Here is a 65809-nt window from a genome sequence, read left to right as displayed (position 1 = left end):
ATTTGGCTGAAATTTTGCACAAAGTATTCTGTTATGACTCCCAATAACGGAGCCAAGCACGGTCGAAATCGGTTTATAACCTGATATAGCTCCCATATAAAACGATCTCCCGATTTAACTTCTCGACACTCTTCATCACAATGGGTATACAGTCTAAATCGTCGAAATTAATAAAATTTGTGTATATATGCAATGAAGAATTTCAACCAAAATACGTACTGTGGGAGTCATAGAGGGAATTTTGAGAGGATCGGTTCATAAATGAGCTTGTGAAGATCGGGCGTTATATATATGGGGGTTTCGCTTATAACATACCTGGTGAATTTCATAGAACTCGATTCAGATTTAAATGTAGATTCTGAACAGATTTTTATGAAATTCACCAGGTATCTCTAGACTTATAAGGGAAACTTCCGTGTAAAATTTTGTAATTATTTCAGTATTAGTCAAAATCGCAAATATATATAACCGATTTATATGATTGAAATTTAGGCGGTCATAAGATAATACCTCGTGCCAATTGTTTCTATTTTTAATAGGCTGTGTCTGTAGGCAAAGGCGATCGGATGAAAATTGCGACCTGTACTTTGTACACAAATTAACATGTACAGACAGACAGACGGACATTGCTCAATTGAATCAGAAAATTATTACGATATTATATTATCGTCCGGTACTCTCATCAATGGGTCTATCTCTCTTCCTTAAAGGAACTAAGTTTTAATGCCATTTACCATAGTAGTGATAGAGACAGGCTGTCTCTAGGTCAAAAAAGATGCCTACGGCAAATTTGAAGGCGATCGCATAAAAATTGCGACCTGTTCTTTGTATACAAAATAAAATGTAAAGACAGACAGACGGACGGGTATAGTTCTATTGAATCAGGGAATCAAGAAGTCTATTGAGTGCCAAATATTGGGTTGGTATATTCAACCAGTCAGCCACGCCTGAACGCACGGTGTTAAAAAACGAGTTTCCTTGAATACAAGATCGAGTAAGATCGCGTTCACATTCGTAAATATCAATGCTGATAACATACGTGTTTATACATGTATTTGGCGATTGATTTATAGCAGTTCAGCCACCTTAGTTAGAAAGCAGGAACATCGAAATATTAGTCTAAGACCACATAAGGTATATATATTATTGAACGCCAGACATTTTAAGTCGCTCCAGCCATGTCAGTCTGTCGAAAGCACACTTTTGAAGGAGTAAAGCTAGGCGCTTGAAATTTTGCAGAAAAACTTTCTTTTAGTGTAGGTCAGTTGGGATTGTAAATGGGCCATATCGATCTATTTTTTGATATTGCTCCCATATAAACCGGTATGCAGATTTGACTTCTTGAACCTCTAGAGAGCGCAATTCTTATCCGATTTGGTTGAAATTTTGCACAATGATTTTTCCTATAGGGTCCAACAAACGTGCTATGTAAGGTCTGAATCGGTCCATAACCTGATATAGCTTCCATATAAACCGATACCCGATTTTACTAATTGAGCCCCTAGAGATCACAATTCTTAGCCAACTTTGCTGACATATTGCACAAATGACCTAAAAAATACGTGTCAAATATGGTTTGAATCGGTCCATATCCTTATATAGCTTCCATATTAATCAATCTCCCGATTTTACTTCTTGAACAATTTAAGGGCACAATTCTTATCCGATGTGGCTGAAATTTTGCACAATGGCTTCTGTTATGACCATACATATGTGTTAAGTATGGTCTGAATTGGCTTAAAACCTGACTTAGCTCCCATATCAGCCGGAATAGGGTGGTGTATTAGCTATATTTCAATCTAGTTCAGTGATTCTGAAAGCTTATGTCTTTCTCTAAAAATGCGTAGAACATTTTATTTCCAGTTCTTTTCCCGTTTGAACCACTGTACGACGCTATTCTTCTTCAATGCAAAAAACAGTGAAAATAAAACAATAACTACGAGCAGTATGCATCACCATTAAAAGAAATAACAATAACACAAGTGAAAATATTGGTAAATACGTATGATGGTTGTTTTACTCTGTTGTTTTCGACAGACCAACATACCTACCTACTTACATCAATAGCGAGCGGATGTAGTTAGTGTCGGTGGTTAATATTTTTTTTACCATTTGGTATTTTCTTACCATAGATTGGTGTTTTTAAAATAAATCACTCGGTTGCGGTGCACCGCAGCTCATAGTTAGTCCAAAAATGAAATTACAGTTGGCACAGGCAGATTTAAGGAAACTTCATGAATGAGATATTTATCAGAAAGCAAAATGAGATATGTGGCCCATTGGACGTTACAGGCAATGCGCCATAGTACAAAAAAAAAAAACAAATATTGGGTAGCCCAAAAAGTAATTGCGGATTTTTCATATAGTCGGCGTTGACAAATTTTTTCACAGCTTGTGACTCTGTAATTGCATTCTTTCTTCTGTCAGTTATCAGCTGTTACTTTTAGCTTGCTTTAGAAAAAAAGTGTAAAAAAGGTATATTTGATTAAAGTTCATTCTAATTTTTATTAAAAATGCATTTACTTTCTTTTAAAAAATCCGCAATTACTTTTTGGGTAACCCAATAAAATCGGATAGAGGTAGATTTCAAGAAGTTTCATAACTGAGATGTTTACCTGTATACAAATGGAAATGTATGTGTCAGTGGATGTTTAAATTGCATATTCGTTTTTTCATATAGTAAAGAAATACAATAATATAAGACAGCCTTAGCTACACTTAGAGAAATGTGTTTGCAGTAACAGGAGAAAGTGTGTTGAAATTGGTAAAGGAGTAATTTTTTTTCCAAAACAGCAAACATTTTCTGCTGCTTTCAAATAGTAAACAGTAAAAGCTCAAACATGTCATAAATATTTAAAAATGTTATCATTCAATTCTATCAGCATAAAACGTACAGTTTTTTTCCCAATTTTCTATTTTTTGAAAGAATTTTAATAACAGCAGGCAAAAAATGTAATGCAAGATTGCCTCTGTACATTCCATTAGGGAGTATGGAAAAACTACTCACATATCAATAAGTGATACATTTGAAGGAGTTCCCTTATTATTGAGCTTAAACTTGAATCGGACAGCACTCTTTGCTAGTGAGAAGTGTGCCGCTGTTCCTAAATGAAGTGTTTGCATTTTTACATTCCACCCCTTTTTGGCAACAGATTTCCTTACCTTAAGGATCATTCCGCTTTAAATGATGGCAAATTACTGGTAGACTATAGATGTTCCTGTAAGTCCTCTTGAGATCAGCATAGATACTTGATTTCTTTGCAGCCTTCAATATTTTTAACTTCGTTTAATGTGATAACACAAATCAACCTATTTGAGTTTCGCAGCTTAATATTTGTATACCCTCCACCATAGGATGGGAGTATACTAATTTCGTCATTCTGTTTGTAACTCCTCGAAATTTTCGTCTAAGACCCCATAAAGTATATATGTATATTCTTGATCGCCATGCCATTTAAGTCGATATAGTCCGTCCGTCTGTCCGTCCGTCCGTCCATCTGTCCGTCTGTCCGTCCGTCCGTCTGTCGAAAGCACGCTAACTTTCGAAGGAGTAAAGCTAGCCGCTTGAAATTTTGCACAAATACTTCTTATTAGTGTAGGTCGGTTGGGATTGAAAAATGGGCCCATGTTTTGATATAGCTGCCTTATAAACCGATCTTGGATCTTGACTTCTTGAGCCACTAGAGGGCACAATTCTTATCCGATTTGGCGGAAATTATGCATGATGTGTTTTATTATGACTTTCTACAACTGTGCTGAGTATGGTTTAAATCGGTCTATAACCTGATATAGCTGTCATAAAAACCTATCTGGAGTCTTGACTTCTTGAGCGTCTAGAGAGCTCAATTCCTAACAGATTTGGCTGAAATTTTGCACGAAGTGTTTTGTTATGATTTTCAAAAACGGTGATAAGTATGGTCTAAATCGGATCATAACCTGATATAGCTGCCATATAAACCGATCTTGAATCTTGACTTCTTGAGCCACTAGAGGGCGCAATTCTTATTCGATTTGGATGAAATTTCGCACGACGTGTTTTGTTATGACTTCTTATAACTGTGCCAAAAATGGTTCAAATCGATCCATAACCTGATATAGCTGCCATATAAACCGATCTGGGATCTTGACTTCTTGAGCCTCCAGAGGGCGTAATTATTATTCGATTTGGCTGAAATTTTGTACAACGGCATCTCCCCTGACATTCAACATACGTTTAAAATATGGTCCGAATAGGTCTATAGCCTGATACAGCTCTCATATAAACCCATCACTCAATTTACTTCTTGAGCCCCTAAAGGGCGCAATTGTTACTCGAATTGGCTGAAAATTTACACAATGACTTCCACTATGGTCTTCAATATTCAATTCAATTATGGTCCGATTTGGGCCATTACTTGATATAGCTTCAATATTATAGCAGTTCTTTTCTTTTGTCCTTTGTTTGCCTAAAATGAGATATCGGGAAAAGATCTCGACAAATGCAATCTATGGTGGAGGGTATATAAGATTCGGCCCGGCCGAACATAGCGCGCTATTTCTTTATTCATATTTTCTAGTCTTTCTCGTTTCCTCAAAAACACTTTAATAGACACAAGATTTGACATTTTCCGAAAAGAAGGTTACATGAGTATGGACTGCCATTATCTTGCAAAGGATGATCGCTAAATTTATGTTTCCTCTCTACCTTCATTGATATGTGGTCCATTATTTTCGATACTTACCAATTTTCTTTCATATTTTCTAGTCTTTTTCGTTTCCTCAAAAACACTTAAGTAGACACAATATTTGCTATTTTCCGAAAAGAGTGTCAGGTAGCCCAGCACATACCAGGGTAGGTATGGGCTGGGCTACCTGCATCGATATGTGGTCCATTATTTCCGATACTTACCAAATTTTTCATATTTTCTGGTCTTTCTCGTTTCCTCAAAAACACTTTAGTAGACACAAGATTTGACATTTTCTGAAAAGAGGGTTACATGGGTATAGGCTGTCATTATATTGCAAAGGATGATCGCTAAACATAAGTTTCCTCTCTACCTACATCGATATGTGGTCCATACTTTTCGATACTTACCATCCACAGCATTGAAAGGTTGTTTCCATTGAATTGTTTTAGGGATCTTCTTGAAATAAGGACTTCCGTTTTTCAAATAGGCTTGCTATAAAAGGTTCCAAATGGCCGAATTTGATGCCATAGTGTTTTGTCATTACATCGGGTTTTTCTTGATATATTTAATTTAGAACTTATATGTAACTCATTAACAATTGTAACATAAATTTCCAAAAATTGTATATCTTTATTTGCTCCTTTGGTTAATTTTGTTTATATTCATCATCTCTGTAGTAATTTAAAACTAAGGCTACTTAAACTTTATTCCTTACTAGTTATCTGTTTTTGGAAAAGAAAAAAAGTCTCTTTCGTTAAGTGTCTAATTAACTATAGGTAGCTTATCTTACAATTACAATTCCCATTTAGTTCATAATAATTGTCGTGTAAATGCAAATACATATCTAAAGAGTAGTTGTAGCAATTAGAAGGGGTTTTGTTACCGTTTTTTTTAGAGGAAAAGATAAATGAGACGAAACTGAATGGAAATGGAGCATGATATGAGCTTAATGGGAAGGTGATAAATACGGGGTTTCTATGAGATGAGAGATGTTTCGAAGTTATTCGCTTACTAAGACAAATATTTTTTTAATTATCCAATTTTTCGTTTTGTGTGTTTAAATTTTATTCGAAGACATTGATATAAATTCTCGACAATTTTTATTCTTTTGGGTATTGAGTAAATATTGGTGTGTGTGTGTAGTATTTTAACTGCCTTATTCACAAAACTTAGTGAAGCCTTAACATAGGTTTTTTTTGACATTTCTATAAAGGAAATCTGTCAAATAAACCTATTTCATATCCACATTCGGTTTTGTGAACACCGGTGTAAGTGTATTTGTTTTGTCTGTTTGTTGTATGAGTGTTAATTCAGTTAATCATTCGTTCTTTTATTTCGTTAGAATTTTCCTAATTGCATTCTATGTTTTCTCAGCCGATGTTTAAACCCAGACATCTTGGGTTTATTGCTCATCTCATTCATGGAGTATGGCACTTAGACGTTCTTCGACAGCGACTTTTCTTGACTTCCACACAAATTCACAGACGGCTACAACACAGGCTACGCCCATGCCTCCCATCAAAACGACAAAGACACCGCCCACATTGGCTAGTCCCAATTCGTTGGCTGCCGAGGATGATTTGGAAGTTTCCACACGACATTTGCCACCGCCTCGTTTCTCTTTCCACCATTTTGTTTTTAGAATGTGTAGTTTTCCTTCTTCTTGGAGTTTAAGAATGACGCTGTTGATGGCAGTGCGGTAAGGTGAATCTGAGGGAGATTTTTAAGAAAAACAGATAATTGCTAAATTAATCATAAACCAGTATAAGTTTGGCCCCTATGATTGTGAGATCCATGTAAATACAAATACAAATGCAAATTTTGCCCATGAACATTCCACTAAGGAACAGGGGCAAACTTCTCACATATCAATGAGTGCTGTCCGATTCAAGTTTTAAGCTCAATGATAAGGGGTCTTCTTTTTAAAGCCGAGTCCGAACGGCATGCCGCAGTGCGTCACCTCTTTGGAAAGAAGTTTTACATGGCATAGTATCTCACAAATGTTGCCAGCATTAGGAGCGAAAAACCACCGTTGAAAAATTTTTCTGGTGGTCTCGCCAGGATTCGAACCCAGGCGTTCAGCGTCATAGGCGGATATGCTAACCTCTGCGCTACGGTGGCCTCCTAATTGTGAGATCTATAAAAACTACATACTATATCTTAATACTAGCTGGCCCCGTGTCCTTCTCTTCACTTTACAATGGCTCCCGAAAGCCCACGATTGTTTGAAGGATTTATATGGCTGGGACGGCTTCCAAAATACTTTGTACTCTTCTCTAAATGGCTTTACATTTGAGTCCTAGATTGTCCTAAACAGGGCTGCGCAGTTAAGCAATGACTCGCCTCCGACTCCTATAATGCTATATTTTATACCCACCACTAAAGAATTGGGGTGATACCCAACCAAGGTAAAATGAAAGGTATTAGCGAGTAGATTACGAATATGTAAAAACAAAAATTGGACCTGGGAAGGACCTAAGGGATCTTGAGAATTTTGGACCTTAACCCTAGGCAATATGAGTACCAAATGAAAGGAATTAAGAATTAGACTACGGAGTTTCTTTAAAATGTTCACTTCTATCCAATATTTAGGATGAAGAGGAGGAGGATGAAGATAAGTATGAAGACATCACATCGTGAGTGTAAAGGTAGACCACATTAAATATACTCCTGAGAGCATTAAAAGGTGATTGCCATATCCACGCGGCAATCCCTAGGTAGCGCCAACGACAATGCCTCCCGTGGGGCATTTTGGGTTTCTAGGGGATGGAGGAGCCTTTGCCCCAGAAACGGACTTCAGAATCTCGTTCCTGTGCTCAGGTTGCGCCCTATAAAGTGTGTTTTTCCCCAACATTTTTCATTTCGTTTGTAACACCTCGAAATATTTACAATAAATATTCTCAACTGCCTGAGTATTCGAAGTAATTATTCGTCCGTCCGTTTAACAGGTAGACCAAATCACGATACCGTGGAATGAATGAGGCTATGCGCATGAAATTTTTAATAGATACTTCTTATTGTGGGTAGTTTGCTGTCCAATATTGGCCATATTGGGTGCATTTAAAAAATGTAAACTAAGTACCTAAAAGTATTGTCATCTGGAAGATCATGTTACACGGATGGATCAAAGCTAGAGGACAGAGTGGGCCTGGGGGTTAACATTGAAACCCCAGGTACTGACATCTGTTTTAGACTGCCTGACCATAATTAGGTCCTGCAGGCGGAGATCCGGGCGATCACGGAATGTGTGAAGTGGTGTGGTGCTAACGCGAGGACGTCGAGTTTGAACATCTTTACCGACAGTAAAATTACCATAAGGACAATAACAACCAGGACGGTAAGGTCACGAACAGTCTTGGAGTGTAAAAAGGAGATTAACGCCTTCTCTGGAATGGAAAAATCCGCATCGTTTGGGTGCCGGGCTATAACGGAGTAAGGGGAAACGGGATTTAGCGGTGAAGGCCAGAGGTCTGCCGTCAATAAACTTGGTTATTCCGAAGCCTTTCGGGTCGACGCAGTCCGAGTTAAGGGAGTGGGCGACGAATGCGCATGCAACATTGTGGAACAGCGAAACGGTCGGTAGGAAGGAGAAAATCCTATGCGGGGATCCAGATCGTGAGAAGACGAGGCTCATTTTTATGAAAATTTTTCTAAAGGTAAAATTTCAATAAAATGTTTCGAAAGCAGGAAAATCCTACCACACGAAGGTGAAAGATTTTCGTCCTGTCATCCTTCATGCTGAAAACTCTTGAGAGGTTGATAGAAATATATCTTAGAGCAAAGATCCCCGGAGATCGCCTGTCGCGGCAGCAGCATGCATATAGTAAAGAAAAATCCACTGAAACAGCCCTTCACGACCTAGTCGGTTACATAAAGGGTTCTCTCGCTGTCAAGGAATATACAATGGTAGCATTTCTTGAAGGTGTTTTCAATAATGTTAACCCGACGTCAATCATGAAGGAGTTGGAGTTTCTAGGCATCAACTCGACCGTAAGAAAGTTTATTAATAACTTACTTACTAAAAGATGCATTACGGCAGGCTTGGGATCTGTGGATTTAAAAAGATGGGTCAGCAGAGGAACGCCTCAAGGGGATGTACTGTCTTCTCTACTTTGGAATATAGCCATTAATAATATATTATTGCTCTGGAAGAAAAAGGTGTAAAAGTGGTCGTGTATGCTGATGACGTGGCAATTGCGGTAAGGGGAAAGATTCCCAGCACTCTAAGATATATACTTCAGGAAGCTCTACGTGCAACAGCAAAGTAGGCTACCGAAAGTGGTCTAGGTATAAATCTGTACAAGTCCGAAGTAGTTCTTTCAGGAGGAGATACAATTTGTCTACAGTGGCACCTGTCTCCTTGGGAAGAGAGAATGTTTCATTTGAAGAAAGCGCAAAATACCTGGGTGTTTGGCTGGACAGGAAATTGAACTTCAAATCCAACATTTTGGCAACTTGCTCTATACAGAGCCATTGGCCAAAAATTGGGGATTTAGATCGCGTGTCTGCAATTCTCAGGCCTATAATGCTATATGATGTTGTGGTCTGGTGGACGGCGTTTCAAAAGTCCACCTACTGGATCCAAAGGATCCGGTTGGGTATTGGACATTGTGGCTGAACGAATTGCTGCGGCCACTGTCGTGAGGCTAAGGAAGCTTTCTCTTTGGTCATGTGGCGGCTACGGGCACTGTGTTATCCTTGATACAATGTCCGATGTTGCAGGCAGTGTGGATACACCTTTACTGTGCCACTTTTTGATAAAAGTACTGTACCACTTTTAATGATAACACCGATTGCAACTACGAACCCCTGGTAATAGAAGTTACATATACTCATGGAAAAAAATTTGCTGAAGATAGCAAACACTGTTTGCTGAATATTAGTAGTTAAGTTTGCTGCTATTGTAGCAGTAGTTCTGCTATTATAGCAGTAGTACTGCAATTTCAGGGCAGCAGGCTTAGTGCTGAAAAGTTTCTTGTTTACTGAAAATGACTGCTGCTTAATTATGAAGGGGATGTTAGAAGAAACAAGTAAAAAGGCGTTAAGTTCGGTCGGGCCGAACTTTGGATACCCACCACCTCGGGTATATATGTAAAACACCTTTCGTCAAAATCCGGTGAAAATTGCATACCGTATGCCCCATAGCAGCTATATCGAAATATGTTCCGATTTGGACCAAATACTTATAAGTACAAGTCATTTTTCAATTGCGTATTACAAAATATTGGTCTTTTAAGTAGCTATATCTAAAATTAAACCGATTTGAACCATGTACTAAACGGATGTCGAAATGCTTAGCATAAGTCACTGTGTAAAATTTAAGTGAAATCGGATTAAAAATGCGACTTTATGGGACCAAGACTATAAATCGGGATATAGGTCTATATGGCAGATCTGGACGGATCAGGATCAAATTTAAAAAGGATATCGAAGGGCCTAACACAACTCTCCGTCCCAAATTTCGGCGTCATCGGACAATAAACGCGCCTTTTATGACCCCAAAACCTTAGATCGAGAGATCGGGCTATATGGCAGCTATATCCAAATCTGAACCGATCTGTGCCATATTGCAGAAGTATGTCGAGGAGCTTAATTTAACCCACTGTCCCCAATTTCGGCCACATCGGACAATAAATGCGCCTTTTATGGGCCCAAAACCTTTAATCGAGAGATCGGTCTAAATGGCAGCTATATCCAAATCTGGACCGATCTAAGCCAAATTGACAAGGGATATCGAAGGGCCTAACTCTACTCACTGTCCAAAATTTCAACAAATCGGGTAATAAATGTGGCTTTTATGGGCCTAAAACCTTAAATCGGGGGATCGGTCTATATGGCAGCTATATCCAAATCTGGACAGATCTGGGCCAAATTGACGAAGGATGTCGAAGGGCTTATCACAACTCACTGTCCCAAATTTCAGCAAAATCGGATAATAAATGTGGCTTTTATGGGCCTAGGACCCTAAATCGTAGGATCGGTCTATATGGCAGCTATATCCAAATCTGAACCGATCTGGGTCAAATTGACGAAGGATGTCGAGGGGCCTAACACAACTCACTGTCCCAAATTTCAGCAAAATCGGATAATAAATGTGGCTTTTATGAGTCTAAGACCCTAAATCGGAGGATCGGTCTATATGCCAGCTTTATCGAAATCCGATCCGATCTGGGCCAAATTGATGAAGGATGTCGAGGGACCTAACACAAGTCACTGTCCCAAATTTCAGCAAATTCGGATAATAAATTTGGCTTTTATGGGCCTAAGACCCTAAATCGGAGGATCGGTCTATATGGGGGTTATATCAAGATATAGTCCGATATAGCCCATCTTCGAACTTAACCTGCCTATGGACAAAAAAAGAATTTGTGCAAAGTTTCAGCTCAATATCTCTATTTTTGAAGACTGTAGCGTGATTTCAACAGACAGACGGACGGACATGTCTAGATCGTCTTAGGTTTTTGACGCTGATCAAGAATATATATACATTATAGGGTCGGAAATGGATATTTCGATGTGTTGCAAACGGAATGACAAAATGAATATACCCCCATCCTTCGGTGGTGGGTATAAAAATATACCACATATGTAAATGTGTGTCTTAGTGGATGTTTATAATCACCACTGAATGTTTACTTTCCATAATCTTTTTCCTTTAAATGTAGATACAAAAGACCACGTCAGCTATGTGCACATTAGTAGGGCAATACCAAAAAATGCGAGCTAGAACAGCCACATTTCGAAATGTATACCAATGGATGGATCAGTTAGCTTTTTTACAGTAATATTCCACAAATAAAAATCATCTCTTCCAACAAAATTTCTAAAAAAAATCTAAAAAAATGGGATCTCTTCCAACAAAATTTCTAAAAAAAATCTAAAAAAATGCCTAAAGTAATCAAAACAAGTAACAGACTTGTATACTCAATACAACAGATTTCGTTAGTTGAAATGGCAGTAAGAAATGTTTGCCAATACAGCAGCCCTATGTTTGCTGAAATAGCAGTAATGTCTGCTTTCCCATTTTCAGCAGACAAACACTGCTGTTTTAGCAAACATGTTTGCTGTTTTGAATAACAAAATTTGGTTGAGTGTAGACTTCTATACGAATGGTTCCAAACTAGACGACCAGATGGGCTTTGGGGTGTACTCTTAAGATCTAGAACTGGCCATATCGAAAAGGTTACCCGACCACTGTAGTGTGTATCAAACGGAGATCCTTGCAATTAAGGAATATATAATGTCATAACGACGATTGGCATAAATATCTTCTCAGACAGCCATACAGCCATTAAGTCCTTGGAGAACGTATTTCTGAACACAAAAACTGCCCCCGACTGTCGCAGATCTCTCAACGAAATGGCTGAGCAGTTCAAAATTCACCTGTTCTGGGTGCCGGGCCACAGAAATATCCCAGGGAATTGTAAAGCGGACGAGCTTGTGAGACTTGGAACTACTTTACACATTCCAGGAAAACTGGAGATAGATGGTCACAAAGCGGGGACTGTGGGCATTCCAAAACTATATGACCTAATCTAGACTTGAAGATGTCTACCGATTTGCTGTCACTGCCTAGAACAGACGTCTCAGTCATTGTGTTCGTCATGACAGGACACTGTCTAATCGGAAAACATGCTGACAGACTGAAGGTTGCCAGCAACGACTTTTGCAGAAGCTGTGAGGACATCAAAGAAGAAGAGACTATAGAAAACCTTTTTGTGTGAGTCCCGCACTAGCAGTTAGAAAGAGTTCCATTTTTGGTTCTAATTTCTTTGAGAACCTGATTCAGCGATTGTGAACGTTCGCAAGTTGTTTGTCTCTTTAAAGCGATATGGATGGTTCAACGATAGGAACTAGAAGGCATCTTCCTTCTTCTGTTTCAGTGGTATCACAATGGACGAAAACGTCTAAGTGAGTTTGATGGCAGACTTCCACTTTAACCTAACCTAACCTAATTGGGTGGACCCCAGATATGTGAGCCAAATTTTTGACTCGTACTTTAATTCCTGTCAATTTTTGACTCGTACTTTAATTCCTGTCATTACCTACCTATATTTTCCAATCGGTATTATTGGGAGGTTTTAGGAGGTGAGCGTTCCCTCAGATACTTGATCCCTGACAAAAATATAGGATTAGTACTCTAGTTCCAGAAATCTTTCATTTGATACTCAGTTTTCCCAATGGAAAAGCATATCCTCTGGGGGGATTTGGGTTCGGAGTGGGGAAGCCCCAAAGATGTGGGGCAATATTTTTATATAAGATTTAGACACTACTTCCAGAAAACCTACAATTTCATGTGCATTTTGTCGTGATTGGTCTAAATGTTCATTTTAACGGATTTTTCTGGGTGGGGTGTCTCCACAGACACTACGGCACCCATGTTATCTTGATCGTGTTACATGTAAAAGACATGTCGATGCAAACACAATTTCGCTTAGCGTTTTTGAAAATTAGGGTAAGAGGAAGGGTCAGTTCCCTTTTCGGATATCAAAATATAAGATACCCTATTTTCATAGGGTGAGCAAATATTTTATCCGGTGTTCACAAAACTTAACGCAGAAATAGATTTACTTAAAATATTCCCTTTATTGAACTTCCAAATAAACCTATTTTAAGGCTTCACTAAGTTTTGTGAATACGGTCGTTTATAATTGAAGATTTTTATTATAATTGAATTCTTACTCGGTGGTGTTGCAATGCCATAGGATTTTGTGTCCAACATTCCTCCAACTTGCGTCAGATCACAGTTACGTTCGGTGACATATTCAATGGAGGTGGACTCCATAAGGAATGCATAATTTCCTATCAAAAAAAAACCAGGAAAACAAAGATTAACATTTTTTTTAGAGGACTATAACAAAACAATGTTTTACCTTTTCCTTTGGCTACTCTATCTACCCCTTCACCGTTACTTGAAGTAAACACTGAAGGTCTTGCCGAGTCCATGAATGACCACATCCTTTGGTAAGTGGATATTCGGGAATCCTAAAGAAAACATATGATAGACTGAATTGCATCTGATTCGCTACTAGTATATCGAAAATAAATGTTACCCTAAAGAAAGCAGCTGTGCTGCCTCCCTTCAAAGCTCCATATTTGATGCGGGTTTGTTTGGCCAAATCTTCAGCACTTTCGATGGGTGAGTCCATGCGTTCCACGGTTAAAAAGGCAGCCAAATTAGCTGTATACGAAGATATCATGATGAGGGTGAAGAACCACCAAATACCAGCAACCATACGGGTGGATAAAGCTCTGTAAGCAATAAAATATAATGAAGTCATATCAATTCTAAGAGAAATCGGCAAGTTTTTACTTACTTGGGTAGAAAATCGCATCCTTGTTGCATTAGCGAACCTATGGCAAACCACATGCAGTTGAGTAGAGTGAATTGACTTTCAACCTTATCGCCATGAGGATCTGTATACGAAGGCCACTCGTAGGGAGTAAATCTGAAAATATGAGGCTGTTATTTCTAAAAACTTACATACATATGTATATTGAAGAATACTTCGTGGTACATTTGCATTGGTTTATATTAATGGTTCTTACTTTCTTTTGCTCTTCGGCTAATACTATACTTACTTGGCTAATATGAAAAGTAGAACTGATACTCCCAAATAAGCGGTGGCCATATAAATCCATACGTCCAATGAGAGTGGTGAAAGAAAAGAGAACAAATTCGGTGGTTGCTTGACGGGCTTACGATACAATATCGAAACTCCCAAATTCATAAAAGGTGTTGTAAAATCTACGGCTTGCTCTCTTTCAAAGGTTATTGTAAGATCAGCAATAGCCAAGTCTGCACGCTGCTCTAGAAGTTCACGAATCATACCATTCCATTCCCTGAAATCATGAAAATTATCTTGTCAATAAAAACAATAATATATTGAATATGTAAACAAAGTGTCAAGTCGGGTTAATTGGACTATGTAATACCCTATACGCTTCATATTAAACATTCCTTGATACAACTTGCGAATTTCGGATGAAGAGGTGTGGCCTTGTAAACCCTGGAAGTGGACATTGGGTGAAAATATTGACATTGAGATATCAAATAAAATACTGCATGAAAATTTTGCAATGATCGGACCAAAATTGTGACTACTATAGACTGACAAGGGTATATCGATAGAATTATTTATGTAGGGGCTCTATCTAAGCTCGTTCATAATAAACTTAAACTGTCATCTGAACAATTGGCATCTGGGTCCCTAAAACTATTATCTAGGGAACATCTACACTAGGTTAGTTAATTTTTTTGTGAACAAAACAGATATCTCTTTCGAAATCGACGAATTGAAGAAAACGGGTCTAAACCAAAAAGAGGTCTTCGTGCATTGTTCATCCAAATCGGATATGAATTGCCTCCACTAGATGCAAAAAAATTAAAAACAAAATATCGGTTCTGGTCTATTTATTGGTCTATTATTTGGTCTATTTGCAATCCCAACCGACATGCATCGATAACAGTTAACTTTACAAAAAATCGACAGGCTAGTTCAACTCGTATGAAAGTTAGTGTGTTTTTGGCAGATGGAGGTAGCAGACGGATGGACTTTAAATATCAAGAATATATAGAGTTCATGGGGTCTTACACCAATACCCTCCATTATCCTTCGGTAAAAGACGAACACGATACACGTCACCTGTTTAACTGCTCAGCCAGACCCACTCGACTCAGACCCAGATCCCTGTGGACGCACCCCATCTTAGTCACAGAGTTCCTGGGTCTTGACTCTCAACAGAATCAAGCAGACCAAAGATAGAACACAACAAACTGCTACAACAACAACAACTATCCTGCGGTGGATATTTAGCTGGGTCGAACTTTGGATACCCGCGATGATGGGGTTTCAGTTAATACGTACTAGCGAATAACTCAACCCGGTTAAGCCGTGCCATAGGACGGTCAGCTATGCCTTTTTTTTTGAGGACATTAACAACACTTCCCTTCAGTCGGACTTGAAATGTAAAATAGCGAAAATTTTATGTGGGTGGCAGTCATATGTGGAAAGAGAGCCTCCGAATCAAGTAGCTCATGAGGCATTCAGAAGGATACGATATATTATACCATCCGCCAACCATAACACATAGTGAGATTAACCTCCCTCAGGCAATCAGAGTATTTCTAATGCAGTCACCTCAATTGGGCTGATATTGATGCCAACACACATGCCATCAGACCACCTGTCCAGGGAACTAAATCTTGTCCGGCACGGGATAACTATGAGCATCATACCGGCTGAAACTTTGAACTTCAATCTGTGTGGTGTTCTTCGTTATCACGAGAAGCTTAGTCAGGCGCTACCGGACGCGTCTACAGATTGCGGTTAGTGGAATGTTCCATACGGAGTAGCTGCAACTGTAGTCGTGAACAATCAGCGGTATCTAATGGAGAGTCTCAGTAAGAGACCGTGTGACACCGGCTCTTGCTTAAATACTAAGTGCATATGTTGCACGAAAAGACAAGGCGAGTTATTGGCGCCTTTAAATAACTATAGCCATCGTGTTCCCGCGACGATCGGTCGTATAGACCGGAACTAGCTTGCTCGCCTATAAGAGTTTGACGAGGATCGCCAACTCTACATTCAAATGTGGCTACAACAACAACAGCTAAATCTGGAAATCAATGTTAACAAATATAAGCGGAATTTATGGATAGAGCACTTGAAGCAACGTAACTAAGACGCAGGCATTGGCAAGCTGTGGTCTACTGTTAAATCACGTTCGAGCCCCTGCAAAATGGATGACAGGACCTTAATCATTTTGGCGACTTACTCGTTATAGTGACTAATTCGAAGAGATGCGCCCGGTTATTTAACCTCTAATTTATTGAGCATCCCGGGAGTGGCAATGAAAGGAGGAGACGTATTCGTCTTTGCCGGTGATCCATCACCATCACTATTTGCCGTGGACGGAGCTACAAATGTCATACGCAGTGCTGAAGAACTTGGATGTAGCGGGAGTCTATTACATGACACAGATCCTTAACAATTTCTGAGCACTCATATAGTTCCCCATATATGGAAAAAGGACAGAGTGATGCCCTACTGAAGCCTGGAAGGGACTCGAGCAAAGGAGAGACGTATAGACCGATCTCCCTTCTTTTGCCAAATGATTGATGGACTTCCCCTCCCCAGTCGTAGTGGGAGATTTTCTATTTGCTGAGCAACAGAAAGGATTCCGTAGATTGCGTACAATTCAGGCCAGGCCATGCGATAGAACGGTCCTCGGTGCTCTGGACCTCTCGAAAGCCTTCAATGCGGTCAGTCATGCCACGCATTTTGAGGACATTGCTGACACATTCCTCCGAACTATCTCTATGGTCGCCAGTCGTTTTTGGAATTTAGAGATAAGAAGTCGTAATCCCGTAGAGCAAAGCAGGGTGTTCTCGAATTGGGGGTGATATCTCCTTCAATGTTTAATCACTTGTGGTTTATTTCGTAGGCCGAAATTGGAAGATATACGCCACCAAATCTTCAGCAACAATGTTCGCTCCATCGTCAGCGAAGATGAATAAGGAGTTCAATGTGATAGTCGAAGGCATAAGAATTCCGATCACGTACAAAACAATTGGCCCGTAAGTGATAAACTATGCAGCTCTGGTGTGTACTCATGTGTAGACCATTTCCATCAGGAGACAAAGATCCGGAGTGTACTATTTTCATCGGGAGACAAAGATCATAACCGCGCGAAGGCACAACTATTGGGTTGCCCAAAAAGTTATTGCGGATTTTTTGAAAGAAAGTAAATGCATTTTTTATAAAACTTAGAATGAACTCGAATATACTTTTTTACACTTTTTTCTAAAGCACCCTAAAAGTAACAGCTGATAACTGACAGAAGAAAGAATGCAATTACAGAGTTACAAGCTGTGAAAAAATTTGTCAACGCCGACTATATGAAAAATCCGCAATTACTTTTTGGGCAACCTACATGCTGTTAAAGCAGTATCTACTGGGCTGCCATCGAAGATATCATTCTATTCACTATCTCGTAGATAGGCATCCAACGCCCAGAGATATCAGAAAGGATACACATGATATAGAAGAGAGAACCTTTAGATCAGGCGGGGTTTCAGACGGGTCTAGATAGAATTCACGTAGACACGATAGCAAAAACGGTAAACAGCTAACGAGTGTCGTTAGAGATGGATCGCCACCCATTCACATAATGGAGTTAGCCTTCCTAGGAAACCAGAATAGTTCGGGCTCGTTTGCGTTTCATCAGAAGCAGTCGCCTCAACTATCTCGTGGATAGGCATCCAACGGCCAGAGATATTAGGAAGGATACACATGATATAGAACGTAAGGTTCAGCGCTACAAAAGAGAAACTTTAGAGCAGGAGTGGTTTCAGACGGGTCTAGATAGAATTCACGTAGACACGGTAGCTGAAACGGCAAACAGCTACCGAGTGCCGCTAGAGATCGGCCTTCCTCGGAAACCAGAGTAGTTCTGGATCGTTAGCGTTCCATCAGATGCAGTCGCCTGAACTACTACAGCGCTAGGATTGACGCCAGCGTGTTAAGTGTATGCCCAATTGTAACCATGGACAAAGCAATACACGCCACCTGTTTAATTGCCCAGCCAATCCAACTGGACTTAGGACAGGTTCTCTCTGCACGCACCACAACTTAGTCTCAGAGTTCCTAGGTCCGAATATATAAGAAAAGCTAGCTAAAAAATGTAGAATGAAGTCCAACAAGGTTTATATGAAGATTATTTCAAAGAAGAATGATTATGCTTAGTTTGAGTTGCCAGATCATAACAATTGTACCCTTTTTCTAAATAAAAGTAAATTCTTAGGCATAACATTGAATTGTAATTCTTTTGAAAAATTCACGTCTAAAAAAACAAGCTGTGGATAGTTAAACATACCCTGTAAGTTTGTTATAGCTGCCATAATTTCCATCGGGAACCAATTGTATTTTGTAGTTGAATCCCAAGGATTTGGAGACTTCGTGTATCAAGTCAACAGCATATCCTTCAAATTGATCATTACCAGTAAGAGAAACCACTGACTCCTTTCTCATACAATATGGGTTACTCTAAAAGAAACATTTTAAGTGTATTGAAATCAAAAAACAAACTTAAATTAGAATCTCACCAAAATCGTAGTTACTATTAGTGTTTTATTTTTCAAATTGGCCTCAATTTCCTGTTGCTTTTGACTAAAGGTGCGGGTGAAATTCACTCCATCTGGCATAGTAGAATTCCAAGTACCCACTTTGCGTATACCACCCGGACTCAATTCGACAATGTCCATTATGAAATCACTGCGAAAGCCTTGATGATCGAATTTGATGACATTTGTGAGACCCTTCATTTCAACAATTTTCATGTAATTGATTAAACTGAAACCATGCTGCCAAGTATTTTGTCCATCACAACTAAGGGGATTTATATCGATTTGCTGTGATGTATCCAAATCATGGAGGGCTTTGGCAAACAAATGAACCGCATCATACATTAGAGCCGTTTCTGTTTTGATGGTGGTCAAATTGGCCGACCTTAGGACACCCTTTTCCTCAATGCTCCATTGACGCACTACATCATTGACAATTTTATCATTGATGAGACGAAAGCCGGTGATGTTGGTGCCTCCATAACGAAACTCATCCAAATTGATGGCGTGCAAGTCAAGCGATGTTATCAAATAACTGTGATAATCACTCATTAGGCCAACCTGCTGGGCCTGTTTGAGAACTTCGTAAATCTTATCGGCGGAACAGTCCAATACAATATGGGCCTCAGCGGTGTTTTTGATTTGCTTTAACATGGGCCTGGAGAATGAAAGACAAACCAAATAAATAAAAAATCCATTGCACCACAGTTTCTATGAAGTCTTTACCTATGGTCATTATACATATCCAATTGTCTAACATTTATTGGATATGGTGTAGGTCCATGCTCTTTAAGCAGTTCCTGTAGACGCATTAAACCATCATTATTCTCATAGATAATGGTAAATGACTTCCAACCCCATTGTCTGACAATATCCACGTAGGCCTGAAAACATTGAAATGAACAAAATAGATATTTTTATAGAATTTGATATTAAATACTAACCTTGGCCAGAGTATTTGGGTTTGGATAAAGGTTGACTAGGCAACTTTCCCTTCGCAAGCGATAGTCCCATCTGTTTTCTAAATGAGGAATCTGAAAAAGAATAAATTTTGTACATCTACAGAGAGACAAAATATATCAAATCAACCAACAAATATGGGGCACCGTTTTCTAATTCGATGATATTTGGCGTGGCAATTCTTTCTAAAGCCCACATTTAGCTTAAGTTTCAAATGCACTGCACTTTGCTCAATCTGATCCGACTTCGGTGCACTTCAGCAGAGGCTTGTGGATGGGTAATAAAACATTCCATACCAAATATTTTAATGACAAATGTCATATAAATCTTTTCTTAGGATCCATTAGAAAGTGCTACATTCAAATTTGGAAGTCGTGTCGGCTTGTGTTATCGTTAACCCATCCAAAAGAAAAGGGTATGCATTTCTCAAAGTCCGAAAAAAAAATTCTCCTTTATAGCGTGAGACAATCTAGCATATATACTTGGCCGCCTTGACATTTAAAGCCGATCAAGCTATATCCTCTGAAAACTCATATACTTGTTATTGATATAGGTCGTTTTTGATTGTAGAAATGTCATATCGGTTTGCGTTTAGATTTATCTCCTTATAAAGCAATCCCTCGATTTGATTGTGTGACCTCTTAGAAGCTGAAATGTTTTACTGATTTGGCTGAAATTTGAAATATCTCCATGTTGTGCGAGAAACTGATATCTAGCCAATGAGATAATTGGTTTCTTTCAGTGTGCCTTTAGACCTGGCAAATCAAACATCTCCATCTTTCGAATGTTTTTATACCCACCAGATAATTGGTTTCTCTCAGTGTGCCTTTAGACCTGGCAAGTCCCCAATCCCTCCATCCATCTTTCGAATGCTTTTATACCCACCATCATAATATAGGGTAGTGCCGAGACAACGAAGGACATGTTGAGGCCTTTGTTGAAAAAGCATTTTCCACATGATACGGATGGATGCATTGAAGAACCGGAATTTAAGAACAATGAGCTTTATAATTATTAAATACTTAATGGTAAAGAAAGCCTTAAAAAGCATGCAGACATTCGGTTACCAGGACCCATGCAATTTTTCCGGCATTACAACATAATGAGGTAGAGTACCTAGCGCCCATCATACGGTGTCTTGCTTCTTGCCAAAGGCCAGACTTGTGGTGTTTATATCCAACTAAGATAAGGTAAGTTAGGCTTCACCAAAAGCCTTTAAACGCCGTTTACACTTCTCATTAAATCCGGATTTAAGGCTCTCGTCAGCAGATTTTATAAAGGGAAACAGATGATCGAGCCATTAAATCCGGATTTAAAGCGCTATGCTTTAACATCGAAGGGTTTTTAAAAGTGTGAGCACCTTTACTCTAATAAAGGGTGATGCTTAAAAAAAAAACAAGTAAAAAGGCATTAAGTTCCGAGGTAGTGGGTATCCACTATGTTTATGTGTAAAACACCTGTTGTCTTAATCCGGTGAAAAATGCATAATTTATGCCCAGCTTTATCGAAATATGGTCCGATTTAGACCAACTTCGACACGGATATTGAGAGGTCTAACAAAACAAAACAAAATATTTGTCTTTTTGATAGCCATATCCAAATGTAGACCGATCTGAACCATATACGACACGGATGTAGAAAGCCTAACATAAGTCACTGTGTCAAATTTCAGCGAAATCGAATAAAAAATATACCTTTAATGGGGTCAAGACTTTAAATCAAGAGATCGGTCTATATGGCAGCTATATCCATATCTGAACCGATCTGGGCCAAATTTCCGAAAGTTGTCGAAGAACCTAACCCAACTCACTGTCCCAAATTTCAGCGAATTCGGACAATAAATGCGCCTTTTATGGGCCTAAGACCCTAAATCGGAGGAACGGTCTATATGGGGGCTATATCAAGAAATAGCTCGATATAGCCCATCTTCGAACTTACCCTGCTTTTGGACAAAAAAAGAATCTGTCTAAAGTTTCAGCTCAATATCTCTATTTTTAAAGACTGTAGCGTGATTTCAACAGACAGACGGACGGACATGACTAGGTCGTCTTAGATTTTTACGCTGATAAAGAATATAAATACTTTATAGCGTCGGAAGTAGATATTTCGATGTGTTGCAAACGGAATGACAAAATGTATATACCCCCATCCTTCGGTGGTGGGTATAAAAAAGCATGAAATTCAAAAAAATTAATGAATGAAATTTTTAATTGAATCGATAATACGATCCATATTGTTTAACGTTTAAAGATTATTTCATGAAAATGTTGACAGTGGCTGAGCCTCAAATGATCCATCCGCTTCGTCCAATTTTGATATACTCTTTCCATCATTTCGGCCGGTATCTCACGAATAAATGCTTCAATGTTGTCTTTCAATGCGTAAATTGAATAGGATTGTCTGAATAGACATGAGCTTTAATATAGCCCCACACAAATAGTTTAAAGGCGTTAAATCACACGATCTAGGCGGCCAATTGACCGGTCCCGAACGTGAAATAAAAGTTTAACTGAACTCGTCTCTCACTAAGGCCACTATAATGCGTGCTGTGTAGCATGTTGATATCATCTCACGGTAGCGCTCACCATTCCCAATTACGTTACGATTCGCATCATCTTTGAAGAAGTACGGTCCAATAATGCCACCAGCCCATAAACCGCACCTAACTGAGACTTTTTCTGGATACATTGGTAGCTCTTGCAATGCTTCTGGTTGATGCAGATGCAAATTTGCCCATGAACATTCCATTAAAGAAATGGGGCAAACTTCCCACAAATCAATGAGTGCTGTTCGATTAAATTTTAAGCTCAATGATAAGGGCCCTCCTTTTTGTGACCGAGTCCGAACGGCATGCCGCAGTGCGACAGCTCTTTGGAGAGAAGTTTTACATGGCATAGTACCTCACAAATGTTGCCAGCATTAGGAGGGGGAAATCACCGCTGAAAATTTTTTCTGATGGTCCCTCCAAGACTCGAACTCAGGCGTTCAGCGTCATAGGTGGACATGCTAACCTCTGCACCGATCCATATTTTAATATAGCTGCCATAAAAATCGCATTTATTATCCGATTTGGCTGAAATTTGGAACAAAGAGTTGCGCTTAACCGCTGATATCCGAACCAAGTATAGTCCACATCAGATTTTATTTGGATGTAACTGCCATATAGAATCCGATATGCTAATTTAGAGTTTGAAACCCATAAAATCGTCTTTCCGATTTTTCCGAAATTTGAAACTTTGACTTGTATAAGGCTTCTTGGAACCTGATCCAAATATGGTTCAGATCGACCCATATTCGGATATTAATATCGATATAGTAGATTTACTATAAAATAGGATAACATATATATCCATGGTGATGGGTATCCATAGTTCGACAAGGCCAATCTTAATGAGTTTTACTTTATTTTTAGTTCAAAATCATTTATTTAACGACATAAATCCTCTTCAACACTGCTTGTTGATTTAAGTTTTTATAAGTATCTCCCTCTCTTATAAATGAAAATACTCGTATGGTATGATGTACTTATGTCCTTTATTTATATTCCTTGCGTGATATGACTTCAAGTTTTTCATCTTAAATTACCCATTTCCACTATAAACTTTTCTAATTTTCAATTATCTTTATTTTTCACATTTTCCCCACATTGAACTTTTGTCGCCCCAACCTAAATTGCCCCACATGACCGAGTTGTACTTACCTCCATGTTATCGCATATACTTTGAACATGACTGGCTGTGTGCCTCGATTGTGGACCAAATATGGCAGCAACTCCCACATTTAGAAGACCGCAAACTGCAAAAGAAACATTAAAAGTGGAAATTGTAGAACACAAAATAGGAGTTAGTCATCATACTGTCCATACTGAAATAATGGGTTAATTCCTGTAGACCAGGGTGGAAATTCTATTTAGTTTTCTAGATTAATTGCTTAACAAGTATCAACTTGAGTTTCCATTACAGTCAATTCAGCTCTTGACATGCTATCGTGGAGTGGGCAGAGTGGAGTGAAGCGGTGAAATGGATATGTGTATATATAAAAGCATAGTCAACCAGCATTGAATTCTTAGTGAATGGAGTACACCTGGATTACCTAACCAAACGGTTATTCCTTTTGAAATGTGTGTCATCATTGTACCATACCACATCATGGCACATTGCAGTGTACAATGCAGCACGCTTAACAAAAGTCCAATAAGAAATGGTGAGGTTCTTCTTCCTTTTCATACCGTTTCAATTGGTTGTGGAGAGTAAGGTGAATACGCTTAGCATATGGGTATAAGTTGTCATGGGCGTAGTATGGAATTATGGCAGTACGATTGCAAGATGCTGTACTTTTTTTGAAGAGTTACGTAAAAAAGCTTGGGGGCCACCGTAACGCATGATGCTGAACATCTGTTTTCGAATCCTGGCGGGACCATCAGTGGTGGTTTTCCCCTCCTAATGCTGACAACATTTGTGAGGTCCTATGCCATGTAAAACATCTCTCCAAAGAAGTGTCGCACTGTGGCACGCCGTTCGGACTCGGCAATAAAAAGAGGCCCCTTATCATTGAGCTTAAACTTCAATCGAACTGCACTCATTGATATGGGAGAAGTTTGCCCCTGTTCCTTAGTGGAATGTTTATGGACAAAATATGTATTTGCATATAAAGGAGCTTATCTAAGCAGATAAGAGTGGCACTATTGACGCCATGGGCGAAATTTCTGATATAGAACCCCATATGACCCAAATCATTTTAAAAACATAATGGTAAATGGAGGCTATGACACTGTAGGTTTGGGTTCAAATCCTGGGAAGGACCCTCTAATGCGGGGGATATTTGTAAGGTACTATGCCACATAAAAACTTTTCCCCAAAATAGTGTCGCACCGCGGCACGCAGTTCCAACTGGGCTATGAAAAGGAGGCCACTTATCAGTGAGCTTAAACTTGAATCGCACAGCACTCATTAATATGTGATAAGTTTGCCCCTGTTCCTTTATGGAATGTTCAAGGGCAAATTTGCAATTTATGCTATAACTTTCCCTAAACCTCTTCTTAACATAAACACTACGCCTTTGTAAGTAAGAATACTGCGAGTTATCTACTAGGTTACAGTTTTGTTTTCATTTTAGTGCATACGTATTCATACTAACGATTTATTCATTTTCTTGACATTTGTTGCTACTCTTCTTGGTTGTTAACTCATCAACAGTGGTTTTAAGCAAAATGTAATATATTTTTTGGTCAAAACCACCCATAAGTGCTGGGGACATTTGTGCGACTTTCAGCTGTGTAAAAGTTCTTTACGAAGATGTGTCGTTTAGTGGGCACGCAATGCGGACTTAACCATAACAAGGAAACATGAATCGATTTAGATCGTTCATGGCAAGGATGTTGGAAGCCATCACAATGCACTATGTGCAATATTTCAGTTAAATCGAATAATAGTTGTGCACTCTAGAGGAAAATCGGTTTATATGGGAGATATTTCCTGTTTCATCCAGAAATTCAAAGCAAGTGTCAATACCACTCCCTCTTTTCACCTTTTATCCTTTACTATCCTATCCAACGCAATGCATTGCATATATAGGGGACATTCCCTGCGTATTGGTTGATTGAAAACAAAAAAAAAAAAAAAAATGATAGATCCGGACCATACCCGTTCCAAAGTTAGGATGCTTTCGACGGACGGACGAATGGACAAAACTAGATCGACTTAAATGTCATAACAACCAAGAATATATATACAAACGGAATGCTGAAGTTAGTAAGGCTTCTAGGAACGTAGCCAGGGGGGTGCCATGGTACTTTTAATTGATTTGTAGTTATAATATGTGCCCCCCAAATAAAATCTTGGCTACGTCCCTGCTACCCTTCATTCAATCGATAAGGCTATAAAAAGCCGTCCTGGCTTATTTATAGAAGACAAATCTTGTCGCTGATAATAAATGTCAAGTTCGTTATTATACCCGCCATCATAGGATGAGGGGGAATACTAATGAAGTCATTTGTATTTGTATCACCTCGAAATATTGATTTGCGACCCCATAAATTAAATATGTATATTCATGGTGGTATTCTAAGTCGATCTAACCATGTCCCTCCGTCAGTCTGTTCGTCTCTCGAAATCACGATTGCGGTCGAACGTATAAAGATATCCGTTTGAAATTTTGTACAGGTATTTGTCATTGCTGCAGGCAGTTAGGGATTGCAAATGGTTCATATTGGTTCAGATTTGGATATTGTCCCTATGTAAACCGATCTCTGATTTGAAATCTTGAGCGTCTGGAAGCCGTAATTGTTCTCCGATTCGGCTGAAATTTTGCACGTAGTGTGGTGTTGCGACTTTCAACAACCGCGTCATTTACGATCCAAATCGGTCTATAACCTGATATAGCTCCAATATAAACCGATCTACCGATTTGAGATCATAAATCCCTGGAAGCCGCAATTGTAGTTCGGTTAGGCTGCAATTTGGCACATAGTGTTTTTCTAAGATTTCCAAAATCCGTAGTAAGTATGGTTCAAATCGGTCTATATCCTGATGTAGCTCCTTTATAAACCGATCTACCAATTTGATATCTTGCTCCCCTTGTGGCAATTGTTATTCGATGTGGCTGAAATTTGTCACATGGTTCTTAACCATTGATCTGTTGTGATTACCAACATACGTGGTAAGTATGATCTAATATAGCTCCCATATAAACCGATCTCTCGATTTTTGGATGAAATGCCAGAAATTTTGTAAATTTTTAGTACAATCCATGGTGATGGGACCGCAAGATTCGGATGAAATGCCAGAAATTTTGTAAATTTTTAGTACAATCCATAGTGATGGGTCCGCAAGATTCGGCCCGACCGAACTTAACACATTTTTACTTAGTGCACACTTCTAATGCATTCTCCGATGAAAATTTGTTTAAGCGTCTTGGTGTTTATCCTGTACTAGATGTTTCCTAAAATATTTTTATATCCACCACCACAGGATGGGGTATATTCATTCAGTCTTTCCATTTGAATACATCGAAATATCCATTTCCGACCCCACATAGTATATTCTTGATCTCGTAAAATTCTAAGACGATTAAGCGATGTCCGTGTGTATGTCTATGAGGCCGTTTGAGCTGAAAATTGGCATGATCCGTGTTCTTTTCATACGGAGTTTATGTTCTTGAAAAGGTTAAAACGGACCATATTTGGATATATAGACTTACTTTCCGAACTCCCGATTTAGGGTCCTAAGCCCATAACAGCCACATTCCCTGTGCGTTGCTGAAATTTGGAGCAATGAGTTGTACTAGGACCTCTGATATATGAACCGAATATGATATGGATTGGACCATATTTAGATATAGTTGCCTTATGGATACGATCTCCCGGTATGGAGTCTTGAGGCCATAACATGCGTACTTATTTCTCAATTTCACCAAAAATTTGCAGCAGTTAGTTGTACAAGCCCCGAGATATCCAAATCAAATATGGTCCAGATCGAGCCACGTTGTGATAAGCTGCCATAATGATCGATTTAAAGTCTTGAGCCCATAACAGCCGTATTTACTGGCCGATTCAGCAGAAATTTGGAACAGTGAGTTGGAAAGACTTTTGATTGTCCAAAGCGAAGATAATACTGAACGGACCATATTTAGATATAGCTGTTCTATAGACCACTTTCCCGGTATATGGTCTTAAGCCCTTAACAGGCGCATTAATGCTTGATTTCGCCAAAATTTGGAATATTGAGTTGCATTAAAATAGTAGGATATCACAGTAGCGCTCACTATTCACAGTTACTTTACAATTCGCATCATCTTTGAAGAAGTACGGTGCAATGATGCCACCAGCCCATAAACCGCTCTTGCAATGCTTCTGAGTGATCTTCACTCCAAAATAGACAATTCTGCTTATTTACGTACCTATTGCGCCAAAAATGAGTTTGGCCGCTGAATTAAAGAAGCGCATGATGAACTTTCTTAACAGAGCACGCATTTTGACAATAAAATTTAATAATTTGCAAGCGTTGTTCGTTTGTAAGACGATTCATGGTTAAATTATAGACCAAACTGAAGATGTTCGACAGTAAAACAAAACACGAAACGTGCGTGAGCTGTTTGACCCAGTGTTGCCAAAAAGATAAAATCAAAAAATCACCCTTTATAAGCTGTTATTTTGACCGACATTCTAATTTTAATGAACTAAGTTGTAGGGTACGTAATTTAAGCATTTGTCAAATCAGACAAAAAGTTAAGATTCTTTGGTCAGTTTATATGATAACTATATCAGGTTATAGACCTATTTGCACCGTACTTACCATGGATGTTGGAAGTCATAATTAATCACTAAGTGCCAAATTTCGGATAATACTTTCGGTTGCCAGTGGCTCAAGATGTGAAATCTGGAAGTGGGTTTATGGGTTATTGACCGATTTGAACCGTACTCAGTACAGTTGTTGTGGCTTCCAGGGGCTCAATATGTAAAAACTGGAGATTGGTTTATATGGAAGCATAAGTTATCCCCAAACGGGATAACTGTGAGCACCACGCACGCGTATTCATTCATCCGCTTTAGATGTACGAATGATCCGAGGGACGAACATAGATTAGGATCACTATCTTGCTGCAGTAAGGGTTCACACCCATTTAAGCGTGGCAACAAAATTGCGACACTGAACGGGAGCTGGATATTGCAAAGCTGCAAGCACAAAGATGGAAGCGGCATACTCTATTCGACTGACCCAGTTGCTTAATGGAAGCACTCCTTGTCTCGGCGCAGTGACAAACCATTGATCACTCTATGGAAAATGCCGTACTTGGGTACCATGGCTCCCTCAAGAAGCCATGGTACGACCAAGAGTGTCAACGAGCCAGATGAAGATATGGTATCGCAAGAAAATGAGTGGACAAAAGTCTATTCCGCAAAAAGAACCAGAAAATAAGGGCAAAAGTCGGGCCGTTCCGACTGTATAATACCCTTCACCTACCCTATGAGTACAATGTGTGAGCTATATCCAACTCTGAACCAATTTTGATGGACATGGCGGGTGTTTTTAGATCGGTTATTAAATAATCCGTATCAAATTTCGAGCAAATAAGTTCAAACAAAGTTATTACAAATCACCCAAAATCTGACAAAATCTTCTAAACCGATTTCGAGAAAACTTCTCAGTTATTGTGGTAGTTGTCTATGAAAACGTTGTGCGAAATTTTGGCAAGATTGTTAAAAAAATGCGCTTGCTGTAACTCTAGAAGTTAAAATCGGGCGAATAATATATATGAGAGCTATATCTAAATCTGAACTGATTTCTATGAAACTAACCAATAATGTCGAGAGTCATAAGAGAGAATCGGTTAGCAAATGTCCATTTTATTGCAATATTGCAAATCGGACGAACATACATATGGAAGCTATATCCAAATCTGAATCGATTTTTTCAATTTCAATAGGCTTCGTTTTTAGGCCGAAAAACATGTCTGCACCAAATTGTAGGACGATCGAATGAAAACTGCGACCTATACACAAATTAACATGGACGGGGAGCCAGATAGACAAACGGACATAGCTAAATCGAATCAAAAAGTGATTCGGAGTCGATCGGCATACTTTTTTATGGGTCCATCTCTCTTCCTTCTGGGTGTTACAAACAAATGCACTAAGTTATAATACCCTGTACCACAGTTGAGGTGTAGGGTATAAAAAGTAGAAAGAAAGACGTAAGTCAAGGCAGCAGGAGCCGATGGATTGCCGCTTGACAATTTAAGATCGGATAATGCGTATGCATTAGCACGATCTGTCCAGAAGAACACATAGCCGATGATTGGAACCTCAGCATACTATGTCCCGTACAGAAGAAAGTAGTCAAGCCGGAATGTGTCAACTACAGAAGAATGTCTCTCCCCCATCGCAAACAATATACTCTCGAGTGTACGGTGTGAAAGATTACAACTTAGGTTAGGTCAGGTTAAGTTTAAAAAAGGGTGCGGATATTAATGCGCCCCATGCCTGTATGGTCCCTATCGCTCCTCTATGTTAAGACAACATGTTCTCTCAATCCCATGGCAGCCGGTTGTACATAGCGGACTGACCCGATGAAGTCCTGCATCAGCAAGGGCTGCCGCCTCAGTGTACACTACACAGCTACAACAACAACATGTTCTCTGAATCTGTTGTATTTTCCTTATGGTGTACTTTTTCTTCATCGAAGTCCACCAAACTACGGAGGCGTAAGTTAGTAAGATAACAACTTAAAGTCTATAAAATAATTGGGCCCTATCAATGCAGCTTAGACCTAGTAAATCCACCATAGTCCAGGTATTCACAACGCGTCAATTTCTGGAAAAGAACCGAGAAGGAGATGTAACTCTTATATCTTCGTTGCTTACAGCCCTATACGGTCAAAGGCATCTCTAACCATGTCTGAGTTCGGTATATCTGTAAAATAATAAATCTTTGCATAATGACGCTTGCTGATATACATTGCTCAGTAAGAATACGATAGAATCTCTCCGAACTATTCAATTCCAAACGAGGTTTCAGACAGGGAGACAGCTTATCATGTGATACCTTTAATCATGAGTCGGTCATATTTGAAAGAATTGGTAAAGAACTTGTGAAAGCAGACTTGGCAGTGCTTGAAGCGTTTGAGAGAAAGATTGTTCGTAAAATTTATGGACCAATTTGTATTGATGAAATATTGGCGTCGTATGAACCACGAAGTGCATAAAGAAGCTCCACGAAGAAGCTCTTTGATGGCGCTGATTGTGGTAAACGCAAACCAGGACGACCAAAGCTCCGATAGAAATATCAAGTGTTGAAAAACATCTCGAAACTTGGTGTCGGAGATTTTATTGTAGAAGTTGCGCAGAAGATCGAATCTCTTGGAACGCTCTTCTAAATAATTTCGGCTAATGAAACAATTGTTCTATTATAGTAAATTAATGTAAGTAAATACATCAGGTTGTAGACCGAATTGAATCATAATTACCACGGATGTTGGAAATCATAACAAAACCCTTCGCGCAAAACTTCAGCCATATCAGAAAAATCGAAGAGACACTTTATATCGGAGTTATAACTAATTCTGAACAGATATGGCTCATTTGAAATTCCCTATGACCTACAGCAATCAGAAGATTTTTAAAAACGGTATGAATAGTTTAGTAAACCCCAATCCTATAACGATATATCCTTCGAATAGTAAATGAACTTTTGCTAAGCGCCTTGCAGTCAAAAAAAATAAAAAAATGAATTGTTGGTGTTGATGCATTTCTTTTAGATTGTTTTCATTATTAAGAGCCTATTCAATTTTTATAGATCCTAATAGCAGCCTTTCCAATTTTTATGTGGCTTTAGGTTTTGGAGCTTTCTATGTGCTTGATTTTTGCTACTGTAAATTTGTGAATCTTCAAATAATTTCATTTCGATGCAACCCACTGTTCAGCTTAAACATTGTTGCCCTATGGCATAGGAGGACACATTTATGTCCGTCACATAAGATTACATTCATCTGGCTGCTTGGTGGTGTCTCATCAGTCGTCAGTCATATCGAAAAAGCACAATTCCACTTTCAGCTGGCAGTGTAGGAAATGGATGATACCTTATGTATGTGCCAACCCCAAGGAAAGGGTCGTGTCATTCATTCTGTGGGGATGACTTGGCCTTTTCACTTGTGTTTGTATTCTGTACTTGCATGGACGTATCCTTTTATATTTTCCATATCCACCTGATGATGCCTTTGTCGTGTGATGTGGTAGAGTGTGGGTGTGTTGAAGTGCAGTTTACAAGAATTACATTCAACATTCTTTTAACTTGTATTCAACAATGTTCTTAATGTTTTCCAGTCATCCTCCCAAAAAAAGGATATCTTACATGCACACACGTACACACACACAGCGAAAAGAAACATTTTTCGGAAAATACAAACAAATACATTGGACGGGAACAATTGTGTACAGGGATATTGTGAAGGCATGAGGGCTTTGGATTAGACTAGTCACTTGTAGTATTTACGTTCCGGATTCAGATGTTTCTGCATAGTTTTTAAATCCAACAGGATATGATATGTAAGAGCATATCCTTGCGTATTATTCCTTAAGTCACTCACTGCCTTTTTGTTTGAGATTGTTGATTCATTTTTTGTTTTCGAGGATGTGATCCTTATTAGAAGAGTTTCGCGTACTTTGTGAACTTTTTTTTATGTACGTTAAAGTAATACAAAGTACTCTTGTGATAGATATTATGATACAAAGATTTGGATAAATGAAAATTTAGGTTGCTATAGAATATTCAAAGGTAGAGCATTTAGAAAAGATTTGAAGAATAAAATGTTGAGAGCATCATATTGACGAGCTAGAAGTGTTCAGAGATACCACAAGAATATATGGTGATTTCATGGTGTGTCTATCTGTCGGCCTGATCTTCATGGCATCTCAAAAAGAATAACGATCAACTACACTGATAGAAAAAACGGTATTTTGCCAATACCCTATCCTCCAACGTAGGATGGAGTTATACTAATTTCGTCATACCGTTTGTAACATATCGAAATTTTTTACTGAAACAAAACAAAGTTTATATATTCTTGATCCTCTTGATATTCTGAGTCGATTAAGCCTTGTCCATCCGTCTGTCTTCCTGTCGAAAGCACGCTAACTGCCGAAGGAGTATACTTAGGTGCTTGATTTTTTTTTTTTTGGTTTGCAGCAACTATGCAAAGAATGGTCTAAATCGGTTCATAACTTGATATATGCAAATTCAAATTTGCCCATGCACATTCTATTTAGAAACATGGGAACATTTCTGGCGTGACACTGAGTGCTGTCCGATTCAAGTTTGGACAGCTGAGTCCAAACGGCGTGCAGCAGTGCGGCAACTTTTAGTTTGTTTATGGAAGATATTTTTAAATGTCTAAGAACTCCGCAAATTTCGACAGCATTAGGAGGGCTGAAAAGTTTTCTGATGTTCTCGCCAGGTTTCAAGACCAGGCGTTCAGCGTCATAGGCGGACATGCCAACATCTGAGTTGCTTTGGACGATATAGCTGCCATATAAACCAATTTTCAGATTTGACTTCCTGACCCTCTACAAGCCATTGCTATGGGTTCCAACAACCATCCAAAAATTAAGTATAGTCCAAATAGGTTTATAACCTGAAATAGCTTCAATTTGAACTGATCGCTCGATTTTCCGTTCCCTAGAGGGTAAGGAAGCATTTATCAGCAATTATTTAGCTAAAATTTTAAACTTGGCATTCTAATAGTCATGACAAGTACGGTCCATTTGTATCTGTAGATCTATCTTTTATATATTTGAAAAAGTTATTCAAAGAACGAGCCAAAAGCGATCCATGGTGGAGGGTATATAAGATTCGGATCAGCCGAACTTAACACATTCAGGACTAAATGAAGGATGCTATTTGGAATGGACGATGCCACGTTAATGGTCTTGTCAACGCCGCAAATGATATCTCAAAAGAGTCCATTTTCACACTTTTTATACCCTATTAGTGTATAAGGTATTATAACTAATTCATAATACCTCAGATTTGGATATAGCTCCCATATATAGGTTCATCCGATTTGGACTAAAATTGCAATTATACCGTCATTTGTAAACCGATTTTGCACAAGGGATTCTCTTATAAGTTAAGACATTGTTGGGGAATTTCATAGAAATCGGCTCAGGTTTGGATATAACTCTCATGTATATGTTCATCCATTTGAACTAGTATTGCAATAATTTGGTCTTTAGTTAACCGATTCACACGAAAATTGGCACAAAGGATTCCCTTATGACTCTCGGTATTGCTATTGAATTCAATAGACATCGGGTCAGATTTAGATATATCTCCCATATATATTTTCGTCCGATTTTGAATAATAGTCAATAAAATTTGGCACGAAGATGTCTCATGTAACTCTTCTAATGATTAATGAATTCCTTAGAAATTTGTTCAGTTTTAGATATAGCTTCATCCCCCGATTTTAACCTTAAGGGCCTTTGCTGGCGCATTTATCAATTTATCTCCCCCAAAAATGTTCACAATTATTTACTTCATGGCTCCTACAATATGTACGGATTTTGATCGAAATTCTGCAAATAAAATTTAAGCTATTTTTAAATTCGACGACTTAGCCTGCTTATCCAATCCGGTGTAGGGTATCAAGGTCGGCTTCGCCTGACTTTAGTCCGTCCTTACTTGTTCTGTTTGGATTAATACCACGTAAGTAACATTCAAGAGTATTTATTTATAACAAATCATTAAATTTATAGCACCATTCTTGACCAAACTTAACATGTATATAGAAGGGGCTTATATTGTCTAACAACAAAAATGTCTTCTTCGACTTCTGTCAACCGTGGCAAGTACGGTCCAAATCAGTCAATAAGCTGATGTAGCTCCCATATAAATCGAACTCCCGACTTGATATCTTGAGCTCCTGGAAGCCGCAATTGTTATCTTAGTTGGCTGAAATTCGGCAAGTGATGCAATATATAGTCTATGCAAAGTATAGTCCAAATCGGTCTACAACCTGATATAGCTCCCATATAGTCCGATCTCTTGATTATTCCTCAATGGCCCCAAGAAGCTTCAATTTTAGCCTGATTTGGCAAAAATTAGTAATGTAAGGTACCCATATGGCCTTCAACTAAGATAATTTGTGAAGATTTTTGGTAGAATCCATAGTGTTGCGTTCTCAAAATCAGGCCCGACCGAACTTGCACGTTTTTACTTGTTTAAGGTCAGCATAGACTGTTATCTAAATGTGTCCACAATCAAGGAAATTGTTTTCAATGCTTGGCAAGCTGGATATGTAGGAAATGTGAAAACACCTGTGCATGCTTGACTAGTATGTTCTGTACTGGCAGCATTGTCAAGCTTTGGTTTCGATATCGGAAGACGATATGCAGTTGCAATATGTTAGGTTAGGTTAGGTTGAAAAGAGGGTGCAGATATTAATCCGCCCCATGCTACTATGGACATACACCTAAGCCAGTTATCCAATATGTTCATTGGATACCTTGGACATTGACATCAACAATTGGTGATGTTAATTGGTTTTCACAATCATGTGATTTGATAGAAACTTTCGATGGCGATATGTACACGCGTTAGTATGCATTGACAATGGATTTTTGACAATGTGAGGACCGATACATTGATCCAATATTTAGACCAGTACCTGGAGACCGGGTCTTGGGATTGGATAAGCCCTACGCCATAGAAACAGGTGGATAAATTGTGGGTATGACGTGAGAATCAATGATTGGGTGGCACAGGGCACGCCACAGCCACTCCTATCCGTGGCCACCATAAATTTTCTATTACTGATCCTGACTGAAAAATTTTATAATAAAGGGTGATTTTTTAGCTATTATCTTTTTGCCAACACTGGTTTAAACAGTTCACGCGCCCTTCGTGTTTTGTTTCACTGTCAAATTTTGTGGTCAGTTTAATCGTCCCACAGAAGCGGCAAATGGGGCTATTTTGACTAAATTTCGCACCAATTTTACATTGTTGGACATTAAACCATCAACTCGCTTATGTAGAGTGCAAACTGAAAAAAATATCGCAATTGCTAATCAATTGTCGATTCTTATACTCAATAACGTGGAAAATTTCGCGAAATGATTAAGGTGTGAAGCCTTTCAAAATACAGCTGGTGCAGGAATTGAAGCCGAACGACAAGACAGAATTTTTTGTGAATGGGCTTTTGGAAAGCTAGTCGAAGGTCCACTACTTTATCGAAAAATTGTAATCAGAGACAAAGTTCTTTTTTGGCTCAATGGGTACGTAAATGAGCACAATTGTCGATTTTGGAATGAAGATCAGGCTGAAGCATCGCAAGAGCTACCAATGCATCCGGAAAAAGTCATAGTTTGGTGCGGTTTATGGGTTGGTGGCTTCATTTGACCATACTTCTTCAAAGATGCGAATCGTAACATAATTGTGAATGGTGAGCGCCACCGTGAGATGAAATCTAAAATTTGTTGCCCAAGGGCTTGACTTGCATGACATGTGGTTTCAACAAGACGGTGCCACATGCCACACAGCACGCGTACCAAAGGACTTATTGAGAGGCGAGTTCGGTAATCATTTCATTTCACGTTTGGGACCTGTCAACTGGCCGCCTAGATCGTGCGATTTAACGCCTTTAGACTATTTTTGTGGGGCTATGTCAAAGCTCATGTTATGCAGACAAGCCCGCTTCAATTGACGAATTGAAAGACAACATTGAAGCATTTATTCGTGAGATACCGTCCGAAACTTTGGAAAGAGTATAACACAATTGTACTAAGCGGACGGAGCATTTAAGGCGCAGGACTGTACTATCGATTCAAATAAAGATTTCATGAATTTTTCTGACTTTTATGTGTTTTTTTTTTTTGAAAAATGTTCCTATAGCTCTTAAGAAATCACCTTTTACATACTGATAAGTGGGAGGTGTCGGAATCAGCTGTGCCAGAAGGTCGTTTCGAAGGTGGCATACGACTGAGGCAGACTGTGGGGTTTGAACCTAAAGCGAATTCGAGTCGCCAAGTTTTTTTTTATCAGAATGATTTCGATATTCTCCCCATCCCACTATGGATAAACACCTAAACCAGTAATCGGCTTGTTGTGCGCTTTAAATACTAAAAAAGTAACCTCGAAAAAGAAAATCAATGTTAGAAATTCCGTGCTACTGACGAAATCCTAAATTGTTTTCCATGCCACGCCCTTAAGTTGGTTCATGTCTGGTATTATGTCCCTACCTAAGTGCCGGTAACTATCATACGCGAATAGGAAATGCTCTAACGTTTTACCATCTTCCCCGCATGCCCTACATATGCCATCACTTGCCGCACCAATTTTACATAAGTGAGCTCGTAGTCCTATGTGTCCCGCAGTGATACTGAGAGCTATACTGACCTACTTCTTTTCCCATAGTATTTTCGCCGCCCTACCGAACGTTTCGCTGTTCCACCATGTTGCATGCGCATCCGAGGCCTACTCGGACTACGTCGACCCGAAAAGTTTCGGGTTAACCAAATTTATTGACGGCACTCTGACCTTCGCTGCCAAATCGTATGCTTTCTCATTACTAGTTACTCCACTATGGCACCCAAACGATGCGGGTCGTGCCATCCTCAGAGAAGGCGTTAATCTTCTTCTTATATTCCAACACTGTTCGTGATCTTGCCGTTCCGGTTCTTATTGCTCTAATGGCCTGTTTACTCCAGTTTACACTACACCACCTCACGCATTCCGTGATCGCCTGGATCTCCGCCTGCAGGACCGTATTATGGTCAGGCAGTCTAAGACAGATCTCAGTCCCTGGGTTCTCAATTAGACCCCAAGGCCCACTCTGTCTCCTTGCTTTGATCCATCCGTGTAACATCATCTTCCAGATGGCAATACAAGGGTTCCGTCAATCCATTACTGTGGCACTGGCAGCAGTGTCTCGCACTCAACTTCAAGTGTTGTTTCAGGTATCCAATCGGAAACCTCTTCGATTCCCTCTACCATCGCCTCGGTTATACCGCGATGGTATGACCTGCTCCAATCCTCAATCCATTCTCCCATCGCCTTAAGTCTCATAGCCGCAATGGCTGCCTCACATTAAATGTATATGTCTATGGGTCGAATAACTAGAATGGTCTCCATAGCCCTAGTAGTAGTGGTCCTCATCGCTCCGCCTATGCCAAGACAACATGTTCTCTGAACCTGTTGTATATCGTTGCACTTTTTCTCCATCGCAGTCCACCAAACTACTGAGGTGTATTAAATATTGGTCTAATCACTCTCCTGTAAAGCCAGTGGACTATCCTCGGATTCAGGCCCCATTTTGAGCCTATGGTCCGTCTACGTAGTGCGCAACATCTGTGACCCTTCTCAGTACGCTTCTGAATGTGACATTTCCAAATCAGTTTCCTGTCCAAGATCACACCTAAGTATTTGACCTTGTCAGATATCGAAATCGTCTTATTGAGGAAACGTGGTGTGTTAAATTGGCACACCTTCGACTTCCTCGTGAAAAGGCATTTTTCAGTCTTCTCTGGGTTAACATCGAGACCTCTGGGTCTAGCCCAGTTATATGCCATATGTAAGACCCTTCTGCATAGCTGGTTCGGATTCGAAATAGTATGATAACTTGAGCAGTTGTTTCCTGCCATTATCTATCTGAGGTCTCCATCTAATACTGCAGTCTAATAGCATTCCTAGATATTTAAATGTTTTTACGTCTTCAATTTCTGTAGCAAAAATTTAATCTCCTTGTTGATAGTCATCAGTTCTTTGTGCAGGCACTCGTAATCGGGGAATATAAAGGACATTTCTGTTGAGGGGATAAGTTTTGGTGGGACTTAACCAGATGATACCATCTGGTTTAGTTGTTCATTTCGTTGCGATTTCTTCATTTTGTCCCGCTTATGGATTTGTACGATTAAACATTGAACTTTTATTCCAGTCTTTTCTAGTACATTCAGCAGCTTTGGAAATGACAATGCCTTGTAAACATGACTAGACACTGCTTCGGAAAAGCTTTGGTTTATAACATTTGTGAATTTTCCCAGAAGCTGATTAATCTCCATATTGAGTTTTGTTTATTATACTGTATTTGATTAATACGTTTTTTAAGCCCCTACTGCTTATTTTTCAATGACTGCTAATGGTAATGTATGTAAGTCTGTAATTTTCATAGGTAGATTTGCAGCCACTTTTACAGATGGGACGAATAATGGACATTTTCAAAAGATCGGGAATAATTGATTTGTTTAAATATCTTTTTATGAGATCCGTCAGTATCGTATTATTTATATTGATCCGGCATAGTTTTTCATCCGTTCTTGCATTTTTTCTGGAGTAAAAGTTTTCTAAAATTATTTTGACTTCTGCTACGTTTGTGTTATCAAGAAACATTGAATTAAGGGGTTTGGTTGTTAAGGGGGTTTGTTATAGTTGACCAGGTTCGCGAATATTGTTTCTGTATTGAATTAATTTTTATACACTCTACCTTAGGATGGGGGTGTACTAATTTCGTCATTCTGTTTATAACATCTTGAAATATGCATCTGAGACCCCATAAAGTATATATTCTCTATTCTTGATCGTCATGTAATTTTAAGTCGATCCAGCCATGCCCGTCCGTCCGTCTGTCTGTCGAAAGCAAGCTAGCTAACTTTCGAAGGTGTAAAGCTAGCTGCTTGAAATTTTGCACAAATACTTTTTATTGGTGTAGGTCGGTTGGAATTGTAAATGGGCCAAATCGGTCCATGTTTTGATATAGCTGCGATACAAACCGATCTTGGGTCTTGTCTTCTTGAGCGTCTAGAGGGTGCAATTCTTATCCGATTTGACTGAAATTTTGCAAGTGGTGTTTTGGTATCACTTCCAACAATTGCGCTAAGTATGATTTAAAGCAGTTCATGTTTTGGTATGGCTGCCATATAAACCGACCTGGGATCTTGACTTCTTGAGCCTCAAGAGGGCTCAATTCTCATCCGATTTGGAAGAAATTTTATGGAACGGCTTCTCTCATGACCTTAAACATACGTGTCTAATATTGTCTAAATCGATCAATAGCTTGATACAGCTCCCATATAAACCGATCTCCCGATTTCGCTTATTGAGCCTTACAAGGCGCAATTCTTATCCGAATGAACTGAAATAATACGCAATGACTTCCACAATATTCATCATTCATCGGACTATAACTTGATATAGCTCCAATAGCATAACAGTTCGTATTCAATATTCTTTGTTTGCCCAAAAAGATACACCTCGCATAGAACTCGACAAATGCGTTCCATAGGGGGGTATATAAGATTCGGCCCGGCCGAACTAAGCACGCTCTTACTTGTTATACCTACCACCGAAGGACAGGGGATTTATTCATTTTGTCATTCCGTTCGCAACACATCGAATTATCCATTTGCGACCCCAAAAAGTATATATTTTTTTTGATCGTCGTAAAAATCTAAGACGATCTAGACATGTCCGTCCGTCTGTCTGTCTGTTTGTTGAAATCACTCTACAGTCTTTAAAGATGAAGATAATGAGCTGAAACTTTGCACAGATTCTGCCATATAAACCGATCTCTCGATTTGTGGTCTTGGTCCCATAACAGGCGCATGTTATGTTCAGCCCCTCAACAGCCTTGTTTGATTTGGCCCAGATCGGTCCAGATTTGGAAATAGCTGCTATATATGCCGATCTTCAAGTTGAAGTCTTGAACCCATAATAGGCACATTTATTGTCCGATTTCGCTGAAATTTGGGACATTGGGAGTTATGTAAGGCCTCTCGACATCCCAGTACATAAGCCCGAGATTCGTTCAGATTTATGTATAGATGCCATATAGACTAATCTACCGAGTTATATTTTTGGGCCCATAAGGTTTTAAGGCCCGATTTAAGGTTTTAGGCCCATAAAAAGTGAATTTATTAACCGCTTTCTCTGAAATTTAACACAATCAGTTGTGTTGGGCCCCTCGGAACCCCTGTTCATTATGTATTTGCATTTTGTAAATTGAGTCTTGTTCGACCATTTTATAGCCTTCATGAATAAGCTGGAAATCAAATTATATTTACTTATAGCTGATAGCGGTGTCGCACTCCAGCACGCCGTTCGGACTGGGCTATAAAAAGGAGGTCCTATCACTGTGCTAATGAAGTTTGCCCCCATTCCTTAATGAAATGTTCATGGGCAAATATGCATTTTGAATAAGAATTGCTATGTTAGGGGAGCTATATCAGGTTATGAATCGATTCAGGCCATACTTGGTTTGTATGTTGGAGACCATAGTAGATGCCATTGTGCAAAATTTCAACCAAATCAGATAAGAATTGTACTCTATAGTAGCTCAAAAAATAAAATCGGGAGATCGGTTTATATGAGAGCTATATCTGGTTATGGACCGATTCAGACCATATTTGGCACATGTATAGATCATAAAAACAGTCACTGTGCATAATTTCAGCTAAATCGGATAATAATAAAGCCCTCTAGAGCGTCAAGAAGTACAATTGGGAGATCGATTTATATGGATGCTATGTCTAAATATGGTCCAAAATGGCGCTTTCTACAGACAGAAGAATATATACTTCATGGGGAATACGCAGAAATTTTTCCCAAGGAGCCATAGGTCAAAAATCATAATAAATCTTTCGGTTTATAACGATAAAATCCACCTATAACTAATTTATCTTCTATGCTCAGACGAAAAAGCTATGTCCGTCTGTCCGTGTATTCTTTCCGTATCGTTTGTCCGTTTTTGTTATTAAGGTGAAGGTCGAATTTGTAATCCCGAAAACGCTATGAACTTTGGTAAAAATCGGTTCAGATTTAAATCAAGCTCCCATATATACATATTGCTTGATTAACACATATAAGAACGTAGTACCCACCATTTCACCCGGTTTGCACGAAATTTCGCATGGAGAGGGCTATTACCCAAATTTGGCAGGGAATGTGCTTATACTCTCTGCTTAATTTCGTCAAAATCATTTCCCGTTTGGTTATTTGTAGATCTCATATAAAGATACCACCCGACGCACAGTGAGATGGAAAAACCAGTAAGGAAGGGCAAAAGTCGGGCGGTGCCGACTGTATAATAGCCCACACCTACCCTAAAAGTACAATGTGGGGCTATATCTAATTCTAAACCAAACAGATGTTTTCAGATGGGTTATTAAACAATCCTTATCACATTTCGAGCATTTGTTCAAACTTTAATAACTACGATTGACATATGACAACATAATTGGAAATTAGCCAAAATCTGACGAACATATATATGGGAGCTATATCTAGATCTGAACCGATTTTGAGCAAACTTCTCAGATATTGTGGTAGTCGTCGAGGAAGCGTTATGCAAAATTTTGGCAAAATTAGTCAATAAATGCCTTTGCAGTGGCTCTTGGAGTGAAAATTGGGCTATATATACATATATGACAGCTACAATATATCTAAATCTAAGTCGATTCTATGAAATTCACCATAAATATCGACAGTCAAAAAAAATCCTTTCTGCCACATTTGAAGAGAATCGGTTAGCAAATGAGCACTTTATTGCAATATTTCTCAAAATCGGACGAACATATATATGGGAAATATATCCAAATCTGAAACGATTTCAAGCTAACTTCTCATATATTGTGGTAGTCGTCGAGGAAGGTGTTTTACAAAATTTTGGGAAGATTGGTCAAATGCGCTGGCAATGGCTCTAGGAGTGCAAATCGGGGATATATATATATATATATATATATATATATATATATATATATATATATATATATATATATATATATATATATATATATATATATATATATACATATATATATGAGAGCTATATTTAAATCTAAACCGATTTCCATGAAATTCACCAGCAATATCGAGAGTCATAAAAAAATCCTTCCTGCCAAATTTCGAGAGAATCGGTTAACAAATGACCTTTTTATTGCATTATTACTGCAAATCGGACGAACATATATATGGGAGCTATATCCAAATCTGATCCCATTTTTTTCCAATTTCAATAGGCTTCGTCTCTAGGCTGAAAAACATGCTTGTACCAAATTTGAAGGCGATCGGATGAAAATTGCGACCTGTAGTTTGTACACAAATTAACATGGACAGACGGACAGACAGACGGACATAGCTAAATCGAATCAGAAAGTTATTCTGAATCAATCGGTATACTTATCAATGGGTCTATCTCTCTTCCTTTTGGGTGTTACAAACAAATGCACTAAGTTATAATACCCTGTACCACAGTAGTGGTATAGGGTCTAAAGTTAAGTGGAAATAAAATAACCATGAAATTTTACATGGTTATAGCTGAGTTGTTATCCAGTTTATATGCAAAATGTCAGGGCACTAGAAGTCCCAGGGGCCTTTGGTGGGCCTTCAAAATTGGTCACCTCGGTCCTGCAAAATATTGTTCGGGCTGTCAAAAGCGCATTTATGGTCCGATTTTCAAAATTTCCTACAAAAAACAGGCCTAAATGTGCGGGATACCTTTTATAGTGTGCAAGAAATTTGACTAGCAAATTCTTTTTTTGAAATTTTCAGAGGCTTGTCTCGTATTTTGTTGCTTGTGAAAGCATTTCTGAACCGATTTGGAAATCTTATAAAATTTACTATTTTTTTGTCGCGATATATGTTAAGGTCCGATTCTTCAGTCAAAAGTAATGAGCGTTACAAATCGAAAAATTTAAAAAAATAATTTTTTGGCATTTTTCGTAAAAAAAGGTAATTTCATTGTTTCGTCTCTATGCAGAAAACTTGGCCCATCACTATCAATTTTGCTTACTGTACTGTAAGAAAGACTTAATGTAGATGCGTTTTAAGCGTAATTTTTATAAATTGTGTTTACTCTAATAGGAGATCTGTGAAGTACAATATTCGCATTTTTAAACCAAAAAAAAAAAAAACTGGGAAAACCCATCGAGTTCTCAAAACCCAAAGCTGAGACCTCCAACTTTATAACATATTTTCATTGCCCCAAATAAAAAAGTTTTTGTATGCAATTAGTTGCATACAAAAACTTTTTTGCGCGATCCAAGGAGGTCTCTACGGACATTTTACTAAGAAATTCCAATGTGAAAAAATGTGAAAATGTGACAAAAATTCCCAGTGTGAGCATTTTTGGTGTATTCATCAAAAAATTGGGCCAAAATTTGCAATTATTTTTTTAAAAAGATATTCATCTACAAATTTTTGAAAAATTAGAACGATATGTTTATTAATTTTGGTTTTATGATATTTTCAATTTGAATTTTATTTCTCACAAAAGTGAAAATTTTGTATATAAACTGGATAACACCTCAGCTATAACCATATAAAATTTCATGAAGATATCTCTATCCGTTCAAAAATGGCAGTCTTTTTTCCACTTATTTTTTTCTCATCCCACTGTGCGACGAACGGACGTTATCGTTAAAACCCGAAAGTATTTTAATATTAGACCTATGGTTTCTTGGGCAAATTTTTTTAGATTTCCTCGTAAACTCTGATTTTGATAAGCGTTGTGTTGATCACTCTACGCCAGGTCATAAAAATCTTATCCAACTTTTCCATTTACATTTTAATTTACATTGTCTTTATTGTTTAAGATCTGTTATTTATCCATATAAAATTGCGATATAAAGTTTTTACTTACCCCTTTTTCCAGCATGAAAACTATCGAAGGGAGATATACGTTCAATTTGTGCCACCAACTTGGAACGGGGCAAAATCAGGCGATCTGCATTAATACGATCCACGGCTTGGCGAAAAGCCAACTCCTGGTTATCATCGGAGGGGTGAAATAGGCCACCTTAAAAAAATGGTAAAACAAAATTGTAGCATCGAACAAATAGTCGCTTGTTTGCCCACAGCGATAAGGACACGTTTTTCTCGCAAATAACCGCAAAAAGGATAAATAAAAACAAAGGAGAATGTAAACAGACGAAAAAAAAATCAGCAACACTACTAACTGTCACTATTTGCGCCACACAATACAAACACATTGTTGGTTGCCATTCGAAAGCAGAAAGCCGCTTCATGGCACGTTTCAATCGAAAATTACGATTTGTTTACAACTCGCCTTTGTTGTTATCCTTATTTTCGTGCTCTCACAGATGGGGCGCGGGAGGGAGTGTCTGTGCGTGTTTTTAGTACTCCAAACAAACGTAAACAATAACCAAACACTAGCACCCACTCATACGCTCACTCACACATAGAAGCTTATTCATACTCTGTCAAGCTCTCACGCACACATACGCATGACATTTTTTTCCCCCAATGTAGTACCACAACATCATAATGCCTAGGTCTCATCACACAGCACCACATAACACCACCGTACACACAATCATGGAAGAGAAAAAAAATCACTCCACACACAAGGAAAAGTCCATAGGCAGATACATCCTAACCGTGAAGACAATGAGGAAATGTCACCGAAAATTTTTTCCTTACCAATTTTTATTACATCCGGTAAAGCATTGCAATTGGGAACTTGGCCAAATAGGAGATGGCCCAAAATCATCACCAATATCACCGTGTTCATTTTTTAAGCCACAAATTTTAACACATTAACTATTAGCTTTGCGTTACGAGTTTAAAAAAAAAAACTTTTTGAAACTTAGAATCGATTTGCCTTATTTCTTTTTGGGAGATGAAAAGATATGAAAGTCTTCTTCAGTTAGTGTCACTTCTGTAGTAACTTCTATAAACACTGCATTTTGCGGCCTTTTGGTATTTTTTTGGAATTTATGCTGTGCTGCCTCCGAAAGCTGTTGATGTACTAAAGCTAAAAAGTAGTGAGTAAGTCGTGATTCCTCTATCAGCATGGCTGATGTCCTGTGTGTGTGTGTGTGTGCGTTCCTTTAGCATCCTTGCAGCAGATGACAGATGATAAAAAGGGCGTGCGCATAAAAGGATGCTGTTGCTTAATTTATGGACTTTTCAAGCTTTTGGTTTGTGTCTCTGCTGCATTCAAGTTTGTTTATTGAGCAAATATCACAACCAATGGGGTGTAAATGTATATGGCAATTTTTGGTAAATTTTGGTATTTAAAGGTTGTGGGATGAGTTAGTTACTTAAAAGTCATGTCACATTGAATAATACAGTTGCTTATGGCAGGGGCTTGTCTGTTTGTTTCTTAAGACATTACGAGGAAAAAGGAAATATAGTAGACCAAAATTATAGATAAAAATTTATTATAGGATAAAATTGATTTCTATAAGTGTTCAAGGAGTCGAATCGAATGATTGGTTTATATGGGAGCTATATTAGGTTATTGACCGATTTAGATCATACTTGTTTTATCGTTATATTATTGGCAGTCCCTTTTTGCGCTGTCTTCAACTGTAAAGGCCTGGAGCAAGCCCTGAATTCACTTACTCAAATGTGATGCGAACATTCCACTGTTCAATTTGACAAATTATTAGAATAAGATAACAATGGTTCCAAATGTACATGTTGCCATTAGAGTTGCCGTTTTTGGTAAGTTCCTACCCAAATTGGTAGGTTTTTATTCTTTTGGTCAGTTGGTAGGCCTTCCTCATATTTTGGTAGGTTTTGCCAACATATAAATACCAAGTCAATTACTGAAAAAATCGTCGGGGATAACTTAAAATTATTTCACTTCTTGTCGACACTGTGTATTTGTTTATACTGCAGAATAAAACCATGGATCTCGAGGGGCATTATACCGTTACAAGGGGTCTCACTGTTTCAAATCTCAGAGAAAATGTTCTCATCTCTGAATTAATAAAGTTTTAACCTTGACTATAACTGATATTAGTCAGAGAACTGCATGTGACCCAAAATTTGGCACTCAATAGCCACTTTGATCAAAGCAATTGTCTGTATCGCATGCCACAAAAAAACAAAGCTAGAAACACACGCACACATATAATAGAGTGAAAGATGTGCGAACCTTTTAGTAATCGTTCAGTGGATGTGATTTTCAATTTGGTCGACGGACATCGTGTGCTGCTTGCAAATGAAGACCACTCAGATGAGTGCCATATAAAGCCAAAGCAAGCAGAGGAATGAGGGATCAAGTTTTGTTGAGCGGCATAGATATACTCCGTTGTTTGTTTGCTCTTGCTTTATTTATTTTTGGATCAGAATTGCTTTTATTAGTCTTATGCCGTCTTTTAAAAAGTGACAGACTAACTTCCTTTTTTTCGTTGCCCAAGCCATTACAACGCATGCAAATTAATTTCAGCTCTCATAACTTTGAATGGTAGCTGTGAGTGAGTGTGTGTGTGTGTGTCGTCTATTCAGTTATGGTCATTGTGAGCCCTTTTGAGTATTGCTCAAAATGTAAAATACGGCCAGCAATCATTTTATGCTCATCAGCAAAAAACACTTACAATAGCTCAACGAATTTAAAGGAGTATTTTTGTTTTGGTCGTTGAGAGTCGTAAGCATCAACAACGATTGCTGGTATAAGGTGTGAGCTTGCCATTCGCTGCAAGTCTACCATGTACACTTATTTTTAAGGTGGCTCGCTGGTATGAGTGTCAAGGGATCACTTCCAAAGTTCGTGAATTATGGGTAAGAAATGCGGCTTCTGGGCGTTCAATGCCTTCAATCGAAAAATATGGCTATATGGCACCAAAATAAGAACCTCGTCGAATCTGGTACATATTCAGATGTTGACGGGTCCATGCAACCCACTGTAACGGCGAAAATGGACAGCAAATGCGCATTTAAATATCTTCCCAATCGGGACAAAATATGCTAACCCCGGCACGTTATAGCTGTGAGCACCATACAGGCTAGAACATTGAGGTCCGATCTGTGTGGTGTTCTTTGCTGTCACGGGAAGCTTAGCTGCTAGTTACCGGGCGCATCCACAGGTTTCGGATAGTGGAAGATTCCATACGGAGCAGCTGCAACGGCAGTCGCGGACAATCAGCGATATCAAGCGGAGAGTCTCAGTGAAAAGCCGGGCGGCACCGGCTCCTTCACCTTAGTGCCTTTAAATAACCAATAGACAACTTGTTCCCCGATCGGCGATCGGTCCTTTGGACCGGAACGAGTTTGCTCACCTACAGGAGATTGACGAGGATCGCCACCTCCACATGAAAATGTGGCTCCAACAACAACGACGATTTTTATGCATTCAAGAATTCTTATCGGGAGAACGGTATAAAAGGCGCCATATCAAGATACAGGTCATCTTTGAAATATGTAGAGTTATTTCAACATACAGATGGACAAACATGGTTAGATCGTATATGTAACTTATTACTACGACGATAATAAAACCCTTTGTAAGGTTGAAAATGTATATATTGATGTGTTGCAAAGGGAATGACAAAATTACAAACTCTTTAGTGGTGGGTATAAATAAAAACATACACCACAGTTTTGGCTTGCAGAACATTTGGTCGGGTTTGGTAGCATTTTTTTTTTAAATCTTGGTAGGAAATAATTTTCTTGAGTGGCAACACTGGTTGCTATTCATTAAAAAAAATGTTTCATGTCATGGAAAATGAATAAGACTCAATAAAGTATCATTACTTACTTACTTGTCATGGATTTTGTGTAACTAAGTTCTAAAGGATTATCAAAGCGTAACTGGTGGATGACGCGATTAGGAAGATTGCGACTGAAGGAACTTGGCAAGGAGGGGATTAATCGTTGTGGCTTGTGGGATTCTGAGATCTTTATAGAGGGAGAGAGTGGAGGTCGATGCCTACGCGGATGATGTTGGCGTCATGTGTTTGGCCGATTCTTTTCTACTGTTACGGACCTGATTCAAGGGGCGTTGGGGAAGCTGTTTGGATGGATGAAGGCCAATGAGCTTGACACAAACTATAGAAAGACTGAAATGGTACATTTCACCAAGAAGCGAAAATTAGGTATTTTCAAGGGACCTGTCCTGGAATAGGTGGAGCCGCAGCTCTCCCCAAAAGCCAAGTATCTTACCGTGATTATTGACCATAGACAAAGAAGGAATACGGAGAAACAGTCAATAGAAGACTGAATCACCCTACTCTTGTCGCACCTCGATAGAAATGAGTTGAAGTCTTAGGCCAGGGACGGTACACTGGATGTTTTTCACTTGTATGGTGAGTGTGCGGTAGAGATTCATAAGACAAAAATTTTATTCAAGCACGACTCACGAGACACCACGAAACACTCACGTGACAGTCAAGACTCACGAGTCACGGTTAAACAAAAATTTTTCCATGAAGCGAATATTTTGTTGTTAATGTTTAAAACAATATAAAGTGTATCAGTACTGCATATCCATTTATTTGCTCTTTTAATTTTTATGCATCTGTAGAGAGATTCGTACGTTAAAATACCTTAAGGTTTGAGAGCATGCGAAAATGTTTGTTCTTCGTAATTTTCTTGTGAACTTTAGACGTGATTTTCTTATGTGTCGTGGGTGCCTCGTGAGTCGTGAGCTTCTCGTGATTGTCTCACTCAGGAACTTGGCGCTTCTCAAAATTTAGGCACTCTCCTAAACTGGAGAATTAGTTACCTGTCACAGGACATATCCTACAGAGAATGAAGAGTTTCAATTGTCATAACTTATGATTCGTCATTATTTTTTAAAAAGTAGCTTAAAATTGAAGTTAAAATTGCTTTTCCGCTAAATATGTCGTATGTCCATAGTGGCATGGGGCGGATTAATATCCGCACCCTCTCTTCAACCTAACCTAACCTGTACGTTAAAAAGTATGTCAAGCCATGTATCCTTGTAAAATTTACATTTCTTGCGGGATGGAGCTATCGGGCAAGTATTTCTCAGTTCATATAGGAAAGCAACTCTCCGAACCGTTCTTTACCAAAGGAGCTTTCCGAAAATGAGAAGTTTATCGAGATGGGGTGGGGAGGAGTGAATATTCATGGCACGTTATTCTCAGAAGAACAAATAACGATCACCTATGACGACGACATTGCAATTATGGATCGGTCATCGAAAGCAGTTAGGATCTGACTATAAATGGCAACAAAACAAAGTTAATGGGAATAGTTTTTGATTGCAATATTTCATCTCTCCAAGCTTACAGACACACTCCCATGTTTATAAAAACAAGTAAAAGCGTGCTAATTTCGGCTGGGCCGAATCTTATATACCCTTCACCATGGATCGAATTTGTCGAATTCTTATCCGGTATCTCTTTTTAGGCAAACATATCATAAAAGGAAAGAATTGCTATGATATTGGAGCTATAATATCAAGATATCGTCCGATTCGGACCATAATTGAACTGAATGTTGGAGACCATAGTAGAAGTCGTTGTGTAAAATTTCAGCCAATTCGAATAAAAATTGGGCCCTTTAGGGGCTCAAGAAGTAAAATAGGGAGATCGTTTTATATGGGAGCTGTATCAGGTTATAGACCGATTCAGACCATAATAGACACGTATGTTGAAGTTCTTTGGAGATGTCGTTGCACAACATTTGAGCCAAATCGGATAATAATTGCGACCTCTAAATGCTAAAGAAGTTAAGATCTCAGATCGGTTTGTATGGCAGCTATATCAGGTTATGAACCAATTAAAACCATATTTGGCACAGTTGTTGGAAGTCATAAAAGAATTGCGCCCTCTAGTGGCTCAAGAAGTTAAGATCCCAGAACGGTTTATATGGCAGCTATATCAGGTTATGAACCAATTAATACCATATTTTGCTCAGTTGTTGGAAGTCATAAAAGAATTGCGCCCTCTAGTGGCTCAAGAAGTCAAGATCCCAGAACGCTTTATATGGCAGCTATATCAGGTTATGGACCTATTTCAACCATATTTGCGACAGTAGTTGGAAATCATAACATAACACCTCATGCAAAATTTCAATAAGAATTGCGCCCTATAGAGGCTAAAGAAATTAGACCTCAGATCGGTTTATATGACAGCTATATTAGGTTATGGACCGATTTGAACCACACTTAACACAGTTTTTGAAAGTCATAACAAAACACTTCGTGCAAAATTTCAGCCAAATCGGATGCGAATTGCGCCTGGTAAGGTCAAAGGTAGAAGTCAAGATCCAAGAACGGTTTATATGGCAGCTATATCAAAACATGGACCGATATGGCCCATTTACAATCCCAACCAACCTACCCTACTAAGAAGTAATCGTGCAAAATTTCAAGCGGCTAGCTTTACTCTTTCAAAAGTTAGCGTGCTTTCGACAGACAGACGGACGGACGGACATGGCTAGATCGACTTAAAATGGCATGACGATCAAGAATATTTATACATTACTAGCTGACCCGGACCCGCTCCGCTGCTCCTTCTTTTACTTTATTTGGAACAAAAGTTTCCTTGGAATATTTATTTTCGACAGTTAAAGATCTTTCAGTGAAATACCATGCAAACTTAACTAACAGCTTTTAGCCTTTATCTGAAACCCACATGATCTTTACTGGTCTACGAATATAAGTTTGGATGTAAGGTGTACTCTATTCTTAAAATACTTTATTTCAGCCCGATATTCTCGCGATGTCCCCCAGACACTTGGCCCTGAAAAAATATCAGCATCGTGATCTTCTCTCAAATACCATTTATTTAAACTCCATATTGCCATTGGCTTAAGAGGAGATTACAGGATGAGGCGTCCCCCAAACACATGACCCCAAAAATAGGTTATCAAATTCGCATTCTACTCCCAAAGGGGTAGACCCCCAGAAAATTGGTCCCGAAAATCGATATCAATTCTTGCTCTACCCCCTAATTCCTTTCATTTAAGCTCCACATTGACATGGTCGGTAAATATGCCCGATTTAGGGGTGTTTGGGGATTGGGTGGTGGTCCCCCAAACACTAAGCCCGATAAATATATCAGCAACGTGCTCTATTCTCATCTATCCATATATAATTTATTTGAACCCCATATTGCCATTGGCCTCAAAATTGGGTATCAAATTCGTCTTCTAATCTCATTTAAACTTCTTATTGCAAAAATCAGCAAATATGTCCGGTTTGGGGTATTGGCCCTAAAAACTATGAATATTTAATTCCACTCGCTTTAGGACCCAAATTGTCTTGGTGAGGAAATATGTCCTATTTGGGGGTTGTTATGGTGGTGGGACGTCCCCTAGACTGTTGGCCCCTAATGTTGATATCAGATACGTGGTCTACTCCCACATACCTCTAATTTGAGCCCCATATTTCCGTAGTCGGCAAACATGACCGGCTTGGGGGGTGTTTTGTGGGATGAGCGGCCACTCAATGAGTTGTCCTTGAAAATATATATCGGATTCGTGTTCTACTCTAAAAACCCTTTTATTTGCGCCTCATATTGCAATAGTCAGCAAATACTTCCTATTTAGGTGGAATTGTGGGGGTGGGGAGGCCCTATAGACACTTAGCCCAAATATTGATATCAAATTCGTACTTTGCTCCCAAAAACCTTTCATTTGAGCCCCATATTGCTATGGTCGTAAATTTGTCCCATTTGGGAGATGTTTTTGGGGAGAGGTGGCCCCCCAAACACTTGGTCCCATATTTGGATATCAGATTCTAATTCTACACTCAAATACCTTTTATTTAAGCCTCATATTCCTATGGTCAGTAAATTAGTCTTGTTTGGGGGGTGTTTTGGGGAAGGGGTGGACCCCCCCAAACGTGGTCCCACGTTTGGATATCAGATTCGTATTCTACTCGCAAATGCCTTTCATTTGAGTCCCATATTGCCATGGTCGATAAATATGTCCGATTTAGGGGTGTTTTGGGGCTTGGGGTGGTCCCCCTAGCACTTGGTCCGACAATTGGATATCAGATACGTTTTCTTACCCTAAATACCTTTCATTTGAGTCCCATCTTGTCGTGATTGGTCTAAATATATGTTTGGTAGGTTTTAGGGTGGGGCAGCCCCCCTAGGTACCCCATCCGAAATTTGGATACCAAATTTTTATTTTTAGGGTACTATATGAAAGCACCAAAAATTTCGCTTAAATCGCACCACCCATCTCCGAGATCTGGCATTTCTGAAAATTAGGGTAAGGGGGAGGGTCCGCGCCCCCTTCAGATATCAAAAAATGTAGTATCCTACTTTCACCACGGGGTCATTATGCACCATCTGTGAAAATTTCAAGAAAATCAGTTCAGCCGTTTCTGAGTCTATAAGGAACACACAAACAAACAAATACAAATTGATTTTTATATATAAGATGGGGTCTCAGAGGAATATTTCGAGGAGCAACAAACAGAATGACGGAATTGTTATACCCCCATCCTATGGTGGAAGGTATACAAATTGTTAGGAATGCAACAACTCGCTTCAATATGTGTATTGTACATACAACATTAGTCGATATAATTTTCAAAAGTAATTCCTTTATCCCGAACTATATAGTATGTACATAAATAGTGTTATGCATTTTTGACAATGGTTAGTATGTTTTTCACTTATTTTACTGTCTACATAGAGAAATTATTCGTTTACTCTTAGTAGACAAAACTTAGCAAGAACAGAAACTTTGAGAAATTGCGTACCTTTAAATGTTTATGAAACTCTTCATTCACGATAAATGCTTGGTCTCAAACCAAGGCATCACAGCAGTAAAAAATATATTTTTCTACCTATGTTTTGCTCTTGAAACTCTGGGAAAAATAAATGGAAGCAATTTTTTTACTTGAATGGGTTATAAAGCTCCAATAACGTAATATTTCATTTGTAACTGCCAACTTTGCACCAATTACGGCGGCAAACACCATAGACACCTCTGAAGAAAAGCATGCATGACGCTCAAGTTTATTGCGTCTCAATTTAAAACAATAAATACATTTTACCTTACCAGGAATTCTTTTTAGCATGTCCTTTTGTAGGAGAATACAAACAGAACCATTGAAATTGTTTCTCTTGCCTTGCCAATAATAATGACTATTGGCAAGGCAAACAGCACCAGTAGAGCAACAGGAAAAAGGGTGAATAGTAAATATTTGTACTCACTTATCGGCCATAAATATTGGTCTTGAAAATTATTGCAATTCTCTTTGAATTGGTTGTTTTCCAACAAGGACTTTGTAGCATCCTTTTATGCAATGTGTATATTGGGAGCATAATTATTCCAAATTTATGATTATTGTTATTGTGTTTACTTTACAAACAGGTTGGCCTGAAGGAACTAAGTGCTCTTAAAGTACAAGTCAAATTATCCAAATACTCTTGTATTTTGTTTGTGTACATTTATAGATGAAGCAGTCAGAAAAGAGTTAAAGTCAAAAGAAAGCGGCAATTTGATGCTCTACACTCATAGAAAACTTCATTTGTGGAAAATACTTGGGAATTGTTAAGCTGGTGTCCGGAAGTTACAAGGAATTCTGCCATTCTATGCACAGAAAAAAATAACTCTAAGAAAAAAAATTCCGTGCTACTTACAAAAGAGCAACGAATTTTAGCATTGAGTTGAAGACTTTATTTGTATTCTTTGACGAATTACCAAGTCAATGATTATTGTTATGAATAATGAGAAAACGCTATTGTTCATAGCTTCCAAGAGAGCTGTCAGTAATAATTTTGAAAACATGTTTGATTTTCATACAGCTCTACTAATTGTGGAGAAATGGTTGCCAACTAATAAATAAGTTGGACAACCATTGGTATGGGAGTTACCCCTGTGGTAAATACTCACTCCGATGAGTGAGAAGGTCCCTAGGGACCTTTTTGCCTTTTCAAGCAGAAATTACTCCTACTTCGGCTACTACAACCCACCCCCAAAGTTACTCTGTATTCCAAGAGTATTTTGTTGCGCATCTTTTGGAAAAAAATCAAGCCGATCGGATCATTACTTTAGGAGTTATTGAGGTTTTAGTGAGAATAGTACGCGGACGTTTGAATATGTCCGTATGGACCTTGTACTGAATTTCACTAATAAATGCATGTTTTTGGGCATCATTATGGTCGACTTCAGAAGAAAGAAACCAGGACCAACAGGAAATAAACACGACCCCTATACAATAATGCCTTCAATTATGACAGAGGAAATAATACACTTAGTGCTACGTGAAACAAATCGTAAAGGCAGGGAGGTTACAGCTGCATGGAATTTGGCGAATCCCACGAAGAAAAAGGAGTGGAAGCCAGTGACAGTGAAAGAGTTTGACGCCTTTGTAGCTATTCTTTTGTATGCTGGACTCACAAGATCAAACCATGAACCAGCTATGGAATTATGGGACGCGACGCGTTGCCCAATATACAAAGCTGCGTTGTCGTACGATCGCTTCATGTGTATAAAGCAATTTATTCGATTCGACAATGGAAACACTCGACAATAGCGACTCATCAACAGCAAAACTGCGGCTATTGACGACATTTGGGAAATGTTGCAACATAACTTGGCAGCAGCTTACACTCCTCATGAAGCACTAACAGTTGATGAGCAGTTGTTCCCTTACAGAGGCCGCACCCGCTTCACACAATATATTCCGTCAAAGCCAGCTAAGTATGGTTTGAAAGTATGGTGGTTATGCGACTCATGGTCCATGTATCAAATGCTAGGCACTTAGAGATCAAAATGCTAGGCATTTACAGCTGCAAAAGAGCAACACAACGATGGACGTTGGCCATATTTTATAATATGCTACACTTCGCTGCATTGGCTGCTTTTACTATTTACAACGAAATGAAGCCTATAAAAAGGAGTGACAGACGGCGGTCGTTCTTGTTACTGCTAACGAAACAATTGGCCACTCCAAATATTGAAGAACGTGTCCTGAACAACCATATAACCTCCTATCCAAAGATACGCAATGCGATGGAACCATTCGATGTCAGGGTAAGAAAACATCTTCAAATTCAAGTATAGAATATATATTTATTTGTTTTTTATTTTTCTTTTCATTTCAGGTATTATCAAGACCGATGGAAGGCAATGTACCGTCGTTTGCGGCTAGGTCAAGTAGACCGTCATGTAGGCTTTGCTGTTCTGAGTACGGGCGGCAGCGGAAAACGCGGGCTTACTGCTTCGGCTGCGGCAACGCTGTTTGCGGAGAACATAGCACACTTTTACATCGCTGCAACACTTGCGCACAGGGCAGGGGACAACAACAATAATTTTTAAATTTTTTTCTAATAGTCTTAAGAAAATTCAAGCAAAAAAAAATTAAAAATATTGAAAAAATTATTTTTGTATGTAGACTTTAGTTATAAACAATAAAAACAAAACAAAACATCAAAAAAAAATTTATATTCACACGGCCGTGAAGTTCAGAACTGTCACTCATCGGAGGGTTAAGTTCGGCCGGGCCGAACTTTGGATACCCACCACCTCGGGTATATATGTAAACCCCCTTTCGTTATAATCCGGTGAAAATTGAATAACTTATGCACCCAAATTCGGCACGGACACTGAGTGGTCTAATAAATATAAGTCACTGTTGAATTTTGTATTTCAAATTTCAACAAAATCGGGTAATAAATAAAGCTTTTATGAGATTTTATGCCCTTAACGGGCATATCGGTCTATATGACAGTTATATATAAATACTGACCGATCCGAACTATATCGGTTTATATGACAGCTATATCTAAATACAGTCTGATCTTAACCATATTTGAGTCTGATGTTGAGAAGCGTAAAACTACTCACTGTTTCAAATTTCAGCGAAATCGGTTAAAAAATAAAGCTTTTATGGGCTTCAGACCCTTTATCGGGAGATCGGTCTGTATGGCAGCAATGTCTGAATATAGTCCGATCCGAACCATATTTGGGACGGATGTCGGAAAACCTAAAACTACCCACAGTTTGAAATTTCAGCGAAATCGGGTAATATATAGAGCTCTTATGTGCTTCAGACCCTTTATCGGCAGATCAGTCTAATGGAAGCTATATCTAATTGTAGTTCAATCTGAACCATATTTGGGTCCTATGTTGGAAGGCGTAAAACTACTCAATGTTTCCAATTTCAGCGAAATCGGTTGAAATATAAAGCTTTAATGGGCTTCAGACCCTTTATCGGGAGATCGATCTATATAGTTCGATTTGATCCATATTAAGGTCAGATACCGGGAGGCATAATATAACTTACTGTTTCAAATTTCAGCGAAATCGAGTAATAAATAGAGCTTTCGTGGGCTTCATAACCTTTATCGGTAGATCGGTTTATATGACAGCTATCTTCTTATATATAAAAATCAATTTGTGTTTGTTTATATGTTTGTGTGTTCCTTATAGACTCAGAAACGGCTGAACCAATTTTCTTGAAATTATCACAGATGGTGCATAATGACCCCGTGGTTAAAATAGGGTACTACATTGTTTGATATCTCAAGGGGGGGGGGGGGGATATCTCGGAGATGGGTGGTGCGATTTAAGCGTGTGCTCTCATATAGTACCCTAAAAATAAAAATTTGGTATCCAAATTTCGGATGGGGTACCTAGGGGGGCTGCCCCACCCTAAAATCTACCAAACATATATTTAGACCCATCACGACAATATGCGACTCAAATGAAAGATATTTAGGATAAGAAAACGTATATGATATCCAATTGTCGGACCAAGCCCCAAAAGACCCCTAAATCGGACATATTTACCGACCATGGCAATATGAGACTCAAATGAAAGGTATTTGCGAGTAGATTACGAATCTGATATCTAAATGTGGGACCACGTTTCTGGGGGTCCACCCCTTTCCCAAAACACACCCCAAACAGCACTTATTTACTGACCATGGGAATATGAGGCTTAAATAAAAGGAATTTGAATGTAGAATACGTATATGATATCCAAATATGGGACCAAGTGTTTGGGGGGCCGCCTCTCCCCAAAAACATCCCCAAAGGGGACAAATTTACGACCATAACAATATGGGGCTCAAATGAAAGGTCTTTGGGAGTAAAGAACGAATTTGATATCAATATTCGGTAAAAGTGTCTATGCGGCCAGCCCACCGCCATAACATCACCCAAGTAGGAAGTATTTTCTGACTATTGCAATATGAGGCTTCAATAAGAGGGGTTTTAAAGTGGAACACGAATCCGATATATATTTTCAAGGCCAACTCACTAAGTGGCCACCCATCACTCAAAACACCCCCAAGCCGGTCATGTTTACCAACTATGGAAATATGGGTCTCAAATTAAAGGTATGTGGGAGTAGACCACGTATCTGATATCAACATTAGGGGCCAACAGTCTAGCGGACATCCCACCCCCATAGCAACCCCCCATTCGACGTATCTGCTCACCAAGACAATTTGGGTTTTAAAGAGAGTGGAACTCAATATTTAAAGTTTTTAGGGCCAATACCCCAAACCGGACATATTTGCTGACTTTTGCAATAAGGAGTATAAATGCGATTAGAAAACGAATTTGATATCCAATTTTGTGGCCAATGGCAATATGGGGTTCAAATAAATGATATATAGATATATGAGAATAGAGCACGTTGCTGATATATTTTCCGGACTTAGTGTTTGGGGGACCACCCCAATCCCCAAAATACCCCTAAATCGGGCATATTTCGTCTTAGAATTTTACGACGATCAGAAATATATATATTTTGTAGGGTCGTACATTAATATTTCGATATGTTGCAAACGGAATGACTAAATGAATATACCTCCTATCCTACAGTGGTGGGTATAATAACTGATTTTCAATGCATAGACTACCAAAAAAAAAAATTATTGAAATTTTTATGGATTTTCTACAAGTTCTTTTGTTGAGTAAGTTCTTAAAATACGCATACTACCATATAGCACACAAGAATCCCATGCCATTAAGTACTTGATAAGCAAGGGTCGAATCCCCCAGCCGGTCAAAATATTTTTTTCTTCATTTTTTCTTTAAACTTATTTTAGAAAATTCGTCTAAAAAATAAGTATTTCGTAATCAAAAATATTTTTAGCGGTTTCTATATGTTTTTAATGTTGAATTTGATTGAGATACTTATAACTGTGCAATAAGGCTTATAGAGTTATTTCATTATGAACAAAAAGATGTTGGTGGGCTAGAGGAAGCGTGCAAGACTACCGAACTAAGATCATGAGTTCAAATCGAGCGGCGGGCAAGTTTAACAAAATTATAAACTGATAGAGATAGGGTGACAAAGAAAAAAAACCCGCGAACAAAGCAGTAAACGATCGAGACATAGCATAGCGAGCTGGACAAAAGCGAATACAAAACCCTATCACACCGAAGCTGTGCAGCAAAGCACATATGGTTAAATGGTTTTTTGTCTTACTTGGCTTGCAAAGAGTGCCATTAAACAACAAATTTTTACTTTTGGTCACTGGAATTCTAAATAAATTATTGCAGGAGAATTAACAAATTTTGTCGTCGGTTTTTCGACAAAAGTCGATTTTTCGACAAACCCAAGGGCAAAGACAAACTGTGACTGCCATGTTGGTCCACAGAACTGGCTGGGTTCTAGAGCAGTGATGGGCGCACTAACACGATTAAAAATACTAAATTGCGCTTTTTCAGAGTGCACAAAAGAAACTTATTTGAAAAAACTACCGAGCGGTGAAGGGATCGAGTGTGTCGCATCTGAAGATGGTAGTCCCCAAGTTTGTTTCTCTCTCCAGTCAGTTGGTATCATTCACTGGTCAAGTGAGCTTCGAGCCTTCGCCGTCGGAGCTTCTTCTTCTTCTTAACTCCTTTCGGGAGTATGGAATTGTTGCTGAACACAGAAATGGACTTCAATGGCTCTTCAGAACTCCGGGAAATATCGAAAGAGCGAGGCTTGTGCGTTCTCCCCGTAATTCGGCTCGCAAACACGCAAATTTCTGGCACCACTGTTCGACGAATTTCTATCAAGACCTTAAATTTCATCCCTATAAGCTGGCTGTTGTACAAAAATTAATATTGTTGGCCATGAAGTGCTGATCGACAACCTGCCTGGCACGGCATAAATACCTGGTTTATGTCGATCGACCACGGACCATAGCACAATTCACAAACAACATTCGCGACGTTTTTGCGAATTTCAAAAATCGACTTTTAGTGTATGCGTATTGGCGGTCACCATTTAACCGACGTCATTTTCAAGACTGTATAAAAGAGAAATTGGGATATTGTATTTTCAACTAAAAATAGAATTAAAACAATAATTGAAGTACTTCTGTTTTTATTGACCTTTCAAACAATTAAGTTTCGTTGACGCACCCTGTATGAGGAGCAGTAAAACCCGGACGATCAACTCAGTTAATAAGCTTTGGGGAATGACAACAATACCTTAAACGAACCAAGTCACACGAAGTTACATTTACTGGATGTGTGTTTCTGTTGGCTTTTCTTATGCCAGGGGCGTTAGGAATAATTGGAGCCTTTAAAAATACAAAGCCGTTAAGTCGGAAAAAATTGTTACTGATAAGAATTTTTTGGTGATTGTCTGGGGAATTTTGTTTGAGTTCAAAATGATTTTGCTGGTACGAGATTCGAACTTTGGATTTTTGTATTGTAAATCTTCTGATGTACGCTCTGTGCCACAAAACTACTAAAATCACTCCCATGTGTTAGAATATTGTGTCTATAAATAAAGTATATCAACATTAACACCAGAGCCATCTTCGACGAAATAAAATTAAAATTTGCTTTTGTGTTGTTAGCTAATATTGAAAGTAGAAAATAGTGTCTTATTCAACCAAGAGTAATGTGGATGCGTAGAGCGTCTGCTTTGAAAAGGGAAGGTTCTTAACTCTCGGCTGCAATGAAGGTAAAGTTTTAATTTCATTTATAATTTAAATTATTCATATAAACTTTGTCTTCAAAGAAGCTGAGCATTGAGAACGTGGTGGTGGGGAAAGGGGCGACCATGTTTAAGTCTAGCAACGTTCAACTAAGATAATAAGTCATTATTTTTTGGAAACTTGTATGCTTAGACATAAGTACTTATTTATGAACTATTGGTATGCTGGAGCGGAAGGACTTTCCTCCTAGGACATCGCCATGAAAAAGTTAGTAGAAAGGGTGCCCAAATATAATTAGTTATTGGTTTTTGAATGAGCTTACCTTTCTGGTTATTTGGTAATGAGAGTTTCGCTGGGAAGTTACTAGGATCTGGCTTGTTACGTGAAAAGAGCTAGAACTCATATTTCTTTTTCTTTCTGTAGATATGGTCTTGCAATGGTCTAAAATGTCCATGTAATACGTAATTTCGCCATTCCGTTTGTAACACCTCGAAATATTTGTCTAAGACCCCATAAAGTTTATATATTCTTGATCGCTATGACATTCTAAGTCGATCTAGACATGTCCTTGTGTCTGTCTGGCGAAAGCACGCAAACTTTCGCAGAAGTAAAGCTTGAAATGTATTTGAAATTTTGCTCAAATGCTTCTTATTAATTTAGGTCTTTAGGGATAGTAAATAGGCCAAATCGGTCCATGTTTTGATATAGCTGCCATAAAAACCGATTTTTAGATTTGACTTCTTGAGCCTCTAAAAGGCGCATTACTACCCGATTTGGATGAAATATTCATTTGACTTTCAACGGCGTGCCTTATAAACCGATCTTCGCTTTGCACTTCCCGAATCAGTCCATAACCTGATATAGCTCCAATAGCAAAACAATTCTTATCCATTGTTTGGCTTTAAAGAGATACCTGGCAAAGAACTTGACAAATGCGATCAATGGTGGAGGGTATATAGGATTCTGCCTGGCAGAATTTAGTACGCTTTTACTTGTTTTAATTGCAGACTTTCATTACAATCCAACCTAAACAGAGCCGCGTAACATATCACTCAATGCGATAAGTTTGCCGAATATATGGCATTTGTAAAGAGTAGAGAGTTTTACTTTTGCAGCAAATTAAATTCAGACAAATGTTTATATTTCATAATAATCAATATTTGAAACATTTATCTTCTACCATCAACAGCAGTTATCCAGTTCTTTGGGTATGTTCAAGAAAAGTTCACAGCTTAATTTCCAAGAAGTTCAAAATGAAATAAAATTCAAGATATGCTGATTCCGATGTTTAATTTAATTTAGCCTTCGCATCCTTTATTAAGTTTTGTTGTTGTTTTAATTCTATTCACTCCTTGTTGCCAGTATGCTGAATACTTTAGCACAGTAATCTCACATGAATTTGGTTTCCACAGGATACTTAAAAAGTTTTCGATGACTTATAATTTTCCAAATATTTTGCCAAGGATTGAAGTATTAAGCCAAGTATTTGGTCATATAAATTCCCTTGCACATGTGGGTGTATTAACATTTATGTACATATGTAGGTATGTATGCACAAGTGTATATGTGAAAGTATTTACTTACCCATCTTGTTGGTTGTAAGAACGTGTGTGACCACTATTCTGGCAGTGATAAAAACCGAATGAAAGAAGGATTCTTTTCGAATAATTTCTCTTATCCTATAAAAATGTCACTTAGGCACACACAAATGAATTTGCATTTCGCACAGACAAACACACACACATGCACTCAAATATTTACATATATCGTACACGCGCTTATTTTCAAGCCCACAAACACGCCCCTGCTGTGTGGAGATAATCACACATGTATACAAGTGAACATAGATTCATATAAAGTTTAATGCGAAAAATAAGGATTAATTTCCTTTTGGTCGTTAAACTCAAAGAAAAATTAAATTTCAATTTAGATTTTGTTGATTTAACAACAAAAGTTAACTTTTAACCTTTTAATGTTTTTCACGATCACCAACATTGGGGATAAATCGGGGTTTCAATAAGAGTGCTACAAGTTTTCTTTTTAATTATACCAGAAACGTGTATATCTATGAAATTCTTCATTTCTGTGAAAGAACGTTCGATGCCATTACGTTTGGAACTCGATTTCTTTTGCATGACCAACACGGTTACGCTTGCAGAAGTCCAGACGCTGAACCCAATTTTAGACGGTTATCAAGCATAAATCGGCACATTCGTATGAACTTCAATGATCGTCGCTGGCTTGTTGGCATAGTCCATAGACTTGACGTAGCCCCACAGGAAACAGTCTAACGACGTCAAATCGATTCCTGAAGTTTATTGACGTGTTTCCGAGCATTGAGTGATATTTCGCTCTCAATGGTATTTACTCCTAGATCTCCATGAAAGTCAGTATTTCTTATGTACCACGGAACATTGACTGCACAGCCCCGAAGCTGAATACGGTAAGTCCATATCGGTTTTATAATCTGGTTATATAGGATCAGCTTGTTTTTTGGCCACTAGCAGCCAGTAAACTTGACTAAGCTTTAATTTAATTTCCTTATTCTTTTTTTTTGGCATACTCTTTCCATTTGAGCTAAGTATCGTGATTCATGCCGAAGTATTTGGCATTATTCGGATGGGGGATTTGTGTTTCATTAATAAAGAGTGGGAAGTGTGACGTGCGCTTATTTGGGAATGTGATGCCTTCATTTATTTGCATTCTCCATTTGTCGATCCAATTTATTAAGATGAATGTTGAAGACTGTTTGGAGTTTCTCCTTCGATTCGAGCGATAGTAAGAACAACTGTGTCCTCGGCAAATGTGGCAATCATTGCATTTAGTTGACCAATCCAAATAAGCGCACGTCACACTTCCCACTCTTTATTAATGAAACACAAATCCCCTATCCGAATAATGCCAAATACTTCGGCATGAATCACGATACTTAGTTCAAATAGAAAGAGTATGTCAAAAAAAAAAAGAATAAGGAAATTAAATTAAAGCTTAGTCAAGTTTACTGGCTGCTAGTGGCCAAAAAAAAAGCTGATCCTATATAACCAGATTATAAAACCAATATGGACTTACCGTATTCATCTTCGGGGCTGTGCAGTCAATGTTCCGTGGTACATAAGAAATACTGACTTTCATGGAGATCTAGGAGTAAATACCATTGAGAGCGAAATATCACTCAATGCTCGGAAACATGTCAATAATCTTCAGGAATCGATTTGACGTCGTTAGACTGTTTCCTGTGGGGCTACGTCAAGTCCTCTCTTTTATATAGCAAGTATAAAAAGGGGCCAAGGACACTACCTTGTGGAACTCCTGCTTTTATTTTTTTAAGGTTGGAATATTCATTATTTAGTTTTAACACAAAATTAGCGATCGTTCAAATATGAGTTTAGATTTTCATAGAACTGAGTAGGTAGCTTGAACAATAAACCTTGGTGACAGACTTTATCGAAAGCTTGCCCAATATAGAGAAATACGGCTGTACAAACTTCTTTAATTTTCAAAGCTTTTTCAGCAACGTCAACGGTTCTATGAATTTGTTAAATTGTGGAGTTTTCGTTTCTGAAGTTAGTTGATTTTCTGGTTTTCCTAGATTATTATCATTTCTGCTATTTTGCAAGGCTTTTTGAGTTAGATTTTTCATTAAGTACATTTTGAATTTCGACTCGTTGTTGGCTCGTATAATATAAAATGTTTTGCAATAAGAGGTGTTATTTTGGTATTCAAAGAAAAAAACATCTTCTGAAATAAATAAGTGGACGTTTATCTATTATAAAAAAATTTTAAGCCTGTAGGCTTAAAAACGTCTGAAACGATTTTCATGAAATTTTCACAGAGTTTGGCCACCCGATGGATATAGGTTATCCTATTTTTTGATATCCAAAGGGGGAGCGGATTCTCGGCCTTACCCAATTCTCAAAAACTCCAAATCTCGAGATGGATTTACCGATTTAAATGAAATTTTCTATGTGCACTTATAGTAATCCAAAAACAAGAATAAAACTTGTGGTATAAAACTTTGGGTCAAATATATAAACGCCCTACCCCAAAACCCAACCAAAAGGACATTTTTACAGGTTGTGACAATATGAACATCAAACGAAAGGTATTTAAGAGTAGAGTACAAACTTGATATACCAATTTGACCCCAAGTGTCGGGTGGCCCGCCCCACACCAAAAAACCGTCCAATAATTATATGTTAGCCGATTGCGGCAATACGGTTATCAAATGAAAGGGATCAAGTCCCAGGGGGGCTGCCAGACCCTAAAAATCACCTCTAAACGGACATGAAGGTCGATCGGGACAGTGTGGAATTCGTACGAAAGATACTTGTGAGTAGAATACTAAACTAATATATAAAAATTTTAGGTTTATTCCCAAGCGGGACGCCCTAAAATATTTGGAGGATGCCCTACCCCAAACCCCACCCAAAGTACATGTTTACTGTTTGGGACAATATAGGCATCAAATGAAAGGTATGTATTAGTAGAGTTCAAACTTGATATAACAATTTGACCTCAAACTAATATGTAAAAATTTTACGTTTATTCCCATGCGGGGACGTGTATTACAAATGGGACAATATGGTGTTCTAATGAAAGGTTTTTGAGAGTTAAATAAGCTAGAGCGTGCTAAGTTCGGACGGGCCAAATCTAATTTGCGCGGTATATCTTCTTAGGCAAACAAAGAATAATGGATAAGGATTGTTATGCTATTGGAGATATATCAAGTTATAGTCCGATTCGGACCATAAATTGAGTGTTGAATACCATAGTATAAGTCCTTGGGTAATATTTCAGTCCACTTGGATAAGAATTGCTCCTTGTAGGGGCTCAAGAAGCAAAATCGGGAGATCAGTTTATATGAGAGCTATATCAGGCTATAGATCTATTCAGACCATATTGAACACGTATGTTGAAGATCATGGTATGTTGAAGATCAAGCATACCGGGCCAGTACCGGTGAGGTCCAATGACCACGCCGTACCATAAACCGCACCAAAGGGTCACACGCTGAGGATGAAAAGGCTTATCAATAATAACAATTTAAGGTACCGGTGAGGTCCAATGACCACGCCGTACCATAAACCGCACCAAAGGGTCACACGCTGAGGATGAAAAGGCTTATCAATAATAACAATTTAAGGTCTTAAACCCATTGAAGCTCACAACAAGTCGAGTACTGGCTAAGGTGTATGCCCATAGTGGCATGGGGTGGATAAATATATGTTCCCTCTTTTCAAGCTAATCTAACTCAACCTATCAATTGTCAATAAAATCCATCTGAGCCGAAGATGGTCTAAATCGGTCCACATTAGGATACAGCTGATCTGTCGGTTTAGGATCTGAAGCACTTAAAATTCGCATTTATTACCCGATTTCGATGAAATTTAGAACTGCTACTAATGCTACTGAGGTTATTTGCATCTGAGCCAAATATAATTAAGATGACCCAATATTTGGATATTAATATGGATAAGTACAGTTATAATAAAATAGGATTATAAATATGTCCATAGTGGTGGGTATCAATGCGTTTGTACTTGTTAATAATGACGTAATTTCTGTCAAAGAATAGAAGCTTTAAAAGTGACAGCTACCGAAATACCGGGTGATTCAAAATAACACCACTTGTTGGAAAACCCTTTAGATTTGCGATTATGAGTTTTGTATTCTTCAAGAGGTATTCATATGTACTAATTGAACTGACATTTGCGGCTTTATTCACATGTAGATTTTAAATAGGTTTATTTGACAGATTTCCTTATTAGAACTGTTAAACCTATTTTACTACTTCCTTAAATTTGTGAATAAGGCCGATAGTCTATTTTTTTGTTGTTGTTTGTTTTGAATTTATATTTTTTTTTAATATTTACTTTTTTGTTAATTATTTCTCAATTTTTGTTCTTTTAATTTTATTCACTTCTTTTTGTTTTAATAATATTTTTTCACGAGTGCATTTATCATCAAAAGTAAATAAGTCTTTGGTCTGCCTTTTAATTTTGTTTTA

At 38.5% G+C, this 65809-nt stretch overlaps 1 protein-coding gene across 1 annotated transcript; it reads right to left on the bottom strand.

Moving 5' to 3' along the window:
• Nucleotides 1–5273: 5273 nt before the first annotated feature.
• LOC106089452 (glutamate receptor ionotropic, kainate 2) lies at nucleotides 5274–44985 on the bottom strand. Its single transcript, XM_059361838.1, has 13 exons — nucleotides 44672–44985; nucleotides 43872–44027; nucleotides 23453–23547; nucleotides 19737–19826; nucleotides 19519–19676; nucleotides 18775–19450; nucleotides 18546–18715; nucleotides 14250–14510; nucleotides 13985–14116; nucleotides 13721–13919; nucleotides 13541–13652; nucleotides 13350–13469; nucleotides 5274–6377 (listed from the first exon to the last, which is right to left on the bottom strand). Exons 1-13 carry the CDS (start codon nucleotides 44760–44762, stop codon nucleotides 6082–6084), a joined length of 2556 nt encoding a protein of 851 aa, XP_059217821.1. The 5' UTR covers nucleotides 44763–44985; the 3' UTR covers nucleotides 5274–6081.
• Nucleotides 44986–65809: the final 20824 nt, after the last annotated feature.

Source organism: Stomoxys calcitrans, chromosome 2 (genome assembly GCF_963082655.1).
Source record: "Stomoxys calcitrans chromosome 2, idStoCalc2.1, whole genome shotgun sequence".
Taxonomy (NCBI): Eukaryota; Metazoa; Arthropoda; class Insecta; order Diptera; family Muscidae; genus Stomoxys; species Stomoxys calcitrans.
The sequence above is the reverse complement of the archived record's forward strand: the minus strand, read 5'-3'. Positions and strand labels throughout refer to the sequence as shown.

What these genes read in the sequence shown, in the direction of transcription:
- LOC106089452 (XM_059361838.1), bottom strand. Translation starts at nt 44,762, where the DNA reads ATGAACACGGTGATATTGGTGATGATTTTGGGCCATCTCCTATTTGGC. An exon ending in GTATATGCGATAACATGGAG is followed by an intron (nt 19,827 to 23,452) that starts GTAAGTACAACT and finishes ATTCTTTTTCAG; the next exon opens with ATTCCTCATTTAGAAAACAG. An exon ending in GCACAGCTGCTTTCTTTAGG is followed by an intron (nt 13,653 to 13,720) that starts GTAACATTTATT and finishes TGTTTTCTTTAG; the next exon opens with GATTCCCGAATATCCACTTA.